General features: G+C 38.9%; 1 protein-coding gene across 2 annotated transcripts; it reads right to left on the bottom strand.

Moving 5' to 3' along the window:
• Nucleotides 1-12,648: 12,648 nt before the first annotated feature.
• Nucleotides 12,649-68,680, bottom strand: Gpcpd1 (glycerophosphocholine phosphodiesterase 1). 2 transcript variants are annotated; one of them, XM_051183324.1, is made up of 21 exons: nucleotides 68,515-68,680; nucleotides 62,295-62,362; nucleotides 60,585-60,681; nucleotides 57,711-57,795; nucleotides 51,688-51,763; nucleotides 49,852-49,893; nucleotides 47,211-47,334; nucleotides 38,897-39,137; nucleotides 36,180-36,342; nucleotides 35,761-35,893; nucleotides 33,797-33,851; nucleotides 30,456-30,548; nucleotides 29,086-29,106; nucleotides 28,247-28,324; nucleotides 27,254-27,293; nucleotides 25,865-25,926; nucleotides 23,790-23,855; nucleotides 21,025-21,161; nucleotides 20,359-20,494; nucleotides 19,666-19,826; nucleotides 12,649-14,073 (listed from the first exon to the last, which is right to left on the bottom strand). In XM_051183324.1, exons 2-21 carry the CDS (start codon nucleotides 62,344-62,346, stop codon nucleotides 13,884-13,886), a joined length of 2,052 nt encoding a protein of 683 aa, XP_051039281.1. In that variant the 5' UTR covers nucleotides 62,347-62,362; nucleotides 68,515-68,680; the 3' UTR covers nucleotides 12,649-13,883. The 2 variants fall into 2 exon arrangements, with proteins under 2 accessions (XP_051039281.1, XP_051039282.1); XM_051183325.1 differs by lacking the exon at nucleotides 29,086-29,106 and having other exon boundaries at nucleotides 68,515-68,679.
• Between the last annotated feature and the right edge of the window lie 3,409 nt (nucleotides 68,681-72,089).

Raw genomic sequence — 72,089 nt, 5'->3', positions numbered from 1 at the left:
CTGAGCTCTGAAAAGGCTGATTCTGTTATAACGCACCTTTTAGAGGTAATGGCCATTATGGGCATACCTGCACAAATAAAAACTGACAATGCTCCAGCATATGTCTCCAGCAAATTGAAACAGTTTTTTGAGTATTACAAGATAAAGCACATAACTGGTATACCACACAATCCTACAGGACAAGCAGTGGTTGAGAGATCCAATCGTACTTTAAAAGAAATGCTCCATAAACAGGCAGGAGGAACCAAAACACCCAAACACAGATTACATAATGCTTTATTAACATTAAACTTTCTTAATGCTGATGAAAAAGGAAAAACAGCTGCAGAAAGACACTGGACAATAGAAAAAACTTCTGAACTAAATCAGCCAGTGTATTTCAAGGATGTACTGACCTCAGAATGGAAAGCAGGATATGTGTTACGTTGGGGTAGGGGTTTTGCATTTGTATCTACAGGAGAAGAAAAACTATGGATACCATCTAAGTTAATCAAGATCCGAGTTGAACAAGAGAAGCATCTTAATGAAGAGAAATGACAAGTCATCCAACAAACTAGGTCCTATGAGGTGTGCAGAGGCCTCTCAAAGGTAGGGGAAGTGTTCTGTTCTTGTTTTTACAGGAAAACAGAGAAAACCTATCATCAAACAGCCAAAAGACACTGAACATGTAGGTGCCTACAGAAGAGAAGACAGCTTTTCAGAAACAATCACTTAAGGAAGCAGAATCTGATATATGGTAAAAAAAAAAAAAAAAAAAAAAAAAAAAAAATTAATTGTAGTAAACTATTTCTATATAGAAATCTATTTCTCTCTATTATCTAGTATTCCTGAAGTCCCAAATTTTGTAAACCAATGCTGGCTTTGGAGTTGGATTTGGCTTTCCTTCTCTAAATTCAAGCATGTTGTTAAGATTAAATTCATGGTTTCTGCCTTAAATCAAGAAGCCAATTGGTGTAAGGCAGAAGAAACAAAATCTGGGGACTCATATCCTATGCAATTTTCTCTCTGAAATCCTAATTTTCTCACATACTTTTAATGCTTATTGTTGTCTTTCCCTAATGCATACCTTAAAACTTGAAAATTTTACTTTAATATTGATGTGTAACTTTTCCACAAGGAATAATAACGATTCCTAACAGCAGTCTTTGAACTTTCCGGAAAGAAGATGGGGCCCCACATCATCATTTCCACTTGACTCAACCTGATGCATCGGAACTACAAACATCACCCTAAAACCGGTTTGAGACTGTTTTGCTCGAGACAACTCATGACTAGCTAGCTGTAATGGTGCACCTTTTTATTACACCCTGGCCAGTTTCAAATAGAACTATAGTCAAGAATTTTCTGCCACACAGTGCCTAACTACATATGTCACAGCCAGTTCTGTTGAGAAATTTGGTTGCTAAAAATTTTCTTCCTACAGGATCCATTGGAGCAATCATCGTCCCATTTCAGCAGGAAGTAATCTTAATATGACTACGCCCCCTTTCCCTACCCTTGGAATTTTGGGATAATAGTCATCGTCTTTGGGTTGGTTTTAGTTATTTGGGATTGGGTGATGCTTACACTCGGGTTTATCTTTTAGACAGGAATAGGGAATGGTGGGTAAAGGTATGGTTTAGAGGGGATATAAGTAGATTAGCCTGTTTCCTTGAGAATTTGAGTTTGAATGAGATAGTATTTTACAGCTTACATTGTTATGCATTCCTATGTGGTAAGCTATGTAAAATTAAGTTTATATTTTGTTATATTGTGTTAAATGTTTCCACTTATAATATTTATGCACATTATTTTTTACCATATTCTATGTATGTATACTTTTCTTGTGTTCAAGACATTTTGTATATTGATACAATTTGGGATATTTATCTTGCTGCCCTTTATAGTTCTACCTCTTGTCTTGACACTTATACTCTACCTCTATTTTAGGGATTTACATGTAGGTATATGTAAATAGTTATATTGTTTAAGTATTTGTTCCTGCTTTACTCAGGAAAGTTTTAATCAGTCTTTTTAGCTAAGTTCCCGAGTATTATAGATTATCTTCACTCACATTTCCTGTACCTATGAGATTAGTCAGATATAGATGCTTAATCTTCAATCCTTCATAGACATGCAGAACATGGCATTTAAATGTTTTAATATTAGTACTCCATTGACATGAGACACTGTTGCTCCTGACAGCACCGTGCATTTTCCCGAAAATATGTTGGACACTGTTGTTGCTCCTGCTGGAGTTCAATCTCGCCTCAGCTAATGGCCTGTTGGGCATAGAATTGCCCCCACCTTGACCACTGATTTGGACATGCAGTCCTATGTGCTTGCAGGAGACAAATATAGAAGACTGCTTGACCTTGCCAAGTCAGGGTAAGACAGCCATTCTATTTCCCTGCTGTTGTTGTGGTCTGTCAAGTTCTCTTGGCCTTAGCCAAATCTGGGTGTACCAACGTCGCTGTGAGACCTAGGGTGACTGTTCAGGTGGCTTGCTGTTTCTGTCCTTGCTGCACCGTTTTGGAAGTTGTCCATCCGCATTTCCTGTCTACTCTAGTATTGTTATTTTCCTTCTCAGGTCTTGATGAGGTTGAAGATTAAACTATCACAACTATTATTCTCTCTTCCTAGTTAGATATATTAGGTACTAGACTTACGTTTTCCAGCTTAGGACAACTCTATTGTAAACTCCATTATGCCCTCACCCTAGGACTAGATATGTAGGTCATTTTGTTCTCGATTTTCCTTTTCTTAGAGCACACTTGTTATTCACTGTTTTGTATATAGTTTTGTATTAAGCCTAAATCTTTTCTTTAGACTAAAAGGGGAATTGTAGTGAGGTAGTCCTTCTGTAGCACTGACCACGCCCATTGGGGGGTGGAGCGATGGGCGGAGGTGACCTGAGGAAGGAGGTCGGAGGGGGCCAGGAAGGCGCTCTCTTTCTGGCGTGACTCGGACAGGAGAGGATCGGGTTGAATTTCCTGGTGTTCATCTGTCTAGGTTGTAAGTTATTTCTCCCTGAATAAACATCTATTCGGCCTATTTGTTTATCCTGACCCTTATTTATCGCAATAGGGGTGGATGCTGTGATGCATCGTGTGCACAATTTATATGTTCTTTCAGGTATAGAAAAGCATTTTTAAACCTCGGTTTTTGATGATAATTCACAAGTCTGGCCTCAGCTCCCTCTTCTGGATGAGCTTCATGTTAAAAATTGATTTAAGAAAAACCTCACTCAGAGATAAGTCAGCAAGAACGAGCCCAGGAGACTTAGAGAGAAGCTCGGAAGAAGGAAATATGCCAAGCAAGGCCTGCTGGGAAGCCACCGGAAAGTCTCCCCTAGAGGAGGACACCATGACCCAAATTGCTGCAGTAAACTACAGTCCAACCATCCTGAGATCTGTGTCCTCATGGAACAGAAGGCAGACAGCAGGATGCCTTGGCAAGAAGCTGGCAGAGCTGGAGACATGGCAGTGTAGGAGAGATCTCTGCTTGGCTCGGAGAGACTATGATGCAGATGAACAGGGAGCAGACATAGCTGCTTCAATTGGAAGTCACTTGGCTGCTCAACCCATGCAGATGTGCAAGTGTGAGAAGAAATAAAAATAACTGACACCCACACAATTCTTCCCGGACCTCCATCTTCAGGAAGCTGGAGCTTGTGCATGCGCTGTGGGGCTCTGTCCAGTGCAAGCTCTCAGCTCCTGGTCTTCCAAAGACGGGGCCTGAGTACAGCTTCCTGGAAATGGTCTTAGAGCTAGCTGACTTGGACACAGGAATATCTGGGCTCCTTTAGCCACATCTCCACCTTCTGTTACCAACTGAAATTGTTTGGATCCTAGTGCCCTGTGCTCCCAATTGCTACTGCCCTGCTGCCCTGATTCAGAGCCCCAGGATTCTGTGACTCGCTTGATTCAGTGACAGAGCCAGGGACTCCGCTCCTACTTGTCTCTGCTCAGCATATCTACCTTTGTGCTGCTGCAGTTAGTATCTCCTCTCCTTTCCTGTCCCTCCCGTCCCCTCCTGTCCCCTTCCCGTCCCCTCCCCGTCCCCTCCCCGTCCCCTTCCCGTCCCCTCCCGTCCCCTCCCGTCCCCTCCCGTCCCCTCCCGTCCCCTCCCGTCCCCTCCTGTCCTCTCCTGTCCCCTCCTGTCCCCTCCTGTCCCCTCCTGTCCCCTCCCGTCCTCTCCCGTCCTCTCCAGTACCCTCCTGTCCCCTCCCGTCCCCTCCTGTCCTCTCCTCTCTTCCTTTCCCCTTCCCTCCCCCTCTCCCCTTTCTTTTCCCTTCTTCTCCTCTTCTTTCAGAAGATTTATTTTTATTTTACATAAATGTTTGAGTGCCCACATGTGCCTATGTGCACCACATGTTTGCCTGGTGCCTATGGAAGCCAGAAGAAGGTGCATATTGACATCTCTCTTTGTCTATTTCGACCATAGAAAACGCTAGCAAGGGGGAAGGAGCAACCAGTTTCTCAAGTGATGCTGTTGGAAGAGTAAAATGGTAGCACTATGGAAAATCTTGACAGTCTCTTTAAAAAACTAAACATGCAGCTGGCAGTTTACGCCTTTAACCACAGCACTTGGGAGACAAAGGCAGGCAAATCTGTAAGTTCGAGGCCAGCCTAGTCTACAGAGCAAGTTCTAGGACAGCCAGGGCTACAGAGGGACACCCTGTCTTAAAACAAATGAACAAACAAATAAAGCACTGAGCATGTGACTCCAGCCTGGGAAGCAGATCAGCGCCTTCTCAGACATCAGAGATGCTTCCTCCTGCAGCAGATGGGAACAAACCCGACACCCACAGCCAGACAGTGTTCAGAAAGCAAGAGACCTTGGAACACCCAGACCTAAAAGTGCTATCTCCATCAAATCCTTCCCCTCAGGTTTGGGGAATCCCTCAGAGGAGGAGGCAGAACAAATATTTACAGAGCCAGAGGGGTGGAGGACACCAAGAAAACACGGCAGAAAATAAATGGATTCAGATGGAAGGGGAAGTGGGGAGGAACTGGGCAGAGTAGAGACGGATGTATTAGGCGAGGGGAAAAAAGGTATTTTTCAATAAAAAAAAATACAATAGAATGTTAATAAGAGAATAAACAGATCAAAAAATGAACATGCAGTAATCATAGGACTTGGGGATCCAGACAAAGCACTTACATATGCACAACACCAGTGCATGGATGTCTATAGCAGCTTTCTTCTCACCCGGCATAACTGAAAAGCACCCAGATGTCCCTCAGAGCAGGTGGAGGGCAAAGTCCCCATTCACGGAGGCCAGGGAAATCCTTAAGAGCAGATGGAACTCTGCGCAATGGACCGATACACGAGATGCCCACAAGGTGGCGCTCATGTCTAAAAATTTGTCGCTTCAACCCCTGATACACCGCGCCACCCCCACCACAACCACAGCCTAAAATGAAATAAAATCTCTTCAGTGCAAATATGTTTTTGCAACTAGTACAATTAGTTAGCTGCCTACTGAGAATATTCCTTACGATGGAATCAGAGACAATAATGGTCAGCAATTCATGAAGAAAAAAATTCAAAGCGAGGCATAGTTGCACCCATCTGTAATCTCAACATTCAGATGAACGAAGCAAGGTCCAGGCCAGACTCGGCTATGTAAGGAAACAGCCTGGGAAACAAAACAAAAACGGACAAAATCTGGTCATGGTGGCACATGGCTGGAGTCTCGCTCTTTGGGAGGCAGAGCAAGGAGGGTCACTACTTCCTGGCTACCTAGAAAAAAGCAGCAGTTTCAACAACGACAGGAGGCTGGAGAGATGGATCCATGGTTAAAAGTATTAGCTGCTCTTCCAGACCTAGGTTGAAGTCCCAGCAAGGACAGGCTAACAACCAGCCTTCTGGCCACCAGGCATGAATGTGGTGCTTATCCACTCATCCACATAGACTAAAACAGAACAAAAGGATGTGCCTGGGCAAGCTGGGAGGTGGGCCCCTTGGCTTCTTAAGAAGAGCACCTGGTTTTCCTTTTTTGTTTTCAATTGTAAAACCAATTACACAGATACCCAAAATGCCAGGGTTGGCAAACAGCTCCTGTAACAGCCCACACCCGCATCCTTGCAGGCTCCTCGGGAGGTCTCTGTTCTTTTCCGTCCTCCCCGCTTCTGATTGGCTTCTCTCTTCAGAACCCTGGAAGGCAGATCCAGATCTACCAGGACCCTACCTCACCCCCAGCCTCTTCTGCATTGCCAGACCCTGGGCCTGTCAGGCAGCTCCTCCCCAGGAGGCAGCAGCTTCAGCCAGACCTCTACTGCAGTGTTTCTCAACCTTCCTGTGTGACCCTTTAGTATGGGTGGTGACCCCCCAAGCCATAAAATTATTTCGTTGCACTTCATAACTATAATTTTGCTACGGTTATTTATGAATCATAATGAAAATATCTGATATGCATGATACCTGATGTACAACCCCTGTGAAAAGGTCGCAACCCATAGGTTGAGAACCGCTGCTCTAGAGCACCCAGCTTGCGTTCTCTGAGTCTCCCTCCCCCCGCCCCTCACCCCGGCAGGTACTCACCCTCCTTCCTCCCTCAGACTCCCCAGGCCTGCTGTGTTTGCTCATTCTGTTGCACCTAAGGCTGTGTTAGAAGGTGGTTGAACGTGGCGGCCTCTTTTCAATGTTACAAAGAAAGGGGCTGAAGCGAGACCTCAAACGGAGGCAGAGACTGCAGCTCTCTCTCCAGACCTGTCCTTCCAGCAGGCCCGGCAGTCATGAGAGCAGAACCTCTCAGCTCACAGGGACAGGAAGCATGGCTTTGTGCTCTCTACCATGGGCACAGCAGCCTGAAGACCTGACCTGTTCACATGGCACTTTTCCAGTTATCCATGAGCAAATGTCAAGCCAGGAGTGGTTTTCCCCACTATTGCCTAGGGGTGCAGCCCTGGAGCTTTCTAAAGGCTTCCACAGGCCCAACCTCCCCTAACAACAGAGAACAGAATAATAAAAGTATCCCTCAAAGTGAAAATGGACTGTTCATATTTCTGTTTCTGTTTTTTGAGACAGGGTCTCTCCATGGAACCCCAGCTGGACTGGAGTATGCTGTGTAGATTAGACTGGCTTGAATTCCCAGAGATCTACCTCCCTCTGCCTCCCCAGTGCTGGAATTAAAGGCGTGTGCCACCTCACCCAACTTTTTCATGTTTTAAAGATAGTTCTGAATACAGTTTTGGGCATAGCATGTTAAAACTAAGTACGTAAATAAAACTTGTTATGTTTCATTTTGTAGCACAGACTTCCTAGTTGAAAATAATAAATAGCATTGCAATTGGCTATTTTTCTTTTTTCTTTTGCAATGGGCTTTTTAAAATTTATTTGATGATTTCATAAATTTACAGAATGAATTTTGGTCATTTTAATCCCCTTGACCTTCATCAACCTCCACCTCCCACTGAAAGCTTTCTTCCTCCCAACAAGCCCCTGCCCGGTGCTCCCCCTCACACCTCCACACCCCTCCCCCCACCCCCGACCCACTGAGTTTAATTTTGTTTGCTTGTTTGAGCCGGGGTACAGAATTACTGAAGCATGGGCAACTTACCAGTGGCTGAACCACTGACGAAACCCCCCTCCCCTGCAACCATTACTTCTTACTACTCCCTGGGATGGGGTGGGGCCTCAGGAGTCCCTCTCTGGTCCATGAAGGCTCTCTCCCGAGCAGATAACGACAGTCCTGTTATGTCATAGGTGTGAACAGCCATGTCTTGCCTGGGTGACATCATTTTGCAGCAGCTGTCCCCATCCTCCAGCTCTTACATTCTTTCCACCTTCTCTTCACAATGTCCCCTGAGCCCTGGAGGGAGAGGTGACACTGATGTCCCATTTAGGGAAAAGCACTCAATAGTCATGTATCCTCAGTGTCATCAGTGTCCATATCTGAGCCAGGCGTTTCCAGGTTCTTGACCTCTTACCCAAAGAACTGCAAAGCCACAGATTTGCAAAGAAGCCAAGTGGTTTATGTGGAGCAGTGTAGATTATAGCATACCGAGAGATATGCCAGCAAGCTTGACCACATGAGTGAGAATATTCAAGGGCCACAATTATTGTTTGAGGTTGTGTTACGAGTGGTTTTTCCCTGCCGGCCTGGTCCCACCACCGTGCCAGCCCCAAATAACACACAGAGACGCTGTATTTGATATAATTCTGTTAGCCTGTTACTAGCATTTCTTATTAGCTAGCTGTCTTAAATATTAACCCATTTCTATTAATCTAAGTATTTCCACGTTGTCTTATCTTAGGGAAGAGAGGGCCGGGACCTCTGTTCTCTCTAGTCTTTACATCTTGACTCCTCCCTACTACTTCCTGGAATCCTCCTTGTCTCCTAGTCCCACCTATCTTGCTTTCCTATTGGCCAAGAGTGCTTTATTCATTGACCAATAAGAGAAACATATTTACAGAATGACATCTCCCATCAAGGTTGCTTTTTAAAGAATTCAAGAGGAGGGGCTGGTGACTAAGGGGTATAGTTTGGGTAGTTCTCTATTTTGGTTGGTAAATTAGGTTATACAACCATTTCTCTGTTTCTTCCCATAACACATCTGGTTTTAATCATATGTGCACCCAGTTATACATAGCCATAAGAGGATAAACAGGAGATTCTCCCCAAAAGTTACCAGGAGACTCAGTTTGGTCTCACTGCGCATACACCTAGAACTACTTCCGGCCAGACGAGTCTTTCTGTTCCATGTGTTGGGAATTTGCTTGAATGGAAACTATGAATGTGATTGCTACCAGGAGTGGGGAGACTTACACCACTCTTCAAAGATGAGAGCCCGTGTAGCTCTGTGCAGGGAGAAGGCCAAGAGATTTCAAGGGGAACCCGGTGTGGTGTCTGTTTTTTTTTTTTTTTTTTTTTTTTTTCTGTTGCTGTGATAAACGCTATGACCAAAAGCAACTTGACAAAAAGGGTTAGTTTGTCTAACTACACCCAGGGCTATCACTGAGAGAAGTCAGGACAGAAACTCCAGGAAGAAACTATGGAGGAATGCTGCTTGCTAGATCGTCCGCTGTCTTAGTCAGTGTTGTATGGCTGTGATGAGGCACCATGGCCATGGCAATAACTGGGGCTGGCTTACCGTCTCAGAGGCTTTTACCATGGTGGGAAGTATGGCTGCAGGCAGGCACACATGGTGCCGGACAAGGAGCTAAGAGTTCTACGTTTGGATCTGCAGGGCAGCAGGAAGGGAGAGGCACTGAGACCGGCTTGGACTTTTGAAACCTCAAAGCTTCCACCCCCTCCAACAAGGCCACACTTGCTCCAACAAGGCCATACCTCCTAATCTTCTTCAAGTAGTGCCCTCCCTGATCACTAAGTATTCAAATATGGGGCCATTTTTATTCAAAGCACCACAGCCCGCATGGCCTTTCTCACCTTAGGGTCTTATACAAGCCAGGACTTACATTCCCAAGGGTGGGACTGCTCTAAGTGGGCTGGATCCTCCCACACCAATCATTAACCAAGAAAATGCCCTCACAGGCATACCCATGGGCCAGTCGCCTGGAAGCAACTTCTAGTTCATGTTTTCTTTGTCTTTTCAGGTGTCTCTAGTTTGTGAGCAGCTGACAAAGACTCACACATGGGCTGGGCCCCAGTGGCACACACCTCTAACCCCAGCAGAGGCAGGAGAAGCTCTATGATTCTGAGGCCCATCTGGTCTCCATAGTGAGTACTAGGCCAGTCAAGACAGGGTCTCAGGTACCAATCTATCTCTCCTGTTGGCTTGTATCGCCAGCCCTTTAGCCAGTTATGAATCACCACATTAAAGAAGAAGGAAGGCTGACAGCAGTATAAGCCTATAGGAATAAATATATTTAGAAAGCAGCTTGACAGTGTGTCTATTTAGCAAAATAACAATAGTAGGCTCCTTCCGGGCCCATTATCTCCCAACCTATGAGCTCTTGGCCAGGTTTACAATACCAGGCATGAATTCCCTCCTATGGTACCAACCCCAAATCCAGTAAGAAAACAGTTGTTACTCCCTAACAGTCATGTTACTATTGTGCCAGTATGCCCACTGGCCTAGAAGGCTATTTCTGTAGCTTACAGGGTTCACATATGGATAAAACAGTTGAATTCTTTCCTATCAGCCTGCACAGCGCCTTTCCCACACTGTGAAAACTAGCCCATGGGGAGCAATCTTCCAGCATGGTTCCAGGTTCATTTCTCCCTGTCCTGAAACTAAAGTGTGGTATCTTCAGCAACTGGGTATTACCATCTAGCTCTGCTGGGCAACCAAGAGCAAAGGCAATGTAACCTGTATTGTTTTTGTGGCCTCTGGGGCCTCTCTGACCAACAGCTTGTATGGAGGTATCCCACTCCAGGAACTGTTTAATGACTGTTGTTTAATAACTGATAGCTTCTGAGAGGAGCATTATACAGCCATGAAGGCATCTCCAATCCAGCCCTTCTTCAGTGTTACAAAGTAGTAGATTTCCATGTGGTTCATGCATCCTTCGTTTTGGCTAACCCTTGCCTCTCCCCTATCTTCCCATCCCTGTTTCCATGTAAACCTTCCCACTGGCCCCCACCTCTAATATTCACTCCATCCCTAACTTGGTATCAAATATGTTCTACCCTCCTCGCCTTTAATGCCTTTTTCTTCCTTTTTCTCTAATGGCCCTTTTCTAGCTTCCTGGCCTCTACAAGCACTCCACATTAAACACATTAATCTAACAATCCAAAGTTAGGGTATGCTTGTGAAAGAGAACACTGTCTTTCTGAGCCTTGACCTCAATCTAATAGTTTCTAGTTCCATCCATTTTCCTGTGAGTTTCATACTTTCATTGCTCTTGGTAGTTGAATAAAATTTCAGTGTGTAAATGTATGACAATTTAACTTTCCATTCATCAGCTGGTAGGTGTCTAGGTTGCTACCATTCCATAGCTCTTATCAATAAAGTGTCAATGAACATGGATGTGAAATTGTCTCTGTAGTAGGATACAGAGTCTTCAAGGTATGTAGCCAGGAGTGATATAGCTGGGTCATATGGCAGTCCTATTTTTAACACTGTGTGAGAAACCTCCACAGTGATTCTGTAGTTATTGCCAATTTACACCAATTTGCACTTCCACCAATGGAATGAATGCTCCCTTTCCCCCACAGCCTCAGCCACTTCTTTCTAATGCCAGTCTGACTGGAGTGAGGCAAAATGTTATATTGAACTCGCATTTTCCCGATAGATAATATTATGGTTGGTTTTCATGTTAACTTGCCACAAATTAGAATCACCTGAGTTGGAAGCTGCACCTGAATGTCCCGACTCTCTTTTATGTGTATGTGTGAATGTCGGTATGCATGTGTGTATACCGTATGCATATCTGGTGCCTGAGTATAAGAAGGCACCAGAGTACCTAGAACTGCTGTCACAGGTCGTTTGGGAGCCAACAAGAGTGCTGGGAATGGAACCTAGTTTCTCTGCAAGAGCAACAACAGCTCCCACGCCTGAGCCATCTCTTTCACGGATATCAGTCAGCCTTTCTAAGCTTTCATCATTGACTAGAGACCACAAGCTCTTGAGGACCCTGTGGACACCAGATTGGGACACTGAGTCCTTGTGGCTTGATTAAGTATTAGCTATTGTCCCCCAGTGAGAGACAGCTGTTATGGGACTACTCTGACTCTTGAGGCTCCCAGCTTAAAGCACCACATACCAGATATTCAGCATCTCAGGTGTAATTTAGCTGTTATTATTTCAAAGCTGACTTTGAGAAAGAGCTTCTTAGTTTGCTTTCTATTTCTGTGATAAAACACTATGACCAAAAGCAACTTGGGAAGGAAAAAGTGTATTTGACTTGGCATATGGGTCACAGCCCAATGAAAGAAGCCCAGACAGGAATCAGGAGCAGAAGCCACGGAGGAATGCTGCTTACTGGCTTGCTCTGCAAGGCATTCTCAGTCTCCTTTTTTTTTTTATCCCACCCAGGACCATCTAGCCAAGGGTGACACCACCTACAGTGATCATGGAGCTTGAAATGTTAAGCCGTGGGAAGGACCACAGAACCATCCTGTGACCATGGAGTTGGAAGTGGAAAGCCATGGGAAAGACCACAGGACGTTCATTCTGTGACCATGGAGCTTGAAATGGTAAGCCGTGGGAAGGACCACAGGACCAAACTAGAAAAGGATAAAGGAGTGCTCAGCACAGGGTGTCAGGTTTACAGAAGAAACTCAGTTCTGTTTCTGAAGGTACTGATTATGTGAAAATGTTGAATTCCCACCGAAGTGGGAAAGGGTATAGAAATATCCTTGCAGAAAGTATTTTCTAAACTACGTTCCATTAAACATCACATTACAAATACAATTCCATAGGATTGCACCCATCTTCCCACAGTGAAGAGCTGACCAAAACCCATTGTGGCATTGTTAAAAACAAATCAGGAAGCGGGAGGTGGTAATGCATGAATTTAATAACACTCAGCAGGCAGAGACAGATGGATCTGAGAGTTCAAAGCCAGCCTGGTTTACACAGTGAGTTCCAGGACAGCCAGGGCTACATAGGTTGTCTCAAAAAAAAAAAAAAAAAAAAAAAAAAAGGTACAACTTGTCATTTCAAGTCTTAGGTTCTTGGCTCCTGTCAAAATGTCAGTATATGAACAAACTGCCTCAGTTAGGAACACACTGAGAAAGAGTAGTGAGCCAGCCTAAACAGTCAGAATGAAATTTCTATTTGTCAGAGTACCATTATAAAACCATCTTACAAAAGTAACACCTTCTTGAAATTCCATTTTAAGATGAAGAAAAAAATAAATCTGTCATTTTATTTAACATTCATTCTGAGTTACAGTTTTATCAATACAATCTGCTTCTAGTGAAGAAATCTTAGTATAATCCTAAAAACATGCATTTATACACAGATCTTCTACATTCCTAAATAAATTACATACATGATACATATTAAACAATAAAGAATACCACTTTGAGAATTCAGGACATTTATTTTTCTGCATGGGGATTTAACTACTGTGTAACACACACACAGCAATAAAGTTTATGTTTACAAGGTAGGGAGACACTAAGAATATTCAAGTGTCTATAAACAGACTTTGTTTTTTTAGGTGACAAAATATTTTCAGTCCTTGACATCTTCTCTCTCACCTAGCACCAGATGCAAGGACTTAACAGTAAACATGTACAATCTCATGCTTAAAACCTAAAGCACGCATTGAGTCAGATTTATATATTGTGATCTATACTACTATATATGCAATATATACTTCTCACTAACATTTTATACATCATAAGTTACCCTGCAGCATTCCGGAAATTTAACATTTATGCAAAACAGTTTGGAAAGGTTTTGGAACAAGTTTCATTGTTCATCTGCAGGCTGCTCTGGTCAGTGGGGAAGTGGCAGCAGTCAGAGGTTTACATTGAATGAAGATGGTGCATGTTCATATCAACTCATGTGAAGAGACCTATGTACACAGATGACACAAAGATCTGTACAGCTAGAGCCACCAGTGCAAATGCATGCATTTGAGGTACTTATTTTTTCCATGGTCAGGTATAATTATGTAGTCATTTTTCTCAAGTACTAAAGATTTAAGACCCAATCGAATGAAAAGCCTGAACTTTAAATATCAGATATTTATATAATTGATTTCTAAATATTAGGCTTTTAATGAAGATTCAATATTATAGGCTTAGATATCCCACTTAACAGTACATTTTCTCATTGTACAGACTGACTGGTAATTATACCTGGCCAAGTGTTAATAGCATACTTGATATTCTTGCAGGAACTGTAATGAAATAGTAACATACTTCATTATTGCTTCATTGGATTGAGAAACCTAAAAGGCAGAGAAGCAGTGCTCAAGGGTGTCACTGAGCCTCAGAGCAGTGGTGCATGCCCCAGATGTCCTCTGTGCACTACAAACTAAGAGTTTTCTACATTACCAATGCCGTTGGCATCTACATGGATATCAGGCTTCCCGCACAAAGAAGAAGGGACAAAGTGGCTAACCGTGGAACACAGACAGTTCTTAAGCTCGGGTAATTCTTGCTTCAGGCGCTCCAACTGCTCTACCTGGAATATATTTGGCTGTTCGGGCATCCAATCATATATCCTATGGTGAAACAAGCACAAAAAAAAATTAATGTAATTCCATGTTTATTAAAGGCTGTCTGACTTAACACTTTCAAGAAAATCCTGGCATATCCTTATTACAGAGATTTTATTCTGCTTTATGATAAAGACTGAAGTGTTAATAGAACTGTTCTTTTATAGCCCTTGTTATAAAGCAATTCTTTCGATCAGAAAATGGGACCTGTAGCTTTCAAGTGATTCTGAAAGAGCAGCAATTAAGTATCTCACTCTGGCCACAGCTACCCCTCCCTGACACTGACTTTTGAAGTGAATAGATGTCTCTTAGAATAAAAGATGGGGTTCACAGGAGGGCTTGGTATTTTGCTACCAGCAGCAAAAGACCATGTAAACCAATCAAACAGAGGCAACACGTCTGCCCTCAGGTCTCCTCTCAGCTGACCACACTGGCAGCCGGTCAAAGCCCCCGGGTAGGATGTAGACATTCTCTTATGAGAAATCCAATCAGCCAAAATAAAGCCCTAAACACTAACCTCAGAGGTCTGAACAAGCAGGGCACCAAAACTGACCTATAATGATGCCCAGGTCAACAGTCACCCACCAAAAGCTTCTAATTGATTTCCTAGATTTCAATCTCATCTGGGAGGCTAAAGATACTTTTAAACATGGAATATGGAAAAAGACTTTAAAAAGAAAAAAACAACATAACTATCATGATTAGAATAGTACTTTCATCAGATGAGAAGGGGCTACTACATGTTCCATAAATAGCACTTTCAGCACAAAACACAATATGGAAAACTCAGTAAGAACAGATAGAAAGGATCAGAGTCTCCCAGAGTAGGATGAAAACAGAGAGAAAGGATTACAAGTGTGGTCTAAGAGTTAACAACACAGAGGACTTACATAAAGAAAATAAACCCAGAACCGTGTAAAGTACAGAAATCTCAGAAATGCTGTACAACATTCCCTACCTTTTCCCCAGTACCCATCTATCTCTGAGCTACATCCCCACTCCAAAGTTCCACATCTCTGCATTCTCCAAAACAGGGTCTTGCATGTGGCTTTGGAATTGGCCTTCTGATTCTCCTGTTTTGTTTTTGCCTGCAAGTGTTTTGGGTTACTGCCACGTCCCACCACACCAAGTCTGCACTGTGCTGGAAGTGAACTGGGTTTTGCGCACACTGGCCAAACACTGAACCAGCTAAGCTGCATGCCCAGCCCGTCTTAGATGACAGACACTAAGAGGCTGGAAGGGTACCAAGTGCTCAGAACATGGGTGAAACCAGACTTAAAAGGTCCATCTCTGGGATATCAGGGCACTGGAAACAAAGAGTAGATTCTCTGAAGCCTCACAGGGAAAACAAATTATACTTCAGGTAGCAGCAACCAAGGTGACTTTGATCAGTTCTCAATGATAACATTGGAAATGGAGCAATGATGGTGAAATATAAGAAAACCCTAATAAGAAATGCCTTCTGCTACAGAACATGAGGCTGGCCAAACTTTCAAAGACAACCTACACATATTTACAATTCCATGTCCTCCTCTCAGGATGCTGGAAAGGATATGGTCCATATCAATGATGATAAAACCAAGAGAAGAGATACAGCTATGGAAACAGAAGTTTGAAGTGGCTGCTGTCAGGACAGAGCCTGTGCTCACAGAAGGCACCTGGTCTGTACTGGAACAGTCCTAGTGAAAACAGGAAATCCACTGCTACTTCAGTGGTCTTGTAATCTAAGAGTATCCCCTACTGAGTCTCAACCAGAACCTTGCTTACATACGTTATGCCCCAACCACAGGCTCATGTAGCTCCCTTCTCAGCTGGCAGCACTTTGGCATGAGAACCCATACTAGGCTTTCCTATGACTCTTCTGAAAACGTCTGACCCAGAGGTGGATGCCTCAGTTTGCTGAGCTAGCAGCTGAGTGGGTCACAAAGCCTATAAAGTCAAGGTTTGAATCTAATAGTATATAACACAGAGTGGGGAGACTCTAAAGAATCTTTCTAGTCTTACAGACATCCATCTGTATGTGTATTGTGAATAAGCAAAGTTTGGAGTCACTGCCCTAGAGAAACATTACACCTATATCCCAGGAGACCTAGTAAGTAGCATTCATATCAACCCTAACGGCCTAAATGTTAAGTAGTAGAATAAACAATAGAACATTATATAGCCAGAAAAGAAGTGATTTATAGCTAGATGTAAACATAACAAAGCATAAAGATTAATTTAAGACAAAATGGCCTATTACTTAACGATTAAAATAAGGTGAAGTTTTTGAGGGAAAATTAAGTGGCTGATGAGGAGTGAGGGGGGAGAGCCGGTGATTACAAGGAAGCACACGAGGACTTAAACTCACTGCAGTACCTGCTGTGTCTCCCCCTCTTCTTTCAAGTTGTTGTTGGTATTGCTCAGGGATGAATTTAGGCTGTCCACAAAGCCACATAAGCGCTCTGCCACTGGTTTGTGTACTCCCAGCCCCTGGAATGGGTCAAGCTGGGCACTGGGGGGCATGCCTACAGTCTCAGAGCTTACATGGAGGCAAGAGGAGTAGGACCCCAAGGCCTGCTTCGCTATACTAGATCCTGTACTGTCTGCTGTACCAAAGCCAGATGATCATTTGACAAAGCTGTAAAGGCCATCCTAAATTAACTCCCAATGAAATGTTAGAAAATGCAACCGTTCTACATCACAGAGCGCGGCTACCGCCCAATCTGTGCTTTTCATGCTTTTGTAGAGAAACAGTTTTCATCGTTGAAAATGCAAACTAAAGGCTCAGCTGTAGGTCAAGTACTCAAGTGCTTACTTACCCCCAGCACCATATACACTGGGGGTGGTGGCCTATAACTATAATCCCACATCAGGTGGCAGCAGGGTTGGAGTGTTAAGGTCATCTTCAGCTGCCCAGGAAGTTCAGAGACCAGCTGGTGTTACACCAAAACAAAACAAAACTATATACTTCTATCACCCCTCTCTCATAAATTACCCACAAGGGCTCCAAATCACTAACCACTCAAAATCTTCTAAATTTGTCCATTTAGAAACACACAGGTAAGTAACCAGGTCCACTTTTAATGCCAGCACTCAGGAGACAGAGACAGACAGATCTCTGTGAGTTCAAGGCCAACCAGATCTACAAAGAGAGTTCCAGGACAGCCAGTGCTGTGTTACACAGTGAAACCTGTCTCGAAGGTCCCTGCCACCAACACCCACCCACAAAAAAACATACAAATAACATTAAAAAAAAAAAAAAAAAAAAAAAAAAAAGACAGGGACTTGGCCAGGGATAAGTGAAAGAAAAAACTGGTTTCTTTTCCATTGTAAGCCTTAGATAACTATTATAATTTTTATATTACATGCACATATTTTCACACTAATATAATCTCCCTTGCTCTTGAATTCTAATTAGAGTCCAAACCAGGCTAGCTCTCCAAATGTCCCAATAGTTCTGCCCTGCCTCATTCAGGCCAGACCTAGGCCTGAAATGTAAGCCCTATCTATCAAAGAAAGTCTGCCCATTGCAAGCTGCCAACTCTGCTTGCTCTTCCTCTCCAAAGATGCTGAGTCAGGAAGAATCTTCCTCATCACTTGTTAAGACATTGTCCTGCTATTACATGACAACATTCAGCTGCAACTATCCCTCAAGAGGAAGGAGCTGTATTCATGGAATTATCTCACACCATCTTTTTCTTGCCCCCAAATATTTGCAGTCAATTCTTCTTCTGCATACTCATGGTACACATAAATAATTTCAACATTTGCTAAAGCCAGTATTTTTTTTTTAATCAAATTGTTAATATAAAATTAAAATTTTTTGTTAGTTGGAAATATCTATTTTAAAAAACTGGTCAGTCATTCTATTTTAAGCAAAATTAACCAACTAGTTTAGAAGGCAAGCAGACAGGTAGGTAGCATGTAGGCTACAATTTAAGATAGCAGACCAACTTGGCATTCAACCATAATCCCAGTCTTTGGGAGGCTGAGATAGGAAGATTTAAAGACTAAGCCACCCTGAGCTACACAGTGAAACCTCTCTCTGTCCCCAAAATCTAAATAAATAAACAAGTGAATAAACTAGACCAGTTCAGGCAAAATGAGAATAAAATCTTTATTAAAAAATGATATAACTTAGTAGGACAAAGAATAGCATATATTAAATCCAAGTAAAATATATTTCTGTTTTGTTAAACAGGTCTGGTGAAACTTTATCACTTCCTCCAGCAAGTCAATGTTCTTTATACCCAAAACCTCTTTATGCTAAAGCAACCTGGAGTATTGGCAACTATTAAACTTGTATCTTAAATACTAATTCCTAGGGAACTGTTTTTTTTTTTTTTTTTTTTTTACATCTAGGTAATAAATATTTGATCCTACAGTCTTTATCTTATTGCCTTAGCCTCTGAAGACAGTAAACAACAAGCAAAATGCCTTGCTCTTTTGTAGCCCACACTCTGTGTATGCAGTAGGGAACAGGGAAGTACTGGTTCAAAGAGGCCAGGAAGGAAAGTAGGTACACAATGCAATACAGTACATACACGTTGTGTGTGTGTCAGTCACTGAATAATGATAATGAGCAAAGTAAAGCAGTACTCTATGAACAGAAGCTACTAACAAGTGTAGTCAAAGAGCTCCCGTGCAAGTGACATTTCAGCATACAGGAGTTTCTCTCTGGGGGGAAAAAAAGAAAGAGAGAGAGGGAGGGAAGAAGGGAGGGAGGGAGGAAGGGAGGGAGGGAGGGAGGAAAGAGAAATAGCACATGGAGGGAAGTTATGAAAGAAAAGATTCCAGAGGAAAACAGAATTGAGAGGTTAACAAACACTGTCATGAATGACAAGGATTTAGCCTGAGAAAGTAGAATAAACAGAGTGGGGGCATTTATGCTGACAAGATGTAAGAAGAGACAAAAGTTTAAAAAGCTCAAAGAACTGTCCTGAGCTGGATACATATATCACTGGGAATGTATAAACATAGAAAAATCACAGTGGTTTGAATGAGAATGTTTGGTTCCCAGTAGGTAGACTACTTGGGTAGGATTAGGAGGTGTGGACTTGTTAGAGGAGGTATGTCACTTTGAGTTTGGACTTTGAGGTTACAAAAGCCCACGTCAGGCCCAGTCTGTTTCTGTCTGTCTGTCTGCTTCCTGCTTGTGGATCAGAAATAAGCTATCAGCTATTGCTCTGCTCTAGCACCCTGCCTGCCTGCCTGTCTGCTGCCATACTGCCCACCATGGTGATCATGATCATGGGCTCACCCTCAGGAACCACACACAAGACTCCTACTAAATGCTTTTTTTTTTATAGGTCACTTGTGTCATGGTATCTTTTCACAGCATAGAAAGTAACTAAAACAATACTGTTCTCAGCTTTCACAGACAGGAAACAGGTGTGGGACAGGCAGCTATCTTCAACCCAAGGCAACTTAGACATTTGGATTAAGGCTTCTCAAGTGGCTTTGACACACTTCAACATCTGGGAAAAGCTCACAAAGTATCAAGGTAAACTTTGGGCTAAACTACAGAACTTTAACCTAAATAAATTTAATAGTTTAGAAGACAAAAGCTACACTTTTTGTAACATTCCATGGAGATTCTTTACAAAAAACAAATACCTATCATATATTAGACCATTTACTCCAAATTCCTTCAGCTTCCTTCTGTTTTCAGGATCATTGGTATCATCACCCCAGCAGAAAATGACCAGTCCCTTAGCTTTCGCCTCTTGGACATAGGATGGGTTTCTAAGCAGGTCTTCAGTATGGGCATTTATCCCCTGAAGAAGAAAAGTTTATTATTTATTAAAAAAAAAAAAAAGAAAAGAAAAGAAATGTAGTCATTACAAATACTAAATGATCAGACTCTAGGTAAGTGTTCTTATAATTTCCCTTATTTAATGGATTATATACAAGTGCGTGTATGTGTATGTGTATATATATATGCAACATATTATTAATATCTATATTAATTTATAAGCACATTGGATGTGTAGTCATTATCATTTTTCTACTTGACATTAAACCTTTAACCAGTCATTAGAATAGGAAACACTATTCAATATAGTATGAAACAAAGCAAAATCAAAATTTAGATATGAGCAACATTTAAAGTACCTTAGCAGGCTGTGGTTATATGTTTATTCATTGTGTGAGAGCAAGGGGGGGGGCATGCATTTGAGAGGAAATGGGGAGAGCATGTGAGGGTTTGGAGGAAAGAGAAGGAAATGATAGAAATACAGCGCACACATATGAAATTAAAAGAAAAAAGTTAATTCAAAAAAAAAATAAGAAAATTGAAACATAACTTACCAAAATGTTTTCAAACTGTGCAAAGCTCATAGCAATGGGTGTTGTCCTAGATCTGAGGTCCATGAGTTCAGGGTAAATATCGGATTTTCCTTGGGTCAAAAATAATATAGGATATTTGTTTTGCTTTTGCCGAACCCTACAGGATAAAGGAAAAAAAAAATGGTAGGAAGATAATAACATTACTTTGAAACTTTAGAAACTACTAAAAAGAAAACAAAACACAGAGAAACAGAGCTAGGCATCATGGCTCTTGCCCACACTCCCAGCTCCAGGAGTTGAGGCTGGAGGATCACTGTAAACTCAAGGCCAGCCTGGGCTACACAGTGAATTCATGGTCTGCAGATTGAGAAACTCTCAAAAGCAGAATACATAAGACAGACCAATCCCATTATTCAGATACAACCAAGTCAATCTCAGAAATTGCAAATGGGAAACCCGGGCGGGGGGGCTTACATCTGGTACAGAGGGCAAAGTGGCAGATGTGGGTTACAGGAGCCAGCATAGTACAGACAAGGAGTGGTGAAGGGCACTTGAGAAAGAAGCTCCCTTTTTCAGGAAGGAAAGAAAACAGACAGCTGGCTAGAGGACAAACCAGGGTGCCATCCCAAATAATAACCCTTTGATTAAAGGGTACAGAAACAAACAAAAAACCTGAACATTACTCACATTGTACAAATATCTGCATCAAACGAAGAAAATACTATTCTCCTCTTCCCAGAATTTTCTAAAACAGTTTTTAAAATTATATCCAAAAACAGATTCATGTCAAAATATGTTGATAAGTTGCCATCCCATACTCCATCCTATATGGAAGGAAGGAAATGAGAGGCTATGATACATGGGGGAGCTGCAGTGTCAGACAAGTGCCAAGAACAATCCCCAACATCTAAAAGTGTAATTGTGTGTTTTCCAAATGCATATAGAACATTATAGGATACAGAGAATAAACAGATTACTAAATTAAAGCATAATCATATCCATCTTCTTACATAGCTGTCCCCCTCTTGGGTGGCAGGAGATCAACTTATTTAATACGCATCTCATGTGTAGCAAATGAATCATTGTCTTCAGCTGTATATGGATCTCTATACTTATCTTACACATGCTATTTTATATTCTTTGTCCTCTGATTTGTTTACTCCCTCACTACCAACCAATAACAAGTTTTGTTCTCTATATTTGAAATAAATAAATATAGTAAAATCATGCACTATTTCCTTGTGGCTGTCTTACTTTTACTTAGCAAATAATTTACCCAAGAACTACTTAATGCTGTGCACGATCTCAGTTTTTTCCTAGAGTATTTATGTACATCTATTTCTTTGACTGTTTGTCCAGTATTGGACACTTAGGCTGTCCCTTTATTTTTCCTACTGTGAACAAGTAGGCAATAATTACCTTTACAGGGTAGTGGTTTCATTCTTTTTTTGGTAGATAACCAGTGTGGTGGTTTGAAAGAAAATGTCCCCCAAAGGGAGTGGCATTATTATGAGGTGTGGCTTTGTTGGAGTAGGTATGGCCTTGTTGGAGGAAGTGTGTCACTATGGGGGTGGGCTTTGAGATCTCCTATTCTCAAGCTATGCTCAGTGTGGCACACAGCTGCTTCTGCTACTTGTGGATCAAAACATATTACCTCTCAACTCTTTTGCATCACCATGTCTGCCTGCATGATGATAATGAACTAAACTCTGAACTATAAGCCAGCCACAATTAAATGTCTTCCTTTATAAGAGTTGCTGTGGTTGTAGTGTCTCTCCACAGCAAGAGAAGCCCTAACTAAGACACCCAGGAAGAAGGTAGGAATAGCTAGTCTATATGGTAGATTTCTACTTTTAATTTCTTTAGAAACTTGCTTTCTATAATAGCTGTACCCTCTAAATTCCTGCCCAATCGTGCTCAGAGATCCACTTAACCACATGGTGGCCTGTATTTTGTTTCTTTTAACACTTTTGACGTCCATGTTAAAAACATGTGGCGCGATACCTACTGTTGGAACTAACACTTATTTCACAGATAGGGAAACCAAAGGCCAGAAGCACCAATTGCCAAAGACCACATGGTTATCTAGTGACAGCACAACAAAAATAATTCAGGTACCGAGACAACAAGGATCAATTAAAAAACAATAGGCTTTGGCTTTAAACATAACAAAATAAAACATACATTTCTGCAAACCTGCAACTTATTATGTATGACTTAACTACTTTGACATAATCTTCACAAACAATAAGATATATTAGTCATTATAAAGTATTAATTTTATTACAAAATAGTAGACATCTTAAATATTGGTCAAAATAATTCTCTAAGCCTCAGCAAACAAATAAAAACTACGTATTAGGAAAATCTTGGTAAAGAATCTGCCATTGGAACCTGGACCACTTTAGCCTGATTTGAAGGCAGTAATGGATTCTTATAAATGAAACAAATCTAGGCTGTTGGCCCAAATGGCCCATTATGATTCAGTATTTCAGGACTCCACATTCCAGGCAACCTTTTACCATATACACCTTCCTCTAACCCCAAGTGCATTCAATAATTAGTTCTTCTTTTGAAAGATTTATTTATTTATTTATTTATTTATTTATTTATTTATTGGTTACAGGTTTATATGTGTACTTCAGAGCAGGTACCTGGAGGCAGAAACATTGGGTCCTCCTGGACTTGGAATTAAGGATAGTTATGAGAACCTGATGCTTACCTGAACTTGTATCTTCTGTAAAAGCAGTAAGTGCATTCTAGTCCCAATAATTGATTAATCTTTGTTTTCCTCAACTAGCATTAAACTCTAGGAAAACAGGATTGTATTTTGTCTTTTCTAGACATATGCCCTCATTAATCAGAAAATGCCTAGCCTTTACTAAGTTCTCAGGAAATATTTTTGGATAATGAATAATTAAACCTGGGGATGATTTAAAACATATTTATAAAGTTTCCTTCTCCTGTATTAGTATTAACTAAAGTATGAAAATTATTACTTAATATGTTTAGATGTAGAAAATAAAGAAAAAATTAGTGAGAGTTCTAATATACCAGAAACTGTTTATATTAATGTATACACAGGCCACACATATACCAAAACTTTTACAATATACATTCAGTAATTAAAAGGTATTCATATATTAGTGTAAGTGTAAAGTATGTTTCATTAAAAGTGGTTCAATAGGTAAAGGTGCTTGCTACACAAGCCTGACAACCTGAGTTTGATCCCAAGTCCATGGTGGAAGGAGAGAATAAATAGTCCTAAAAGTTGTCCTCTGACTTGCATGTATGTATCATGGCACCCATACCCATGTTCACAAAAATACACAAAAGTTTCTTTGTCTTCAATTCTAAAAGGACCAGCAAATAATGTGCCTTAAAGAAACTACAAGGCTTCAGTTTTACTCAATGCCATTAAAACAAAGGAGAGTAACAAAAGAGTCACTTACCCTGTGTTGGCAAATCCATTTTATTTCTATATTAAATCCTACATCTTCTGGCAATGATTCTAAAACCTGTAGTGATGAATTGTGTTGGTTTTTGTAAGATAGATGGCAAAATAAAGAGAAAAAAAGGAAAACAGAATTATTACAAAAACCAGTAAGAATGTATTACCAATATGTTTTGATGTCATTATAATCCATTAACTTTACCAATACTGAACTGAAAACATGGTAGATTTTTATGTTAAATAAAAGTCAAAGGATTTTTAAAAAGCAGCAGGTTCAAGTAATATCTTTGACAACTCAATTATCATCATAAAAATAGATCCTTAACCTAAAATCTTTTTCATCATTGCTTTTAAAAAATATCTAAAGTGAGCTACTGGAAGCAAGAATTAAGGAAGACCCTATCCCTAACTCTAAGCCTTACCCTAACCTAAGTCATGCTTTCTAGATTATATTTAGATATGGGAATATTAAGATAAGATTAAATAAAGGCCATCATTTTAGCTTTGTTTTTTTTTTTTTTTGAGACAGGGTTTCTCTGATGGGAGATGTCATTCTGTATATGTTTCTCATACTGGGTAATAATAAAGCACTGTTGGCCAATAGGAAAGGAAGATAGGAGAGACAAGGAGGAAATAGGAAGTAGTAAGGAGGAGCCAAGATGGAGAGTCGGGAGAGAGCAGTATGTGGCAGCTGGCTCTGGGTAAGAAGACCACGTGGATTAACACAAATGGGTTAATACTTAAGACAGAGCTAGCTGATAAGAAAGTAGTAACTGGCCAACAGTATAATATCAAATACAGAGTCTCAGTGTGTTATTTGGGGCTGGCGCGGCGGCAGGACCAAACCAGTGGCGGAAGGTGGAAAAACCTATACACCTTACATTTCTCTGTATTATTCTGGAGCCTGTCCTGGAACTAGCTCTGTAGACCAGGCTGGCCTCAAACTCATATAGAGATCCACCTGCCTCTGCCTCCCGTGTGCTGGGATTAAAGGTGTGCGCCACCAACACCCGGCTTGTTTTTAGTTTTTTTTTTAAAAAGGTGCTGTTATTCAACAAATACTATAAAAAAAAAAAATACACTATGCTATTCTGAGGTCCATAAATCAAAAGGATTAAAACACACACACACACACAATGTTGCTCATTCTTTCTAAAGAAAATTATCTGGACACAACACAATCTCATTATTTTGGGAGTTGTAACTGGAAAATCAAATTAAAAATATGATATAGAGTGCTTGCTTGCATGAGGTCCTAAGTAAATTCCTACCAATACCACCAAAAGCAAAACCAGAAATAAAATATAAACAGAAGCTTAGGTACTAGACCTAATATAAACAACTGACTTGAAAGAGGGGATCATTATCAAAGTTCACTAGCATCCTCCAGCATCTACATGGACTTTCCTATTATTACTATTATTTTAAAAACAGGGTCTCAGTATGTAGTCCTGTCTGTCCTGGAACCAACTGTAGATCAGGCTGATCTCACAAAGATTGGCCTGTCTCTACTTCCCAGAGTACTGGGATGAAAAGTGTGTACCATCATGCCCAGCCAATTTTTAAAATCTTTATACTAGTATTTGCTTAGACCTTTTCATAGTGAACTTCTGAAATCTCTTCTTTTAAACAATGAAGCCTTTTATGTTCTCTCCAAACCATCTTAAATACTACAAGGCCTCTTGCTCCATCACATCTTCCTTCCACCTCCTTTCTTCCCCTTTGTGCCCTCTCCTTCCCTCTCTACAGAAACATGCAAACTTGCTATTGCCACCAAATTAGCCTAATGACAAGGAAGTCTTACTCAACTAAACAGTTAAGCTCATAAAAACCAGCACCTGCAATCCCAGCACCTGGGGCAGGCAGGAAAACCAGGAGTTCAAGAAGCCTAGGCCAGCCTGAGCTCTGTGACTTCATGCCTCAAAACCTCCCAAAGCACCCATGTTAATAAACTTACATTGATGATGACTTTGACACAGCCCTTTCAGTGCCATTTAAGAGAGTAAAACAAATCATTCATGCAATCAGGTATCAGTGAGACAGCCCTGTCCAGGTGTATCTCAAGGAACTTACCATCTTAAGGGAAGGAAATGGCTGGTTTTCAGAAAAGAAATTTTCTTCCTCAACCAGACTTTCTGAAATTTCAAATTACAAAAGCTTGGTAAGTAAAATGCAATAGAGCAGATCTTCTCCTAAACCCTAAGAGAGTTCCTGCACTGAAGTAGTAACCAGATCTTTTAGCTTAGTATTTCTGAAGGCCTTTGTACCTATTATCTTTAACCATTAAGAACCCCATTCTCCAAATAAGCATCCCTTATGGACCCAAGAAGTGATTTTTTTTTTTTAAATAAAAACTGTTAAGATGATTTTCTCAATAGTATTCAGAAGCAGTAATTTTAGCTCTTAAGTGGAATTTGTGTCAAAAACCAGCTCAGAAATTAAAGATTAAGAAAATCTAAGAGTTGGAGCATAGCTCAGTTGATAAAGAGCTTGCCTAGCATGGATGAAGCCCTGGGCTCCAGCCTCAAGACCGAGTAACAGTAGGCATGGCATATGCCTGTAATCCCAGCACTTGGAGGGTAGAGGCAGTAGGGTAATTTCAAAGTTATCTTTGGGTATATGGTGAATTCAAGGCTAGCTTAAGCTGGGTTAAACCACCTTAAAAAAAATAAAATAGAAAAATCTATGACTACTTTTGTTTGCATAATCTTATACTCCAAAATAGATTACAGTTTAAGAAGCATGGAAAAATAAAATATCAATTCATGTACATTGTAAATTTATTCAAAACTAATATTAGATAAAAATTTGCAACTGAATAATTAAAGGTAAATTCAATTTTTGTTCATCGTCATAAAATATCTACAAGCCTATGAAGTCATAATTTGAGATAATCTTGGTGTCTAAAGCACCTCATAAGCCTTCACAAAGGCAGTCACATGGTTTACGCAAAGCAAATTCAGCACCTGCCCTTTGCAAAACACTGTGAAAATCAGTTCTGGGACTATGAAACCAGTCCTGCCTTTGAAAGATAACATATTGTCGCTGTGTAGTACCACTTTACATTCCTCTCTCAACACAGCATTGTGGGAGGCAGGACATTGTGTGAGGACAGAGGTACAAAGAGGTTAAGTTAAGAGACCTGTCCACAGTCATAGCTAGAGAGGATAGAGCTGATTCAACTCCTGGCACTGGAATCTGTACCTGAGAGGCATTCTACTTTGTAATAGTTAAGAACATGTAGAAAGAACTGAAATAAGACAAAGGGAAATAGTGAAATGCTTACTATGCATGCAATACTCCAGTTGAAAGATCAATTTAAGAGCTAGACATTTATGAAATTATATGCAGATGGACCAATACTATAGTCATTAAGATGATCAAGGATACATTAAAATGAGTGGGAATATCCTATCAATGCCAATCATAAAACAAAAACAGTGTTTCCAAACTGGCACATACGTTTCCGATCTTTGGCTTTTAGTGCAGTCACATGAGAAAGCTAGAAAACAAACAAACAAAATGCAATTAGCAAAAAACACAAAAAAAACAAACAAAAAACCCCCCATAGTTTATAAAGTAACTTGAAAAGCTAGCAAGCTAGAGCAGACAAAATGTGGAATTACCAGCTTAATAATAAGCACTAAGTGTATACACACAACAAAACCATTACCACATGCTCAAGAATTTAAAAAAAAAAAAAAAAAAAACTCTTAAGTTGCCAGCTGGTTGTGGCACACGCCTTTGATCCCAGCACTCAGGAGGCAGAGGCAAGTGGATCTCTGTGAGTTCAAGGCCAGTCTCGTCTACAGAGCAAATCCCAAAACAGCTAGGGCTACACAACAGAGAAAAACTGTCTTAAAAAACAAAACAAAAACAAACAAACAAAAACCTCCTAAGTTAGGGAACTATTTATACTTAACATTTACTTAAGTATCTAATAGGGATGAGATAAGAAATCATGAAAAATGACATTGTAAAACAAAATATACCAAGATCTGAGTATGTCACACAGGGGAGCAGAGAGGAGATGGGATGGGGGTTGGTGGGGGGGGGGGGAACAGGGGAGGATGGGAGGGTACAGGAACTGGAACTGACATGTAAAACAAGCTTGTTTAATAAATAAAAAAAATATTTAAAAAAAGAAACCTAACACATAAAAGGCTATTGCAAAACAAAGAGGGGTCTATAAAGAGCTTCTGCAGACAGAAGCAACCTGATTGTGAACATGTACTCTATAGCTAAGACTTATATAAGCTAATTCTTGTAAAATAAAAATGTAAAAATTATAGATGCGCATAAACCCAGCCCTTAATTAGACCAGACACTAAAATATACTCCATATATACTGAATGCATAGTCATTCTTATGTGCAGAGAGAGCATTACTAAATCAGACAAATGCAATTCATACTAAAGCTGAAAGAAAATTCACATTTTGTGCCACTGTTAATACCTTCAATAGTTGGAGCTGGTCAAATGTTAATTCTTTCACTGGAATTTCAAACAATTCAACTGGATCAGCTTCAAATTTCTATTTGAAAAGAGAAAGGGAGAAATGAATCTGTTTTACTATTTCTGAATGTTCTTACTATATACACCTACAACCTCAATTTACTAAAGATGTGACAGCTCTTAGGTAGCCATCATGACCCCACTGTAACCCCATGCAGAAAAGTCTTTCTGACCTAACACTACAGGAGCTCTTGCTCTGTAGACTTAGCTTCCCACCTTGTAGACTTAGAATAGCCTACATCCTTGCACATGCTAGGCAAAGGCTCTTGTCTTCTCTCTGAGTTATGCCCCAGCCCCTGGCTTTTGTTTTCACTGCAGGCATCCAGTGTCTGGAAGAAAAAGGCACCTAGAAGATGTGAAAGCACTGGTGACAGAGCATGATGTCACCAGGCATCATTTTTACTACCTCCTTCATGCAGTAGTCACTTGACACTTCATGCTACATGCCTAGGAAATCAACATGCAAGTACTATAAGCAAATTAATGCTGCAAGGAAGTTTCTATTTTCTTCTAAGCTTTTAAAATATCTACCTTGACTAAAAATAGCAGCTGCACAAAGAAATTCCATGAAAATGTATCTGATTATCTATAAGCAATATTTAAGAACTATGAACGAGCATGTATCCTCCACAGGCAAATCTAGATTTTAAAGCCATATCAAATGTTATGCTGTAGGAAGCACCACTCTCATAAGGAAATGAGTTAAGGTACCACCAATAAATTAACTCAACATTAAAAGCCATTGCACAAATATATTCATTCATGAACACTGGTACAAACCTGTGTATGCACAAATTTTTTCTGGAAGGACACATAAGAAACTATTAAGAGTAAGGGAATGAGATCAAAGGAGGGGGAGGGAGATTTGTCATTCATTTAATCTCCTGAACTACTTGCATTTTTTAATGGACATGAAGAAATTGTTTTATATGAAAATGCTAACTTAAAAAATAAAACTCAAGGTAAAAACATTTACGATTCATTAGTTTCATTCCCCTATTAACCCATTTGGATTCAACTTCACAGCAGGATAGTCTGTTGAAAACAAGAGATCAGTAATACTCTTCAATAAGCTATTTTAGAAATAATACTCTCTTGTACCAAAAAAAAAAAAAAAAAAAAAAAAAAAAAAAAAAAAAGCCTTCACCATTGCTTATTATTCTGCTTCTGTCATCATTTGAATCAATGAATCCTTTTCTTTTCCCACTCTTTTGATACTATTTCACAAACACAGAGGAGTCCTTATCTAGGTCTGTGTTTATCATCTATCTGCTGAGCAGGTAGAGCCAGCTATCATCCTGTCAGATTCTGTTGTTCAACAGCTGTGTCAGCTAGTGCTCTACATAGCAGCAAACTGGCCTTAACTTTAAACCAGCTTACATGAAAATGATACTCAACAGTTTTGTTTTTCTTTTTAAATGCAAGAAGAACTTTCCTAATTTAAGTCCCTTAGAAAAATGTGTATGCTCCAGGCCAGAGTATCTAATACTGATAATTATGTTTTCACAACAATAATGACAGATCTTTAAGATTCCATATGCATTTTCAAACCTCACTGTAGACTCTTCCCTGTGTCATACCTCCCTCTCCAGGCTTTCTGCTTCTACTGCACCTGTGTCTCACTGCTCTGCGGCTGTCAAATTCCTGTATCAGTCACCAAGACATGGATTGGTGTTGATGTTTAGCTCTGAACAGTCCTTTTCTCAGTCACTGGCTTTCCTTTCTTTCTCCCTAACTCTCCCATCTAACCTGCCTTGACTGACTCCACAGCACTCCACTGTGGTACCTTGTAGTGTTGCCTAAACTGTGCCAGCTGGTAAATTTGAGATATGTAGAAAGACATAGGGTTGTGGGAAAAAGCTCTTCTCATCTCTCTCAATACTATAAAGGAGACAGCAATGCAGAAAATACTTGGTATGTCCCTTCATCAGCAATATCAAAAAGCAAATTTACTATCACTGATGCCTGACGAAAGGAAAGCATTGTTCCCATCAAATTTGTCTTAATATAAGGGCTTAAGAAAAGAACTGGCAATAATTCACTAAGAAAATGAATTTACTAACTCTAACAAATAACTAAACCTGTAAAAAAATTTCTTGCTTTTAAACATTTTATGACATTAAGTATAAAATACAGGAATTTCAACATACCTTTTTCATAGTCAAACAGCAGGTGAGATCATGATATACCACAGGCACAAAGTCCTTTGAAAGGTGGACATCAAATTCTACAAATGCTGCACCCTGACGAAAGGAAGGAAGTGTTTGAAACAAATTTCTGGTAACAACTCATTTCTCAACACAGATCAAAATTTTTGTTTAGAGTAAAATTATAATTTTGTACACAAAATCATGAAACCTCTTCAAGAATATCTCACGTGAAACTTCTCCAAAACAGTTAATTAGTTCACATTTTTTTTTTTTTTTTGAAAAGGCACAACTTTTTCCTGCCCTGCTCCTAATGTGTGTGTTGGGGTGTCCTGATCCACTGCAAACACCTGCAGCACTTCAGAAGCAGTAGACAGCCTTCAGGATATTGCTTCTGCCATTGCTATGAGCAGAAAGGGAACTAAACATGATCACTCTGTATATAGCTAAATAGCTGAGCCTCAAGGAGAGTGAGGAAAAGTACACTACAGAACCTTTTCACTTTGCTCCTCTGTTCCCCTGAGCAGTACAGTTCATAGCTTTGCTTAGAAATTTTGCTGGAGAGGTAGTTCAGCAATTAAGCAGAAAATCCAAATTCAGTCCCTAGTCTACTATCAGGCCACTTAGTACCATCTCTAACTACAGTTCCAGGGCAGCTGACGCGCTTCTCTGGCCTGTGCAGGCACAAACATGCACATGGTGCACATTCACACACTCAGACCCACAAACATACATGCAAGTTAAAATCCTTTTAAAAAAGAAAAAGGTGACAATTGGATTATTCTTGAAGCTGCCATTGTTGTTCAATATTCAGGGACTGAATAACAAGAATGATATACATGTAAAGTTCTAGACAGATCTAAATTGATGAAAAAGAGGACAGGAACTGTAGTTAAGAAAATTCGTTTTAGCTAAGCACAGTGACACATGCCTTTAATTTCAGAACTCAGGAGGCAAAGGCAGGCAGAGCTGTGTGAGGTTTGAGGCCAGCCTGAGCTACAAAGCAAGTTCCAGGACAGCCAGGGCTGTTAAAACAGAGAAACCTTGTCTCAAAAAACACCAAAACCACAACAAAAGTGTATAGATACTATGTCTATGTGTATGCCTGTGCTCCACTTGCATGCCTGGTCCCAGGGGCCAGAAGAGGGCACTGCATATTTTGGAACTGGAGTTACAAACAGTTGTGGGTTGTCATGTAGAAGTTGGGAACTGAACCCAAGTTCTCTGAAAGAGAAGCTGGTGCTGTTAACCATTGAGCCATCTCTCCAGCCCCCTTCCTGTTGATTTCCAAAGCAGGAAACATAGCTAGTTTTATGGCTTTAAATAAGAAAATATCATACAGCTTCTGCAAGAAGAGCACAAACTATACCATTTCTTCATAGTTCTACCACTTGAAGTCATATCTTGCTAGTTAAAAAATGTTTTATTTTATACCATTATCCATTTGAAAGAAAATTTTACTAAGAGGTAAATGCTGCTTAATTAGCAACAATGAACTAAAACTAGTTCCAAACTATGAACTATGGTTCAGTATATCTTAGATTAGTATATCTTTCAACTACAAGGAAAAGCTATACACTAATTTTTTTTTTTTTGAGACAGGACCTCACTGTGTTATCCCTGTCTGGCCATGAACTTACAGAGATCCACTTGACCTTGACTCCCAAGTGCTGGAACTAAAGGTGTATGCTTCCATGCCTGACTCTCCAAATACTTTTAAATTCTAAAATAATTACTATAATCAATTTAAGATGACATAAATTACAAAATGCTATATACTACTAGGAAAAAAGAGGGGAAATGTTGTCAATTAAACCACAACTCAAGCAATTCAGAGAGGCTAAAACCTTAGGATAGTTATTAGCTCATCAAGTAATACACAGGGAATTACACTTACAAATAGGGCCAAAAGACATGGGTTTAGAATTCCAGCATAAGCAAGATAAGGTCAATATAGTCCAATGGTCTAGGACTTGCCTAAGTTCCTAGATTCAATCTGGAAAAAAACAATTAATTCACCTTTTTTTTTTGTTTGTTTGTTTGTTTTTCTTTCCTTTTTGGTTTTGTGAAGACAGGCTTATATAGCCTAGGCAAGCCTCAAATATATGGTATTCCTCTTGTCTCCACCACCAATTTTTTTTTTTTTGTTATTGTTGTTGTTTGATTTGCTTTTGGTTTTTTGGAGACAATGTCTTTCTATTTAGCTCTGGCTATCCTAGAACCCTCCAATTAAAAAAGAACCTCCTGCTTCTGCTTCCCAAGTGCTCGGATTAAAGACAAGTACCATTATGCCGGGCTTAAACTACTTTTTAAGGAACATGGAAGCCACTGAGAAAAACAATGGAAAGGAAAAGAAAGAGAAATGCCCTCTCATCCCGCACCCCAGTTAAGTCTACAGTCTGAGTCTCTATGGTCAGGTGGAAGACAGAAAATAAACTAACACTTTATAACTGGATAAAAGAAGAAACAGCATAATCAAGTTTACTTTTATTTCGAGAGTACAGAACAATTTATTTCAATATAGTATTTCACACATGTATTGATACTTTTTTTTTTTTTTTAAGTGTTATATACAGAGCCAGTCATTGGCACCAAGCCTTATGACCTAAGTTTAATCTCCGGGACTCACAAGTGAGAGGAAGGTGATGGGACAGAGATCCCACAAGTTGTCCTCTGTCCTCCACATGTATTCCATGACATGCAGACATGTGCCAGTGTCCCACCCCCAATAAATAATAAAATGCTATGAAGTGTTGCATAAAATCACTACCTTTTATAAGCATTATTTCTAAAGCAAAACCAGTCATTAGGAACGTTTTATCTCAGGAAAGGGTGGGAAGGGGGCATGGTGGCTTATAGTTATAAATGGCAACAATAGGGAAACAAGTGGGAATCACTAAAGTTCAAGGCCAGCCTGGGTGAGCTAAATCATACAATTTAGGCCAGCATCTGCTATTTTTGAGGCAGAAAGTGGTTAAAAGCTCTTATTGACTTGTTCTTTCAGAAGACTTGAGTTCAGTTCCCAGCACCCATAAGACGGCCCCAAAGGTTTGTAACTCCAGCTGTACAGGATCTGACACCTCCTTCTGGCCTCTGAGGATACCAGGAACACATTAAGTACACTTACACATAATTAGGCAAAACATTCATACACAAAATATTTTTTAAAGGCTGGTTATTAATCTGTTATTTAGATGTGTATCTTCACAGACCTGAGCAAACACCAAAAAATATTTTATATTTCAGAACAATAAGGAATAGCTTTCCTTTCATCAGTTAGTACAAACTGGAAGAGCTCCCTGTCACCACCTCAACAATCTAAAGTTTAAAGAAATGGTACTTACATGACTGGCAGCATTTCTTAAAGAAGCGATAGTATTTTCCTGTACTTTAGCCAGCCTAAAATAGAGAAGAAATGTAGTCATCAAATAGTAAAGAAAAGAAACACTGTAATAAGCCAAACTATATCACATATTCAACAGTGAAATCAGGACTTAACTTTTATGCTGAGGCTAATTTTGTTATACTCAAAATATGATAGTGAACAAATTTGGTTGGTACGTATATTCCCTTCATAAATATAAGCTCTATTACTTATAGTGATAGATGAATTTCACATCACAACACATACCTTCCCTGTACTTGGATTTTTTTTCTTGGAGATAAGTGAGGTGCTTAATAAAGGAAAGCAATCCTTTTCAAAGGCATGAAGAAACTGAGACAGAAGAAATTACTACTCCTTTATAATAAAGCCTCCAAATGTCTTCATACTGGCAAAACATGGGTAAGTGGGAATGACTGACACACCGAAGGTAGATTAAGAAAAAGAAGGAAAGATACTAGAGGGATAGCTCAATGAGAAAAGAGTATGTGCAGCTCAAGCATAAGGACTTGCATTCAGATTGCAGCAACCATGATGTTAGCAACCATGTTTAGGAGAGGAGGAAAAAAAAAAAAAAAAAAAAAAAAAGCAAGCCAGATATGACTGTAAATGCCTAAAATCCTAGTGTTGTTGTAGGCAGGTACAACAGAGTATTGCTGGGTTTTGCTAGCTTCCAGAGAGCTCCACATCCAGTGACCTGGTGTCAAAGGTGCAGAGTGACATCCTTATCCTACTGTAGCTCCCATACCTTATATACACTAGCACAGGGGCAAACATCACACACACACACACACACTCACACAGCACAGAGAGAGCGCTTATTAACATGGAACTTGAAAGGGCTTCTTACTTAAATGTAAGCTGACTTGGAGACCTATAAGATCATAATGATAACCACAAGACCCAAAGCAACCTCAGAATCACCCTTTAAAAAAAAATGTGGGTACTGCAGAGGTGGTTATGTGGTTAAGAGCATTTGCTACTATCCTAGAGGACCCAAGTTTCGCTCCTACTTACTACACACTGGATGGCTCACAACCTGTAACTCCAGCCCCTGGTGATCTGACATCCTCTAAATTCCATGAGGCTTGCACACACATGAAGGTGTGTATGCGTACGCATGCACATGCACACACACAAACAAAACATATACACACAAAAACAAAGCATGCACACAAAAACACCCAACTATATTATTTAAAGGTAGGATTAAATTTTATAGTAAAAAGCCTCTGACAATGAAGCACAACACTGACAGATTTACAAAACTAGAAGGGAAACACAACTTTATTAGGCTGGCATTTGTGTCTGATGAAGTCTAGACTGAATTTACTTATATACTTCCTTAGAACCACAGCTATGTAGATAAGAAAAAAGCACTAAGGGTAACCTTGACCAAGCCCTTCCACGGATGACGAAATTGAGGCCCAGAGAGAGCAGCCTGCAAGAACAACAATCAAAAGGCTGACAAGAAAGCCAAAAAAGCTTTCTCCATCAAAAGTTCCCTCCTGGCTCTCAATTTATTTATTTTTTTAAATTTTTGTTTTTGTTTTTTCCAAGGCAGGGTTTCTCTGTAGTTTTGGAGTCTGTTCTGGAACTCGATCTATAGACCAAGCTGGCCCAAAGTCACCAAGATCCACCTACTTCTGCCTCCCAAATGCTAAGATTAAAGGTGTGTGCCACCATACCTGGCTGGCTTTGAATTTTTAATGTCCTTTTCATTATGCATCCAGCACATCAAAAAGATTGAACATTATCTCAGGAAAGACTTGGTTTCTATTGACACAGAAATCCCTTTCTCTTATCACCACTTTCATTTAATTCTAAGGGTAATGAAAAGGCATTTTTAATATTTAGCAGGTAAATCCATTAACCTTACCAAGCATGGGCTACTGAATGGTAATCCCATCCAAATATGCAACTTACTGGGCAGTTGTTGTTGAGTTCCCTGCACCACGATGTCCAACATCCAGTGGTATTCTTGGCTTCCAATACTTGGAAAATGAAGACTGCATAGAACAACTGTATCCTGGTAATGGCTTGATGATGATAAAATCAACTTCATAGGAGAAAAGGGGGGGCATGATTAAAAAGGACCTCTATGAGCTAAGCAACATTTGAATAGAATCAACTTTGTCAATCTCCATCAAACAAGAAAAGATCCAGGCAAAACTGATTCAAAAAAATTCACTAAGTATGCTCCTTAAAAAGTGTTGCTGTTTTATTAATAATGAAAGTAAATTGTTTATTTGATCATCATTTGCAAATACTCAATTTGAACTAATGAAAATTTTTAGCACAATCTTAGGTTAGTTTAAGGGCCTATCTGCTTCTTCCAAACTTACCTCTGACTTTGCCTATAGTTTTTCTGGAATTTCTGCTCATGATGGGAAGAGTAAGGACTCCAGCACTCCTCCCACTTTCAGCAATGGTAGATGACAGGAGGCATGCTGTGCCCACGTGTCCAGGAAGAGCATCACCCTGAACTACATGCTCACTGAGATCTTCCTGGGGAGGGGGGAAACAAAAATGGAGTTCAAAATGTCCTGAATTTGTATTTATATTTTTATATTTTAAAAAAATTTTGTGTGTGTGTGTGTGGGGGGAGAAATGAGATTTAGCATGCAAATGCCAATGTATACATGTAGAGGTCAGAGGACAACTTGCAGAGTTGGGTTTTGTCTTCTATCATGTGAGTGCCAGGGATTGAACTCCAGTCATCAGGCTTAGCAGCAAGCACCCTTACCCACTGAGCCATGCTCTCACTGGCTCCAGTGAAAAAATTCTAAATCGATTTAGTTCTTTTGTTTTTCAAGACAGGGTTTCTCTGTAGCTTTGGAGCCTGTCCTGGAACTCAACTCTATAGACCAGGCTAGCCTAGAACTCACAGAGATCCATCTGCCTCGTCTTCTAGGTGCTGAGATTAAAGGTATGCACCATCACTGCCCAGCAACATTGTCAATTTTCATTCCCTCAAAACTTTAAAGTGAACTTGGAGTCTATGGAAGATAACTAATGAGAAAGAAATCTAAGACTAGATATTCCATTGGTATGGTACTTGCTTAGGTATTTATGAAGCCCTAGGTTTGATCCCCAACATTGGACAACACCAGACATCATGATACTCATTTATAATCTCAGCACCTGGGAAGAGGAAGCAGGAGGATCGTATCAGTTGAAGGTCATGTTCAACCTCATGGCAATTCAAGATAGCCTAAGCTACATGATACCCCACCTCAAAGGTAAATGTACACATGATATAGTCAAGAATGGTGACTGAGACATATCTGAAACCATCACATAGAAGGTCATGGTGGGGAGTATATTTGTAGTGAGATTTTAAGGTAGGCACTTAATTAAGTAATCAAAAAAAAAAACTCAACCAAAACTTCACACTGTATTTTTATAAATTTCCATCATCCTAAGTTTAGATCTATAATTTTCATATTAGATCTTATGTAATAAGAGGCAGTCAAAAAGACACAAAATATCTAATATTACCATCAAATTGAATATTTCAAAGATTACAAAACTTTTAATTATATGTAACAAGTTTTTCACTCAATATGTTTAAGTCTACCTTGAATTCTGTTGCTATCAACAAGCCATAGGTAGATATTACCACTGTCAAAGCATATTCTCATAAAATAGAAGTAAGCAAAGGTGCCAAAGGAACTAGAGGTTAAGGAACCAGTACATATAATTTACAGGACAGGCACACTGTATGATGACATTAGGGAACAAGCAAGGATTACTTGTGGGAAACAAATGAGCTAACAAAAGTGTCATTAGGTTAGGACCTTAGCATAGATTCTTCAAAACCTGTCATAAATTTTACTAGATTTTTAGATCAGCAAGATGGTGGAGCAGGGCTAAAGAGATGGCTCAGAGGTTAAGAGCACTTCCTGCTCTTCAAAAGGGTCCTGAGTTCAATTTCCAGCAAGAACATGGTGGCTCACAACCATCTGTAATGAGATTTGATGCACTTTTCTGGCCTGCAGGCATTAAAAAAAAAAAAAAAAAAAAGATGGCTGAGCAGGTAAAAGGCCATCTATGCAAAATTGATATCTTAATTGCTTTTCTATTGTTGTAATAATATACCATGACCTATAATAAAGCAACTTGGGGAGGGAAGAGTTTATTCTATTTTACAACTTAATAGTTCACCATCTAGGGAAGTCAAGGCAGGAATCAAGGCAAGAACTTAGAGGCAGAAACTGAGGCAGATACCATACAAAAGCACTGCTTACAAGTTTGCTCCTCACACCTTTCTTGGTTAGATTTCTTACACCTGCCCCAGGGGTGGTACAAAGGGCTGGACTCCCCACACCTACCATTAATCAAGAAAGTACCCTTAGATATGCCTACAGACCAATCTTATGAAGGCATTTTTGTTATTAGAATGCCTTCTTCCCAAATAATGTATCAAATTAACAAAAAACAAACAAACCAAAAAACCCAGTACATTTGGAAACCTTGGTTCAAACCCCAGACCTACATACATAAGGGACCAAATAGATAAGTGTCCTCTGACCTTTACACAAGTATGTGGGATGCACATCCCACCAATACATACAAACATCATGCATACACAAATACACAATAAAAACTTTTTATTAACTTGTTGCTAAACATACTAAGTTATAAAAAGATACATTTGAAGGTTATAAAAGATACATTTGAAGCTGAGGATGTAGCTCAGTTGAGAATGTTTGTCTAGCATCCCATTTGCAGCACTACAAAAACAGCATAGATGTCCATGTCTATAATTATGGTCACTCTTGACAACATACTGAGGTAGAGGCCAACATCAATGAGCTATAAAGGGCCTCATTAGGAGAAAAGGCAAACTTCCACCCTCTATATTCAACCCATGGAAAGTTCTTTGAAAGTTTTATATCTGTATTATTTAATATGCACAGACATCTTGCCCTGATTTAAAATATAATTCTACTGAAGCTGCTTATTCTACTCTACTAGGTTTTTCTAAGGAGCAAAGCCTAATTATATACAAAAATAAGTTTGTATCTGAATACTCTGTCTATTTAAAACAACTACTCACCTCAAAAAAGTCAAAGATTAGCTCCAGGTTATCTGGCTCCATTGTCTGTATGCTATACTCAGTCCAGCGATCAGGCTGTAAGCCATACCCACATTCTGGCTGTGAGTGCCTGCATTTGAACTCATTGTCACTTATTAAGGATATCTCCAGACTGTTGGACATTTTGTGAAGAATAGTGGGAGATACTTTATCATCATCATCTTCTTCTTCTTCCTCCAGACCCTCTAGTGTAAGCTTTACCCTGCAATGAGAAAAGAATGAAATCCAGTAAGAAGAAAAAAAAAAAAAATCACATAATGTATATAAATACAAATAACAAAAATAACATTAGACCATACTGCAGATTTATTTACTGTAATACCAATCATAGCTAGCTCTCAATTTCTTAACTTTCAGGAGATTTCAAAAGCACAAACTAAATCAAAATCTACTTGTGCATTTTTAAATGTACATTTAGAACTAGAAGTTTAAACTGAACACTGTTGTGGAATATTCCTTAACATTGTGTGAAGATATGTCATTGTGATTTGTTTAATAAAAAGCTAAACAGCCAATAGCTAGGCAGGATTTTCAGTGCAGAGAGAATGCTGGAAAGAAAGCAGAGATGGCATGAGGTGCAGAGCAAGCAGGATGGGCAGTTATGTAGATGAATAGAAATAGGTTAATTTAAGTTCTAAGAGCTAGCTAAAAACAGCCTAAGCTATCAGCTAATCTTCATAATTAATAAGAAATCTCCATGTGGTTATTTGGCAGGCAGGAAAGAAATGCCCACCTATAAAAGGCACCCAATATGGAGCCAAATATATCCACATAAGACCTGAAAAATCTTTGAAAAAGGTTCTAAACACACACACACACACACATACACACACAAATGCAGTCAAATGCAGCTTCCTAGTATCATGTCTCTCATACTAGCCGCAGTACAGAGACATGTCTCCTGGCAGCTCCCTGCATGCTTGAGCCACCAGTGGGCAATGAGCTAAGCCACATGGCATGTTTAAGGTTTTGCTAATGCAGACAGAAAAGGTTACAGATATACAATAAAGCAGGTTCAGACAGAAGAACAAAAACAAAAAACAAACACCAAAAAACCTCTAAATAGGAAACAGGTTACCAGTGTGTTTAACAATGTGTGTAGGCTTAAGGAAAAAAAAAAATGGGTATAAACAGAAAATAATAAATAATTTAAAAATAAAAATGTCTTTAAAAAGAATAAAATAGTGCACACACACACAAGCCATGAAAGGATGGAAAATACACAGGGTGTCTGGATCCTATATGATCTCTTGTTAACTTCACTTTTTTTGTTTGTTTTGCTTTTGTTTTTTCAAGACAAGGTTTGTCTGTGTAGCTTTGTAGACCAGGCTGGCCTCGAACTCCCAGAAAACCACCTGCCTCTGCCTCTGGAGTGCTTGGGATTAAAGGTGTGTGCCACTACTGCTGGCTTAATTTTGAATTTTTAAAATGTTAATGTACAAAAAAAAATAGCTACTGAGAGACAATGGATTATGTAACTGCTAAATAAAATCAACATATATATTTTTTAAATGTCTAAACTTCAAAAATGTGTTGCATTGGAGGAGAGGTTATGCTTTTGTTTCCACAAGAATTTATCTGGGTTCCCTCCAGATAAATAGAGATCAGATTTGAACAGGGGATAGCTCCTGAGTAGCCTGGCTACAGACATTGGGGAGGAAGCCAAAAAAGATTACAGGAAAGATGACATGTATGCCGATCCCTCTACATGGGAACAGCTGTGTGAAGAGATGAGATAAATTTTGTTGGCTACAGAGTCCTCAAGACTTATTATTACATACCACCCTTTCATAAGGCATGGATAGAGATTTATATTACAGTTTGATTATATAGTCCAAACAGATTTATAAAGTTGACAGATTCCTTTTACCTGCTCAAACATAAAACAAAACATCATCTTAAACTGATTTGTGCACACTGCACATTCCATACCATTCCTTCCATACTTGTGTTAATACATATATGTGTTACCTTTGAAAGTTTGTGTATTTTCAGAGCAATGGGACCAGACACCAATGAAAATGGGTAACCCAAGTGATCCAGTCTCTCAGAATGCCTCTGTCACAGTTTCCCCAGAGTTCTGCAAGCAGAACAGCTTCAAGGCTGCTGCCTGAGATGGTCCAGCCTCAAAGACTACTTCAGCCATGACTTCATATAAGCCTTGCAACAGATAATACAGCTAATTCACTGAGGACTTGACTGTTATTCCAATTTTCTCAGGGTCTCCTAAAGATGCCAGCACCCCCAGGACTATAGAAAGCAGTCTAAGAACACATGTCACACAAATCTCCAAGAGGTGAGGTGGGTGGCTCTTGGTCATTTGATGGGTTATAGATGTTTGTCATCATTTAGAGGGGTTGGTTACAAGTTATTGTTGGTCATGATCAGGAAAAAAGCTAAACAAAGGGGTTACAGTCAAGGATCTCTTTCTGAAGGGAATAAAAAGGCTATAGTATAGAAATAAGATAAAAGCGTAGACGGTCGTGTCTACTTTAAAATCACTAGTGTTGTTTTTTGTTTTGTTTTTTCCACTCTACTCTTTTGAAAGGCCAACCACCCAGTTCCCAAATAAACCACACATAGGCTTATTATTACTGATAAGTGCCTGGCCTTGGCTTGTTTCTAGCCAGCTTTTCTTAAATTATCCTTTCTAACTTTTGCCTCTTGGCTTTTACCTTTCTCTATTTCTACATATATATATTTTAAACCCTGTGGCTGCCTGTGTAGCTGGGTGACTGGCCCCTGGTCATTTCTCGTCTTTGTTTGTTCTTAGATCCTCTTTTGCTTCCCAAACCCTCTTTTTCTCCTTCTATTTATTCTCTCTGGCTGCCAGCTCTACCTATCCTTTCTCCTACCTTGCTACTGAATATTCAGCTCTTCATTAGGCCAATCAGGGATTTTAGACAAGTAAAACAACATAGCTTCATAGAGTTAAACAAATGCACTATAAAAGAATGCAACACATCTTTGCATCATTAAACAAATGTTCCACAACATAAAAATGGAACACATCTTAAGATAATATTCTACAACACACTAGTCTCAAGTATTTTACATTGGTATAAATTTTTGTTATACTGTATATATGTTTCTATTCTTCTTTAAGGTATTGGACCTATGTAGCTCATTTTAAAAGGTTATATAAAGCTATTTAGGATAATAAATACAGGCTAATAGTTATCTATGACTATCAAACTTATAGTCATGTTAGGTATATTTTCAAGGTCATATAGAGATATATTTTCGATAGATGGGTGATGTTCAAGCACTTCAAAGACCTACAGAACATGGCATTTTAAATGTTTTAATGACATAAGGCTTTTCTTTCTTTCTTTTTATTTTTTTATTTAATTTTATATAACAAAGTCCAATTAAATGAAAACAAACATTTATACACAATATTTGGGAATTTGGGCGTCGTTCTTTCCAAACTACTTCCTGCTGGTAAGGGGCGCTGGACATAAGGCTTTTCTTGACAAAGAGACATGTCTGCTCCTAGCAGCACCAATTTACTCCAAAAAAAGGATGATTGGCTATATGGAGTTTACTTTCTTTATGGAAAAGGATAGCCGTTTGGACTGCCCTTGCCTTGACTGTGACAGTATGCTGTCCAAACTGGACCAGCAAGACACAAAGAGTGACTGCTGAACTTGGCCCAAGCAGAGGAGGAGAGTACTTCAAAATTGTCTGCTTCACAGAAAAGCCTTTCAGTCATTTTAGGCCTGTAGCCTGAAGATGTATGCCCCAATGTTGCAGAGGAACCTTGGATGACTGTCCAGACATCCAGTTATTTCTCTTGTTTCTTTTAGTTTTGGAAGTTGCTTGCTCTGTACTTCCTGTTTACTAAGGTAATATTATATCCATCCTCTGGAGTCTTTGATGAAGATGAATACTAGATAGTCACAACTGCAGTTTTCCTTATGAAAGAAGGTACAGAGTTTTGAACTCATCAAGACAGAATTTTCTCCAAATATGCCCAAGTACAAATGGACTGGCCATTGTAAATGTAATTCTTACCTGATAATTGTCCTTACTGTGTATAGTTTTATTATGTTAGAATTAAAACCTTTCCTTTTCACTTAGACAAAAAAGGGGAAAATGTGGGATATTCCTTTACACTGTGTGAAGCTATATCACTGTGATTGGTTTAATAAAAAGCTAAATGGACAATAGCTAGGCAGGATTTTCAGAGTAGAGAGAGTGCTGGGAAGAAGGCAGAAACACCATATGAGGCAGAGCAAGCAAGATGGGCAGTACAGAGATGAGGTAGAGCCTCAGGGAAGCAGAGATGAATAGAAATGGGTTAATTTAAGTTATAAGAGCTAGCATGTAATAGTACATTATACACTCCCAGGATTCTCCAGAGGTTTAGGCAGGAAGATTGAGAGTTTGAAACCAGCCAAGAATACATAGGAAACTCCAAGCTAGCCTAGGCTACTTAGAAAGACCCTGCCTTAAAAACAATCCACAAAACCGTGTGTGTGTGTGTGTGTGTGTGTGTGTGTTGCTGTGGACAACTTGTAGAAGTTGGTTCTCTCCTCCTACTGTTGGATCCTGACTCAGCTCATCAAACTTTATCTGCTGAGCCTAGCCAGAATTTACTTTCTCTGTAGATTTATATGTTGAATCATGAAATGCTATCTTTTGGGAACTTCAAGCTAGCCTAGGCTATATATTGAGACCCTGCCTTAAAAACAATGCACAAAACCATGTATATATATGTGCACATATGTACATAATGATGTATACAGGGCAACTAGAATAATTTATTGAAGTAAATGATAATATATTATAATTGATGTAATAAAAAGTTTATAAGAGCTAGCTAAAGACAAGCATAAGCTATCAACCAAGCTTTCATAATTAATAAGAAGTCTCCATGTGGTTATTTTTGCAGGACAGAAACATCTGCCTATAGAATACTTGCCATGTTCCTCTCTACCACAGTAATAGTCCAGGTACCTAATAAAAAGTAACTGTTAAAGAAAAGTATTACAACAAACATCACTTTGTATATGCATAAATAGTTTGTTTTTTATTTTGCTCATTTGTTTTGAAACAGGGTCTTACATAGCCTGGTATTAGCTATGAAGCCCAGGCTAGCCACAAACTCAAAGTAATTATGCAATTTCAGGCTACCTAGTGTTAGGACTATAAGCATGAAACATGACTTGCAACTCTATGCATGGACATTATCTACATGTATATATTTTTATGAACCCACTTTTCTAATAAAACAAACCAGGACTCTGTAATAAGCCTCATAACAAGCAATGAACACAAAGACCAGTTACCCAAACCATAGTAGACTAATCCTAGTCTACTACTAAAGAGACGCAATGATTCACAGAAACTTTCAATGCCAAAAGGCACACTGTGGTCTGAACTATTTCTTCCATCAATTAATGGAGATTAATCAAATTAAACACGTAATTGTAGAAGGTAACAGACTACAAAAAATGTTTATTCTAGACTTGCTTTTGCATTCTAGATTTAAATGGAATCTGTTTTACAAATAATAGAACTTTATTAGTGTGGGCTGCTCTCTCTGTATAAGCCCTTGTACCAACCATGGTTGTCAGCCATATAATTGAGGTCTCCCTGATAGTTCAAACATGCAAACTACTCCATTAATAATCTTGTTCTGGTATTGCACTATAAACACTTCAGTAACTCAAAAAAAAAAAAAAAAAAAAAAAAGGTATCTCCTTTCAGAAGTAAACCCTAAGGAATGGTTCTGGACAACTATTAATCAGCCAGAGATACACCAGGAGAGACCAGAAATGTACAGAAATGAAAAGACAAGAGAAACATTTAAACAAGGGAGCAAGTCTAAAGGAAAGGGATCTATAATGGAACAAAAGATAAAGGATATCTTCAAACAGCTAGATAATGCTGTAATTCACTACAAAGATATTCCATGTATGAATGAGTCAAACAAAAAAAAGGACTGCATCTTTTAAAGCTTGGTACTACTGAGATGCATGTTCATTGCTATACTTAAAATTGCAAAAGCTATGCTAAGTTTTAAAATTACTAAGGCCATTACAGACAAATTTGTTTTCTAATCCATGATGGCAAAGTCTATCTTTAATATATCTGGGTGAAAAAGATGACCAGAACAGATACCTATTTCTAGGTATGCACATTCATTTCAACAGGAATCAAACCATTTAACTTGTAGAGTCCAATTGCATAGGGTTGTGAGAAAATATTTCAATTCAAGGCTAATATGCTAAGTAGCAATCTAAACCCTCAAAATGATTTATATATAAACAAGAATGGCATAAGACACAGTACTGATTTTCATTCAAATCAGACCCCCAACATTAATTACTTCTTAAGTGCAGCAGAGGAAAGGAGCCCTAGTAAGCCATCTAAAGTTTTGCTCTAGTGAGACAATTCATTCAACTGTGCAGAGTGGTGCATGTCTATAACCTAGGCACTAGAGGAGGCTGAAGTTCACGGCCTCTTTGGGCATACTATGACCAATCCCCACCTCCAAAAGAGTTTAACATATTTTCCCTTCTTTTAAAACAATCTGTAAACAACATAACAGACTACTTTTAAAAATGGAAGTTAAATGACTAGGCACACAAATTAAATTCTCTCTAATCACAACAGCTAATATATAGGGTTTAAAGTGCTACCTGTCATGGACTGCATGTCAACCATTGCTGCATTTTAACATTGCAGACCACACTTCTCCACACCTTTTTACTTTCATTTTTAATGATTCTATTAATGCCTTTCCCTTTGGGAAATTTTGTGTGGCTTTGGTAAATGATAAAAATGTGTACAACAAAAATAATTCTCTGGAAAAAAAAAATATCTGACACCTTGGAACTAAGAATCCCATTGTACCCTCCAAATGACACAAAGAACAAGAAAGTTAGAGATTAGACACACCTGATCCCAAGGTGTGTCTACAAGTCATATCCACAGCCTGAGACCATCAAGGGTAATTATTAAGTATAGAGAAATCAGAATAGTGTAGTATAATGGCAAAAGAGTAAGGCATCAGGATCTTCCCTTATGGGAGTGTAGCAGGGGAAAAGACCAATATATTAACACTAACACACAAAGGGGCACAATTATTGAATAGCTCAGTGCTTATACCTTCAAGAAATGTAAATTACTCTTAAATTGTAGTGGATTATCTGGTCCCAGAAGTCCTTTTCTCAAAGTCAAGCATTTGGATAAGGGTCCCCATTCCCTCAGGGGCTTGAAGAAAGTTCTACAGCTACAAAGAAAAGTTAACCCTCACCCCAAGAGGAACTTGTGGTTCTTCCATTAAGAAGATCAATGCTTGATTCCTCAACCTCTGATCTCCTGCCCCCTTTCTCACGTTTAATCCTATGTGCAACTCTACAGTATAAAAAGGTGTATTCTTTTTTCAATAATGCTGCTGGCACCCATCCCAAGTCATCCTCAGATCATGTCAGCAGCCCCCTCCAATGCTACACATCCTCTTTGGAACCTGAACACCCCACACACACCCCTGAAGCAGGTCTCTAGCAGTCACCCACTTGATCTTATCTGTGATTGGGATATGTATTATTACATATTTAGGTAATTAAAACAACTAAAGATTTATAGGGTATAATATTATGAATTATACTAAAAAGATAGTATCAAGGTCTCCAGTTACTGCAAATGGACATTTCTACTCAGGCTTGATATACCAGAAAAGCTTGCTTGTTAGATATCAAAACCTAGAGTTCTTGATTCCAAAATCTCATGATTAGACATCAAGATAGGCTTTATCTTAAGGAAGCCAGCTTATTCAGATTTATGTTCAATTTAACTATCTTTACAAGACTTTTCCATCTATCCCTAAAGCAGGGAGGGGAGGAAGAGGAAGGAAAGCAGCAGAATCTGGAGCTGGCAGGATATATGTTACCTTTCATTGTCAAAAAGTTTAAAATTCGTAAGAAAATTTGGGCTCTAAAGGCCATTTCTAACAATCGTTTTCTGTTTGTGCCATTTGCCTCTCACCACAAATCACTTGCTTTATTGATTTTAAAGCAATGCCCACAGTATAAAAGGTTAAATGACAGAAACTACAAAATACATGAGCCTAGAGACCACTTGTTTTTACAAAAACACTCTTTCTGGTTGCAAATTTAGAGTTAAAACGAATATAAATATATGTAACAGTAGCAATTTGAGGGAGGAAAACAGTTCACTGTCCTAGAACTCTATAATTTTAAAGGTCAGAAATCTACAGTAATAGCAAAAATAAAGTGTAAGTAATAAAATCACATAGCCATACCTAAATCGAGATTTTTTGAATTTTTTCTTGGTAATTGAGACAGGCGGTTTCTCAGAATAATGCAGACGTAATCTTATTTCAGTCTGACATGTGAGCCATCCAGAATCCAGTGTTTCAACACCATCTGGTGGGATAAATAGGAAGGAGAAATGAAGTACACACTTTTAACCAATCCAGTAAAGTTTAATACATATTAACAATTCTAGTTCACATTCATATTTCAATACACTGAAACTATGTAATTCCAGTCCTTTCCCAGCATTACATGTAATTAATGTATAAACTGTAATTAAAAGCAATATTAAATGCACCACTGAAAAAAAGGAACTTTCATTTGAAGTTAGAGAAACAAAGCTAAAAGACTATCAGCTACTTTGCAACTCGAGTAGATTAAGTAAATCTGTAAGAATTGCCATTAAAGGCCAGGCATGGCAGTGCACACCTTTAATCCCAAGACTCAGGAGGCAGAGACAGGCAAGTCTCTGTTAGTTCCAGAACAGCTAAAGCTACAGTGCAAGAGACCTATCTCAGATGGATGGACAGATGGAAAAACGGACGGACAGACAGATAGATAGGTACGTATGTACATAGATAAACACATACACACATAGATAGATACATGGATAGATAAGGATTATTGTTGAGCATGTACCCAGAAAGGCACAGGTAGGAGGATAGGAGGACAGCCTGGTCAAACAAGCACACAAATAAATACAAAACTTGAAAGACTTCATATCCAACTAAAACTGAATGTGGGACTAGTATTGAAGATTTGAGAAATGAGAAGAACCAAACTGAGTCAGCTGATTCTCACACTAATACGTGCCACCATAACAGATGGTGTAATAACATTCTTTTAATACTGATAACTTGAAGTTACTTACTAATAAAGGTAGTAAAATTTTCATAAATACCAGTGGTGCTGTTTTCAACCTAGCCTTTTAAATCAACTGAACTTTTTAAAAAAGGCTTCTCTCCTGAGTTATAAGTTAAGAATGTTTTAAAATCTTCAAATTTCAAATATTATTTGTAAAAATGGATAAAGTCAAATAAATACTTTTCTATCCTGAAAACTAAAAACTGAATTTAATATGACACTGGGAAATAAAGAAGATAGAGACAAAAACAGAAATGCTATAATGTATAACAATAAAAAGTAACTAACATGACAAATACCATGTCATACATTACAGCTGATGAAAAAGTTATTCTTTGGAGGCTGGAGAGGGCACATCTGCTCTCCCAGAGGACCTGAGTGTGGGTCCCGGCACCCACAGCAGACAGGTCACAACCACCTGTAACTCCAACTTGAGGGGATATGCCACCCTCTCCTGGCCTCTGTGGACACCAGCACTCAGGTGCACAGATAACACACAATTAAAAATAAAATAAACCAACAGGTGTTGGTGGCACATGACACTCGGGAGACAGAGGCAGGTGGATCTATGTAAGTTCGAGGCTAGCCTGATCTACAGAGCAAGTTCCAGGGCAGGCTCCAAAGCAACAGAGAAAACCTATCTTGAAAAACAATAAATAAATAAATAAATAAATAACTTACTTAACTGGGAGTGGTGGCACAGAATTTGAATTTAGAAAATAGAGCCGATAGAGCTCTATAAGTTCCAGGTCAATCAAGGTTACATAGTGAAACCCTGTCTCAACTAAAACTAAAACCTAAAAACAACAAAAAGTCATTCTCTATTAAATTCTTTTTTAAAAAAAAAAAAGCTTATTATATTTTGTAAATAACAGGACAAAACTTTAAAAATAAGCATTAAAGCTATTGAGACATTTTAGACTATATTATTTTTTTAACATAATACTTCTTAACGAAGTAATGGGGAAAGGTTCAATTCCTTCTCAAACACTGTCATAGCATATATACTGCCTGTGTTTAATACATATAGTAAATCCTCTAAAGGGCATTCTTCAGCAACTCATCTCTGGTCAGATCATTTCTGACCCTCAGGAACAGCACCCAAGATAAGACTAGACAGTATGACAGTATGATGGACCAGGGTACTTCTAACCACTAGAAGGAGTTTGAATTCTGAGGATAAAAAACTTACAGAAACAGAAAGGTATAAAAACAATAACATTTTACACATATTTTGATGATAAGGAATTTTCAATTTTACTATAAATTAGTTTTTAAAGAGTTAGCCAGAATTACTAGAACATTCTGGATGTCTGATTTACTGTAAACACATTATTTAAACATATAAAATATACAAATTCAGCCTGGAAGCAACATTTAGCTCTTTAAATGTTTGGAACCATTATTTTTTTCAACATAATAAATGTTAAAAAGAAACAGTATGCTAATACTTTAATAGTAATAATGTATATTATTTTAAAAAATATCTGTACCAATTTATGGGTATAGTGTCATTAATTCAATCAGAGAAATTGGCATATCCATCTCCTCTACCAGTAAACTTCATTATATAAGCTCATAAATGTGAAATGACCAAACACAAAAAGCAAAACCTTGAAGCTATTTATTATTAACAAAATATATTTGTCTCTGTTTTCAACCTTGCATTGTGTGGTCTCAGTATGTTACATTATTTCCAATAAGCGGTTACTGCAACAGGTTAATCATATCAATAAAATGTTTTTAAAATTCAGTCTCACTTACTGTGGATTCCAAATTGTCCGTCATCAATAATGATTTCACTTTCTGGAATTCAAGGAAAATAAAAAGCCTAGTTAAAAACTTATGATGTCTACAGAACAAATGAACAACTGAGAATTTACTTTAAGTACTCTTAAAATGGTAATTCTATAACATAAAGCAGCCTAAAGTGAATAAGCATGTTTACTGTGGCCCTGAATAAAGTATTCTCTTTCAGGAAGCTAGCAAGCAGTGTTGGTCCCACAGACTTGAGTGACTGTTCACAAAGACAGACAAGACCCTAGGAAGGTGCCCTGGAGGACTGGGATGAAGCTCAACACCCACCATGCATGAGCCTACTGACCAAGCTGCTGGACAAGAGCATCTTGCTTATGTCTCAAACCAACAGTCTTGGCACAATTAAAATGCTTATTCATATGTGGTTCACATCCAGAACTTAACTAAGTGTGAATCTCCTCAAACCCCAACATTCTTGCGGCCAGCCAAAAGCTTTATAAACAGCATACACTTACCTGTACATACAGAGCTGTGGAGAGCTACCAAGAATATGTGCTAGCACAGCCCTTCACTAACAGTTCAAGATCATGAAAAAAGCTGCAAAGCTATATCTAGTAAAACATGAAACACATTTCCTTCTTAGTACTCTTCTCAGCCTTCTCTAAGCAAGCCTGAAGCATCTGTTATAATAAATGGGGTGTTTCCTAACAACTGTCTAGCAGACTACACATCACCTTTAAGTTTACATCACCTTGCACCAAGGCAGAACCTTAATTTCTACGAGAACAGAAATAAAGTCATTCCACTTCTCACAATGCAAAAATATATTTAATTTCAAGGTGCATCCAAATGCAAATTGTGGTTTAAAATAATTATCATTAAGTTCCAACTTCAGTATGGGACTACTGTAATTCTAAAGATGCTGCTATCAAAAACATATTAAAACATAAAAAGAAAACCCAATAAGGAAGATGGAATGAGACAACTATTTAACAAGATGTGTCCTTTAAAGAGAGCAAAGCAGAAACTCCCACCACTTCCTAATCTAAGCTACAAAACCCACAACCAGTTATTATTCCTCAATTTTGATTTTCTGTTGGAACTAAACATGTACTTCTCAGACTGATTCAATTGACAAATACAAGTGAGTAGTTTCTGTAAAGTGTCAAGATCTATTTTCAGCATAGACAAGTGAACTAAAAATAAAAAACACTTGTATGAAGAAGAATGCCATTTTTTTTTCAGCACAGAAAATTGAATTTAAAAAAAAAAAAAACCTTCTGAATATAAATAATAGCACAGCCAAAAGGGAGTTTAAATTAATTATATGAATATGTCAACTATAACAAAGAAATGTAAATTCATTTGTTTGTTTAAGTATTTACTAGTATTTAAATATATATATATATATATATATATATATATATATATATATATATATAATTTTAATAGCATTAAAAACTGAACTTTTGAGAGTTTTTGTTTTGGATCATTTCTTTATTAAAATGCTCTCTTAATCTGAGCAAGAAAGCTAATAAAGCCATGAGTTCTCAGTAAAGAAGAATGTTATTAACTTTATAACAGCTCCAATTGAAATGTCTTATAATAGCCTAAAATCCCCCAAATAAAATAAGTAGACAAGCATTTCCAGTAGTTTATAGAGAAAGGCTATGAAAACTGTTTAGTTTTGGAAGATCCATGAAATGCTAAGTGAAATCTGTGGTACTGACAATGCAATGATTTTAAACTTCAGAATAAAAATGCATTCAGTCCTTAAGCCACTGTGCAGCACATTAGTAACTTTATGCATACGCCTCAAACAGATGCAGTTAATGCCCATACCTAAAGGGGTTATTGATCGTGGTTGTAGATGAGTCTCCCACTTGTGAACTATGACTTGACATGGACCACCGATAGTCTGCAATTTAAAAGTTAAACGTCTGCAATAATTTCTTATATCTTATTTCTACCCATGATTCCATTAGATGTTTGTGGCCTAAGTCTTACACTAAATATGAGACCAAGAAACAAGAAATTAATCTTGCTAGTTATCAATATTATGTACCAAATTAGGCATGTACCCAGGTCACAAAGCATGATGAAATATTACAAAATAAAAATGAGTTAAAGCAATAAATAAAAAGAACTGAGATGAACTGGCACACAAAACTCTTAAACCCATTTACAAATTTATCTACAGTATGTTGATTTCTTTTAAAGAAAAATGAACTTTGCACTAATATTAATTCTACTGTAAGTTAAAGTTAACATCATTTATATTTTCTTTGTATGCCAAATGTTTCAAATTATTCCCCTGCTATACTTAAAGATGTCATGTTTAGGATACAGCCTGAACAAGCCCATGAGAGCAGGGCAAGAACAAGTATCTCATGATCACTCAGCACACATTACTGCAGGAAGCTAGAGGTATAGCAAAATCCTCTACTTAAGAATACTAAACTTACTACATTTCTCATAGTAACACATGTTTGCTAAGAGCACAAGAAATCCTAGAAGAGAACAGCCATGTGTGAAGAATAATTGTGAGCAAAGGGAAACTAACATCAAATTTGAGATTTATGTTTCAAATTTAAAAATTATAGTATAATAATTCCTTATGCTGCTGTCAAGTTTCCTTACTAGTAAAAACAATCATGTGCTGCTGTTAATACACAGTTTTAGAACAGGAATGAACCAACAGCAAAGACCCTCTGAGTAAACATAAAGCAGATTAAAGAGACTTACATACTTAAAATTAGGTGTCAAAAAAGTATTGATACATTTTAAAAGCAGACTTTGAAACTTCAACTCTATAGAATTTATCCTCTGATAATTTTAACAAAATACAGAAAAGCAAAAGGGAAATATAAAAATTACCCACTATTACACTATTTCAGAATAATTACTACCAACATAAATCTTTGAACCTGGGGTATACAAGCTTCTTTGTGTAAATTATATGGCTCTTCCATAAAAGTATTCCACAAATCTTATTGGATTTAATTGTTGACTTATTTGGTAAGTATGCCAAATAATCAGTAGCCAACAAAACAGGCATATTATTAAACTAATTCCAAAACTTAAAAACAAACACATTAAATTCTTTTCTAAAATTTATAAACAGTTTAAAAACTACAACAGCACTGGAGGTTTACTCAAATCACTAACTCTGAGATATTAAATGACATGTTCTTTCACAATACCTCTTTACCATTACATTGGTCATCTTAAAATATGGTGACTATTATATTTCTAATATACTTTATAGTACATTTAATCTTGCATCATCTGCTATATGCATAAAGCTATCTTTAAACTTTTTACATTTATTGAATGTGGGTGTATGTATATGCACATGCGTACGCGCATGCATGCAGCCATATCTGTCTTATTTTAATCCTCAAAAGAAGCAAATGTACATTAAAAAAACAGGCATGTTTCTTAGTGATTAAAGCACAGAATAAACTAATCTAAGCCTTTTCAAATTCACTCCACCTCTCTCTTACATCCTTCTCCTACCTCCTGGTAGCCAAACTACCTTTCTTTCAAAGATAGTGTGGACTAAAAAGAGTGCCACAAATGTAACTACCAACAGGGATAAAAATAGAGGTAGAAAGGGGTGTTTATTTTGCTTTGGTTTAGTTCCAGTGTCAAGATAAAACTCTATGGAATGACTAAAGTATCTATCCCTAAGAATAGTCTTGTGAATTATATATTGCATAGGAAACCTATTTTAGTAATAATTTTAATACCTTGACTTCCATCAATTTTAATGATGAATCCATTATTCACATATACAATTGCCTAGACTTGAATAATGAGGAATAGTCCAAAGGGCCAGTTTAATAGACGACTTTCTGTCTACAAGAATTCCCACTATTGATACATGTTGGCTGGTACACAAAAGTGTTAGAGAGTAAAAACAAAACAAAATAAAAACACACTTTTAGTCCCAGTACTCAGGAGCCAGAGGCAGATGGATCTGAGTTGAGGCCAGCCTGATCTAAACAGCCAAGTTCCAGGCCAGTTAAGGCTACAAAATAAGATCCCTGTCTCAAAAAACAAACAAAACCCCTAGTTTTAAAATAAGTACATTTACTTTTAAGCTGTTGACATGACTTTTACATTAGAGAATGTAATCTTAAACTTAAATTCCACTGATGGGTTTTAAAATATAAGACTGAAATATTGGGAAATTTAAAATCTCAGTCATGATTCAAAAAACACACAATTCTTTATGCTAATACACTAGTGCTAAATATAATCATCTTTCTTTAAATTTTTGAGAAAGAAAAATTCCATTCTGCCAATGATATGATAAACTTTAAGCTTTTGAAATAAAGTAGGTTATCTTTGGAGAAAGAATAACAAGCAGTTTATTAACATAAATACCTGTAGTTACTTCACAATTTAATATATGAAATCATGACTATGGAAATATCTCTAAACATGTATTACAAACAAATGTTTGCATTAATTTCTGAAAAGATTTACTTATTGCTTTCTCTCTTAAAAATTATTTTTAATTATGTACAGATGTGTTTGCATGTGAGTTTGTAGTGCAGGTGTCCTTGGAGGCTAGAGGTATCAGATCCCTTGAAGGTGTGAGCTACCCATTGAAGTGCTGGGAACTAAACTAAGGTCTTTTGGAAAAGCAGCAACTGTCCTGAGCCACTGAGACATCTCTCTAGCCCTACTTGTTTCTTTCTTAAATAGCTGAACACCACTCAACTACAACAAACAAAAGGAGAAATAAAAGAACAACATGTAGATGAGTTTGGCTTTTGTTTTTAATAGGTCAGCATGTAAAATTGTGAGTCAGGTAAGGACACTGCTTGCAAACAAACTTTAAAATTGAATTTTTACTGATGCCTTTCTTTCCACAATTAATAACGTGCATATATGAAGACAGGATTTTTTTCTACAATACCAACATTTTATTATCTAACATAAGTATAAGAAAATGGTCATCCTTACATGATTCAAATAAAGGAAGGTAGCCCTCAAGTTAACAGTAATGAATTTGGAATACGCAATACTATTATATCAAGAAGGTGTTCTAAAAAGGGACAACCTAGACTACTATAAAATGAACAATTATCTTATAGCTGACTGACTTGCTTAAGCATAGAGATGAAGGTCAAAATATGAGTTAATAATTAAATTATGAGTGTCAGCATTATAAAAACTGTGATACTTTTAATGAAAATGTAATTGTCCGTTTTCACAAAAATGAATTAATTTTTCAAAAAGCATAATAAAAATTGGGTAACATTACACTCTTAAATTAATCAACTCCTTAAATTTAAAATTTAATTCCTTAAAAATTTTTTTTTAATTCCTTAAAAAAGTAGTTTGGGGCTGAATAAATAGCTCAACTGTTGAGACACTGCTGTTCTCCCTGAGGACCCAGGGTTCAGTTTCCAGTAGTCACACAGTGGCTCACAGACATTCATAACTCCTATCCCAACTGTGATGCCCTCTTCTGGCCTCTGGGGGTACCAGGCACTTACATGCTACACAGACATACATACTCACAGGCAAAATACTCATAAATGAAACAATTCTTCTTAAAATACATATTTAGTGAAGATGTGAAATCAATGGACTCTGTGTAGACCCACATTGTGTTTCCATTCTAGGAATGTCCATCACCTTTGTTTGCTATATTTACAGTTGCTACCTGTAAAATTACTAGAATTTATCACTTTAACATCTTGTTCTGAGAAACAACAGAAAAGGGAGAAGGAGCTCACAATGCCTCCCTTCCTTGTGCTTCACAGATCATCAATGCTGCTAGGGACAGGCATTGCCTTTAGTGGCTTAAAGACTGGCAAGCTGCTCATTCTCCTATAAATAACCCTTCACTCATGCTCCTGTAAGCAATTCCAATTAAACTCACTGATAGACAAGTGCCCACACACACACAAAGAAAAAAGAAAAATAGAAAAACAGAGAAAAAAGGGACTTTACAACTCTAGGAAACTAAAAAAGAACATGTCAAGGAGAAGCAAAGTATGGGAAAAAAACATGAATTGTGACATTGTATTGGCTTACAATAAAATTTAGTAATGAATGGGACCCACGAAGCCTGTATTCCAAGCTGGCATCCATCTAAAGTTGAAGAGCAGTCACAAGCTCATTTGCCTAGCTAGACCTCCTAAAACTCCTGCCTAGTGACCCACTTATCCCCCACTTCAGCTTTCCTGTCAGCCATAATATTCATAAGATACGGTTCCACTCATTCATACATTTTCATTATTCAAGAATTTTTGCATGTCTATCATTTAGCAATACACTGTTAAGACAAAGTTTCATAATAATAATAATAAATATTTCATTTTAAAAAGGGCCACCAACTTTTAGAAGTGTCACTTTAACCTGGTATAAGGGGAAAAAGAATGCAGCCATATACATGGGATTTTATTTAGCTATTTACTCTAATCCATGAAAAACATACTTACCAGGGCAGCCCCTGCATCACACGGTACATGTGTACACGATACAGAGCAAGCACCTACTTAAAGAAACACACTCACCAACATATACTGTAAACTTTTGCAAGTATTACAAGGGAAAACTCAGTTGGTTACTGCTAGGCAGATTTCCTGCCAATTTTCCAAGAGGCATCAGTGGACTGATTTGCTCCCTTTGGTTACATTTTCCATGAAAATAACCATACCACAGGTTGGCTACTGTGGCCTGTGTTGACAATAGTTTTACATAACTATGCCCAAAGGACTCACTGTAGTCCACTGTCCAGATCCTTCTTTCCAAATAAAATTTAATTCCCCATTACACAAAGTTTCTAGTATACCAGGGTTCTCAGACTACAAACCATGCTCTAGTGCCATGGTTTGTTTATTCATACACATTATTTAATTTTTACTGGAGGACTTGACCATGAGGTACCTCTAGACCAAATAAACAGATGTTCTTTGTTGTTAGACTATTGTCAAAATAAGCCAAAACAATGACCACCCACAAAGTAATTTCAGTTCAATTACTGAGTGTTTACAAAATATTTCTGGAATAAAACACGTAATAAGTGCAAAAGACAGCTGGAGTGGATTTGTCACTTTTTTATGATAACTGAGAGTAAAGTAACAGTGGTTGCTAGTAGTTTTCATCTATAATAATAGTATTCTATAATTTCCAAGGGAAATGCTTTTCTTTTCCCCAAAGGCCTAGTCCATGTTTTGTTTCCTGCATCCCTGCTAAACCCTTGTTCACATGCACAAGTGTGGCAAAGGTAAAATTCAAAGGGAAAGAATCCTTTCATAAAGAAACTGTCTGTAAACTAAGGAAACAAGTTAACATTTTCCTTTTTTGAAAATGAAAACAATCCTAAAATAGTAAGCTGTGAACACACAGATGGAGAATTAATAGATGCTCAAAGCTTTCGGAGAAGACCCTGACTAATCAGCAGCATCTATGAGAAACTCCAAGAGAAATCACTTTGCTTTTGGTAGGCATTAAACAGTGCAGCCACTAAGAGACAGATGACTGCCGTGAAATATTTTTTAAAAACTGTAACTTGCTTAAAGCTGGCTAAACACTTCTTTAGACGTATTTATACCATATAACAGAAAAACTGCAATAGGTACTAGTTACAAAGTTACAGAAGATGCACGCATTAGATAACAATGGATAAAACACTGCAAAACATACTTACTATTTATTAGTCTTTCAAAAATCCCATGACAATGTCTGTCTGTGAAGGAGGTACTTACTTGTACTAAAATATTATTGAGAGTTCTATTCCTATATGACCAAAGCATATTCATTTTACTTGTAATGTTTTCAAACTTAAATTGGTTGCTTTTGAAAGTCCTAAAGAAATTGGAAAAGAAAGAAAAACATACCTTTGGTTCCAAAAAGCACCCTCTGAAGTAGCGGTACTGAACTGATACTCCTCTACTGAGAGTGATCGCTGCTTTCCATAACATACTGACGGGTTGGGGACAAAAAAGAAAGAAAGAAAGAAAAAGCATACTATCAATATCAAAATGAAATGTATAAAGAACTCATAATTCATAAAACTTCTCAAATAAGGACCCTATTGTTGTGGGATATTTGTACACTGTGTGAAGATGTGTTGCTGTGATTGGTGTAACAAAAAGTTGACGGGTTACTAGCTAAGCAGGAGAGAAAAGACAGGACTTCCAGGCAGAGAGAGGAAGTCAAAGGGATGAATCTAGGCCTGTGGGATTGATTCACCAAGGAGACTCAGAAAGGAAACAGAATGTGCAGGATGGAAGAAAAGTAATGCCACATGGCACAATGTAGACTAATATAAATGGGTTAATTTAAATTATAAGAACTAGTTGAGAACAATCCTAAGGTAAGGCCGAGCTTTCAACTAACAGTAAGCCTGTGTGTCGTTATTTATAAATCAGTGGCCCAAAGAAAAATCCAACTACACCCTACCCTTGATTTTACTCCAGGTTTGCCCAGCAGGCAGTGGCAATACAGTAATAACCCCATCCTAAAGGAGTTTGCTTTTCTGTGTGGATAGACAAATACATGAGCAAACCACAAACACAAAACTAACAAGGCCAGGTGGGAAGGTGCAAGTCTGTAAGCCTAGAATTTGGAAGGTTTAGGCAGAAAAATATGAGATCTAGGTCTCGGTGGATTGCATAGCAATTTCAAAGCAAGCCTGGGCTACATGATAAGACCCTGAGTTGGGGAAAAAGAAAAAAGAGCTACTCCAAATTTGGGAGGAAGTTTTGGGAACAGAATCCTCACTGAAAAAAATATCTCAGCTGAGACCTAAAGAATGAAAAGGAGCCAAGCATTAGTGGTGCACACCTTTAGTCCCAGCACTCGGGAGGCAGAGGCAGGCGGTCTCTGTGAGTTCAAGGCCAGCCAGGTCTACAGAGCTAGTTCCAGGACAGGATCCAAAGCAATACATGGGAAGGAGGAGGAGGGGAGGGGGGGAGGAAAAAGAAGAAAGAGAAGGAGGAGAAGGACTAGCTACATATAGAACAAAAATTCTAGAAAATCAAATCAAAACAATACATACTGTCAGTCTTCTCTTCCAACTTACCCAGAAATGATGCATGTTAGTAAAAAGGTTTTGGAGTACAGCCTTCATGTCACAAGTGAGCCATGAACACTGGCAAGTTATAGTTTCAAGTCTAACTGTCCTTTGTTCTTTAATAACTTAAAAATCATCTCAGCTGGTATTTCTCATAGGGACACTAAATGTACACATATAATTTAGGACAACCAGTAACACAAATGTCCACAACTAAAAAAAAGTGTCACCTTTTGTTGATTCTACCTAATCACTTTGCCATGAAGATTAGAAAATTAAAGCAGAGGCAGGAGAATCTCTGTGAGTTCAAGGCTAATCTGGTCTACAGAGTAAGTTCCAGCCAGGGCTACACAGAGAAACCCTGTCTCAAAAACAAACAAAAAGAGTAAAGATACTAGCCACCAAGCCAGATAACCTCAATTCAGTCTCTAAGACCCACATTGTAAGGGATAGAGACCTGGCTCAGAGGTTAAGAGCACTGGCTGTTCTTCCAGAGGTCCTGAGTTCAATTCCCAGTAACCACATGATGGCTCACAACATAGAAGAGAGCCTAGTCTACACATGCCATGGCACAAGTTAACTCATACATATATACACACAAATAAATAATAATAGATCTATAAACAAAACACTAATACAAATAAATTTTTAAAAATACAATTTAAAAAGAAAACGAGTGAAAAAAGAATAAGATCTCAGTAGTAGAACACTCCTCTACCATGTACAAAGACCCTAAATTCAATCCCCAGCACTTTCCTGAAAACAAAAATACTTCATATACCAGATGTGGATGTGGATGCCTGAAATCCCAGCACTCAGAAGGCTAAAGCAGAAGGGTCTCCAGTTCAAGAGCAGCCTCAAAATAATAGCAGCTCAATGGCAGTATGCATGTTTAGCATGTATGAGGGCCTGTATTTGATTCCTACACACACACACACACACACACACACACACACACACACACACACACGGGGGCGGGGGGAGAGGGAGAGAGAAGCAACAATGAACTGAAAAAGACTGAGAAACCTAGAGACAATACCTAAATTTTGTTTTAAAGGAAAAAAGCCTGCTATTTAGAAACATAGTGGTTGGTAAAGCTAGTACAGTGGCACCAGCCTGTCCAAATAACTGAGGAGGCTGAGTAGGTCTCACAGTCATTCATAGCTTAAGAGCAGCCCTGGGTAGCCAGCAAGGTACCATCTTAAAATAAAAAGCAAAGGGAAATGGCTATGTAATTCAGTGTATGCAAACCTTGGGTTAATTCCCAGTTCATCCAAAAGTAGGAGAGGAGGCCTCTCAGGAGAGATGGGTTCTCTGGGACAGCTCAGTGAATAAAGGTGCTTGCTGCCAAGCCTGCTCATCCGATGCTAGGAGAGAGCAGACTCCTGCAACTTGTCCTGACTTACACACACACACAGGAAGGCAAACAACACATACATACATACATACATACATACATACATACATACATACATACAACAAAAACATAATAAAAGGGGGTTGAGGATGGTAAAAGTTAAGGAATCTCTTTTTCCAGAAACGTAAAGAGATTTTACTCTTTAAAACTGTGTACATCACAATTTTCATAAAAACTAAACTAAAAGAAAAGTTATGTACTGACTACCTCAGTAGTCCCCAGTTTTATAACTTGTATGTCACCATGACTGTGTGACCTGGCATTTATTTCTTCACTCACCATTCTCCTGTCTCGCTTTCTGGAAGAAGAGCCACAGCGTTCTGAGGATTCCAGTTTCCCAGGGCATCACAGCTCCCGCATATTGCAAACACCTCTCCTAGAGAAATCAGAGCTGTCAGGCTTTTCCAAACAGGAAACTTTCCAATTTTAGGAAGCAAGAGATCTCTGTGAGTTCGAGGCCAGCCTGGTCTACAGAGTGAGTGCCAGGACTGTTTCACAGAGAAACAGAGAGAGGACGGGAGGAAAGGAGGGAGGAGAGCTACACAGTGAGTCAATCACTCTTTGTAGACATTTATGTTCCTCCTCTGTCCCAAGCTCTGTCCTAAGTTCAGGGACTCAGCATCAGGATAGGATCATGTTTTCATAAAGTTTACCATCTATCTACAAGGCAAATTATTCAAGGAATTCTAAAAGTCTCTAGAAGATATGACAAAAATAGTACCAGAACCTGAGGAAATTTCTCAAATGCCCTCACCTTGATAAAGGTGAGAGTTAAGGGTCACACATCCAGGCAGAGGAAATCAGAATTGGGGGGTGGAGGTAGGACCCTCTCAAAAGAGGAATGGGGGGGGGGTGGAACAGCAGACTGAGGAACTGAAAGGCAGCCAATGTAAGCTCCAAAGCAACAGAAAAACCCTGTCTCGAAAAAAAAACAAAAACAAACAAACAAACAAACCGAAAGACAGCGTTTCTCTGAGTAGCTTTGGAGCCTTTCCTGAAACTCACTCTGTAGACCAGGCTGGCCTCAAACTCAAGAGATCTGCCTGCCTCTGCCTCCTGAGTGCTGGAATTAAAGACATGTGCCACCAGCGACTTGTTTAAATTCAGTTTTCTTAACAATAAATAGGATACCATAAAGGGTGGATACAATCTTGAGTTTATGCTCTAAGTATATGTCTGACAGGCAAGACCTAAATCAAGTTAATATCATCTAAAATTTTCATTTGACAATTGGGCCCAAGAGGGAATATGGTTGAAGCAAGACAAGTACACAGGTATAGACCAGCAGCATATCCTTGGGCTAGAAAATACGATATCAGGTTTCAGGTAGTATGGTCGGTAATACTGGCATCAGAATTTTAAATGAGTGACACTGATCAGGTGGGGTGGCATACACTTTTAATCTCTGAATTCCAGGCCAGGCCAGTCTTGTCAACAGAATTCCAGAACTGCCATAAATACAAATACCCTGTCTTTAAAGAGGTAGACAAGGTAACATTAAGAAAATCAAGGTCTTTGTGGCAATTGTGGAAAGGAGAGATAAGAACAGGACTGCACCAAATTAGCATGCTGCTGGACTATTTTATGTAGATGCCAAGTGGAGCACAGGTATCCCCTGAGGAGAAGGTACACTGATGGACAACGCTGAGAATCCTACAAAGTGCATTCCTGGGGCAGATATGATCTCTGTTTCAATAAAGCAGAGAAGGGGTTGGAGAGATGGCTCAGGTTAAGAGCACTGGCTGCCCTTCAGAGGCCCCAGTTCAATTCCAGGCACCCACATGCTAGCTCACAACAGTCCCAGGAGATCCAAGGAATCTAACACCCTCTTCTAGCCTCTACACTGCACCTGGTGCACAGACATACATGCAAAAGAACACCCATACACATAAAACAAGGGAAACATTTTTTAATGATTACTTTTTTAAAAATCTAGAAAAGAAAAATGCCCACTTAATTTTTAAAAAACATTCTAGAGTAAAGCTTTACCTGGTAATAAAAGAGTTCCTCTTATTTCAAAGGTGACCTGAGAAGGTGTCATCTTTATTTTAGAATTTCTGCTGGGGAAGAAAAGAAAAATAGTCACTAATTGTATACAAAGATAATAGTATTTTACTATCAGCACACAATGTTAGGAGTGTTGTTTAGTTGATCCAGTGCACAATGCCCTTGGTTCAATCCCCAGCACCACATAAACTTAGCATAGTGTCACTGAGAGATTAGAAGTTCAAAGTTATTCCATACTGTACAGTGACTTGGCAGCTGACCTGCAATACATGAGTCCATGTCTTAACTAACAAAGAAAAGGGTCAATGAGATGACTCAGAGGGTAAAAGCACTTGCCACCAAGCCTGATGACCTCAGTTTGGTCTGCGGGACCTAAGTAAAAGTGGAAGAAAACCAATTCCTGAAAGTTGTTCTCTGACCTGTGCTCTCTATGTACATACACTTAAATAAATGTTATTTTTAAAAAATATTTAATTGGCTAGGCAGTGGTGGTACATGTCTTTAAACTCAGCATTCAGAAGGCAGAGGTAGCCTTGGTCTACAGAGTTCAAGACCAGCCTGGTCTATGAGGAGTTCATGGGCAGTCAGGGCTACGCAGAGAAACCCTATCTCAAAAACAAAACAAAACAAGACAAAAATATTTAATTAATTCACACCTATAATACCAGCTCTTGGGAGGCAGGGGTAGGCTTATCTCTGAGTTCCAGGACAGCCAGAGATCTTGACTCAAACAACTTTCCTTGCATTCTATAAGTTTAGTTTTAAAACCTTTAAAATTTTACTTTGAAAATGTTTATACAATTTGATCATATCCATAACCCACTCCAATTCTCCCTAGTTCCCTCTACCTTTTATCTCAACTTTAATTTACATCTTCTAATATGGGATGTCCTTCTGTATGTTGTGAATATGTGTTGCTTTCATTAGTTGATGAATAAAGCTGTTTTGGACAGGCAGAATATAGCTAGGTGGAAAATCCAAACAGTTACAAAGAGAAAGAAGGCAGAATCAGAGAAACACCATATAGCTACCAGGGAAGCAAGGTGTGAGGTAAAAAGCCACGAGCCTCATAGTAAAATATAGAATAGAAGTGGGTTAATTTAATTGTGAGAGCTAGTCAGTATTTGGGAAATGGCGGGTGGGACAATAAACCTCAACTACAGTCTTCCTTCATTAAAAAAATAAATAACTTTGAAAAAAAAGGTTAAAAAGAAAGGATAAGCAAAACATTCAAGTAATCGTTTCAGAGTCCTGATATACAAACTGATTGCATTAAGTAAGAAGTATCCAAAAAGACTTATAGTTTGTTCACACTTACTTTGCAAAACAGACAAGCAAAAACAAACCAACCAACCAAAAAAAAAAAAAAAAAAAAAAAAAAAAAAATCCAAGAATGGGTGGATCAAAAATATCTAAACTTTACTTTTAGGGAGTCAAGATTCTCTTGCCACATACTTTCTGTTTTGATAAGCAGCTGTGCTAATTCAACCTATCTTTCCTAACCAGGCCTGGGTTAGGGTGGAAGGAAAAAAAAAAAAAAACTCTAGAGACAGAAAATGCTCAACTAGAGACTTCCACTTTAGTAACAAAAAACAACTGAAGTCCTTCAGCTCAATGTAGGGAAATTAGCTGTTTGGTAAAAAGCTTATGAAACTGTTTCTAATACACAATGTTACCTGACACCCACACAAACCCTTCCTCAAAATTAAGCCTTTTCAGAGTTTTTTTTCTTCATAGGACCAGTATACTCAGATTCTTTAAATTTAGTCTCAAATATAATCTATTACAAAACAACAACAACAAAAATCACTTGATCTGATGTTCATGTGGCCACAGCATTCTTTCTAAAAACATCACTCAAAAGTCACATCTTGATACTCTAGCTTTTCATTTTCTTCAGTGCTATGTCTTACCCAAGGAGAACAATCTTCCTCACTTCAGATTTTATTCACAGAAACCTACACGTCTAAGGCTGAGTTCTTTTCCTTTTTATTCATATTTTCTCTCTAACTTTTCCTTCCTGCCTCCAGACTTAGCCAAGTATGTTTATCATAGTCTACCTTAAATAACTAAGGGAAGGCAGGAATTGCTTTTTAAAAATATATACATATGCATAGACATATACATCTCAAGATAGTTACTAAATTTAAACAAAGAACACATTCTTCATACAGTGATACATTTTACATAACAATTCAAATATCCAAAAAATAAGACTTTTGTGCAGGAATGATCCAGGTCTCTAAAATAATTCCAGTCACATCTTTATTCATTGTCATGTCACTTAATTTACCACCTAAATTTCAGTTTATTTATAAATAAGGATGCTTCTAGAATCTAGTGTACAGAGGCCAATAGTTTTGCTAACACACACACAGTGACTGAGCAGCCCTTCACAAATAATGTCCAGTTCAAAACAGCAATAGGTCTCAGGTTCAAAAACTTGACCTATAATACCTAGATAGGGCTGGTAAGTAATCAAAAGTCCACAATTAATATTAATGATACACTATGGATGCACTGTCATATTTACACCAATTAGAAAATGTAATGCTGAAAGTTATTTTATGAATGTACACTATCCTATATATATTTTTACATACATAGGTAAAAAAAGATTAATAATGTAGTATCATGTTATACTTGGACAAAGAGTCCCATATTTGGCCACTCTGTTTTTGATAAAAACTCCAAGACTACACAGGAGAAAAACTTGCCCATGAGCAAAATAATTTATAAAAATCCTATTTGATTTTCTGTTTCTATGAGTAAACAAGATCTACTCATGTGAATACATCTTGTGCTAGAAAGAACTGTTAAAGAACATCTCCACATAAAGACAGTTCTGACCTCCAAAGCAATACAGAGAAACTCTGTTGGGGGGGGGGGATGGAGATGCGGTGTCCTCTTCTGGAATGTAAGGTGTACATACAGGCAGAACACTGTATACATAATAAGTCTTTAAAAACAAAACAAAACAAACACTGTCTTAAAAAAAAAAAAAAAAAGACAGTTCTGGCAGTTGTAGATTAGTTTGCTACCTGAACACTTGGATAAGTTCTTTCATCAATGGCTTACAAAAACCTGAGTATCACTCTGAGCATACAAGCATTTTCTAATAAGTAAAATGTTCCTTCACTGTAAACACTGCAGCTTTCAATTTAACAGATCCAAATTTATATCAAGAAATCCCTAAACACAACAACAAATCTTTAAAGATACTGATTTGGGGGGTTTGAGATTTTTTGTTTGTCTATTTGTTTTTTGTTTTTCAAGACAGTGCTTCTCTTTGCAGCTCTGTCCTGGAATTCACTCTGTACACCAGGCTAGCCTCCAACTCAGAGCTGCCTGCCTGCTTTTGCCTCTTCAGTGTTGGGATTAAAAGCATACACCACCATCACCCAGGCATACTGATTAATTTTAAGGAACAGCCTAAACCCATAAATGAGCAATATGGCTGAATAATCAACCTCAGTTCATTTGTGTGTGTGAGAAAGAGAGAAAGGGAGGGAAGGAGGGTCAAGGTATACACATGAGGGTCAAAGGACAACTTGCATGAGTTGGTTTTCTCCTGCCATGAATGCCCTAGAGATCAAATTTAGGCCCTCAGAACTCCAGCTTTTCAGCAAGCATCCTTTTCTGCTTAGAGTCTAACTAGCTTGTCAATTTTAAACTATAACCTAAACTGTAACCCAGTGTTTACAATTCTAAACTAAGGGCAATCTCATCTAGAAGACCAAAGAGTAGGTATTAAGCTAACTATTCATTAACTGGCAATAAGCAATTCATTCAATGTAAGGTAAGTCACATGTAATTATTCTCATGTATTCAAATCAACAATGGGTACAAACTTAGCTCTAGATATCTACTACATTAGGACAACCAGGAACAGTCTGTATATTTAATAAAAGGGGAACCAACAAAGCTTTCAGTTGTGAGGGAAATAGCGATAGCAACCCTGACAGTGAACAACTGCAGTCAGTGCAAAACACACACACACACACACACACACACACACACACACACAAACACGCGCACGTGCCCAAGCAAACACAGAACCACCCCAGAAGACAAGCACCCTCATCTACTTGAATTGTCAAAAGTTTGCAATCTAGTTCAATAGCCACCTGGGGAGCTGCTTCAATGCAGCTTACTTGTCAATGGACAGAGGCCAAAATTCTGGTGCAGGACTGAAGCATGTAGCTTTGGCACCCAACTGCCTCCAAAACACAGTAATAGTTTTCAAAAGTCCCTTTCTACTGAGAATCTCAAAATTTACACATCTACCAAAAATATCTTTCAGATACACATGAAGTGGTAAAGAATGCTACTAGCCACTGTACATACTTACCTGATCAGACAGATAACTAGCTTACCTATCACCTTACTACACACTACACTTCTGGAGAGGTTTTTGTTGTTTGGGCTTTGGTAATTTTTTTCCAATACAACCTCCAACTTGTACTGTCTAGAGGTAAATACTATACACAGCACTTTCAGCTGAATTTGAGAAATTAACTTAATTTGCTTTCTTATTTTTGAGGCAGGTTCTCACTGGAAGCCCTGGCTGGCCTTGAATTCGGAGATCTGCTTGCCTCCACCTCTTAAATGCCTGGATTAAAGGGCCAGGCCCATTTTAACATTGCTATAAGACTCAAGGGGTTTTTCAAATGCTACTGTAACTTATTTATATTAAAACTTTTCAGTTCACCCTACCTGGCAAAATAAAGTTTGCTCTTTTTTGTTAAAAAGATCAACAGTGGAGCCAACCAATGTACCAACTTGGGAGACAAACTGGAGATATAAGCTAACCAAGGGTACAGGAACATTTCAGTTTACTGCTGAACTGATGGTGGGTATTTTTAGCTAAAGCGTGTATTTCTGGCCAAAAAGAACATCTCTGTTTTGCTTTTAAACTTTTCAAAAAAAAAAAAAAAAAAAAAAAAAAAAAAAGCTGTTTCTAATTCTCCGTGCTCTTCACTAGATTCCAACAGCTTTGATCCTCAGAATGTCCTATAATCAAGAAACAGGTTAAGTGCCCATATTGATTTCTGCTCATGCTGGTGAGAGCTCATTTGGCCCCATTTCTCAGACCTCCGTATACTTTAAGCCAATATTTTAAAACAAGAATGGGTTTTAAACAAGAATGAGATTTCATTAAGCCAAATCAACATTTTCATCAGCTTTAGACTTTAGACATGCAATAGGCTTTCTCCAAGTGATTTCATTATATGCTGATATTACTTTCATATGTATTTATCGTACGCTTTTGTTATACACAAAGTTGAATCGCCCACCAACTTTTTGTCCACACCAAATATCACTCAGTTTTCTTTTGTGTCCATTAATTCTCTGGGTCCAAATTCCCTGCATCTTTCTTTGCAGATTTTCAACTGCATTTAAAACACTGATCTCCCCCCAGTACTTAAACCAATGCATGCAGTTTACCTGTTTTATTTTGTGGTTTATTTCTAGGACACCGGGCAAAGGGGGGAGGAAAGACTAGTAGCCTGTACCTATTTCTTCGTTATGTAAGTGTTAGAAATGTAACAAACAGCAGCTTGAAGGGTAGAGTAAGTGAGCAGGAGCAGGACGGCAGGGGACAGGAGTACGGAGAGTAGGTACATCAGACCCAACCAACCACTGGGTTCGCTCAGTCGGGGAATCCCTAGAATCCCGGCAAACTCCCGGCCTTCCCTCCACTTCTGACCGGACCGGGCTTAAGAAGCACTACGGGGCCGGCGCCGTCCCCAAGCCGGCGACACCGAGAAGAGGACCGAGACCCTAAAACGTCACCGAGGGCACCGGCGACCGAGTTCCACAGCAGCCCGGGGCTCTACCCACCCCACTGCACTGTCACCGGAGTTTCTTTTGCGGGCTCTAATTCTAGGTGATTTGGGGAAATCAGCAGCTGTCAAAACGGCGCGAGTCACCAGGGCCGGCGCGAGGTGGCTGAGGTGGCGCGGAGGAAGCGAGGCACGGGGGGGCTTCGTTCGGCTCCAGCTGCCGTTTCTTTGTTCCCCAATTTTCCGCCCGGTATTTCCGAGGCGGTCCTGGGTCACGCCGCTCGGAGGGACGCGGCGCCGGCGGCAGCGCGGGACAGCCGGGGCTCCAGCCGCAGCGCGGCTCCGGGACGCCAGGCCGCCCGCCCGCCCCGCCGCGTGAGCGCCCGCCCGCACCGCCGCCCGCGGGCCCCCCTCACCTGCCGCTCCGCGCCGCGCCGCGCCGAGAGCCTGGGCCGTGGCCGACTAAGCCGAGCGTTCGCGCCTCGCCAGCGCTCCCTTAGGTGGCCGGTGGCAGCGCGGAGCCCAGCTACAGTCTCCTCTCAAACCGGTTTCAGCTGCCCTAGACTAAACTGCCGGCCCACCCCGCGGGGCGGGGTCGAAGGGCGGTGGGGGCGGGGCATGACGTCACGCCCGGTCCCGTCCTGGCCAATCGGCGGCCGCGCGCCGGGGGCGGGCTGCGCGTTCCTGGGTGGGTTCACGGCCCCCCTGGTCCGACACGTGTGAGGACAGCGGGTCATGAGGGTGCATCTGTAATCGGAGCATCCGTGAGGTTGGTCAGGGCGGGAAGGTAACGAGTTCGGGGCCAACCTGAGGCTACAAAGGGATTTCCCCTGTCTCAAAAAGAAAGATGAGGGAGAGCCCGGCTGTGGCGGTGCAGGCTCATGCCTTTAATCCCAGCACTCGGGAGGCAGAGGCAAGTGGAGCTCTGTGAGTTCGAGGCCAGCCAGGTCTACAAAGTGAGTTCCAGCCAGAGCTACACAGAGAAACCATCTTGCAAAACAAAACAAACAAAAAAATCATTAAAGCTGAAATAAGGGCCCCCGAGATAGCTCAGTGGATAAAGGCACTGACCACCATGCTTGACGATCTGAGTTCAACCCCTGAAATCCACAGGATGGGAGAGACCCAACACCCTGTGACTTCTATAAGCCTGCTGCCACAAACAGTACATAAGTTAAATAATAATAAATAAGTCAGAGAGACCCTCCCTCTCCAGAGTTGTTCATTGTTTCCCAAAACTACCCTTCTTTCTAAGTCTCTCACCCTCATTTTCCTCCAGCCCCAAATCAACCACCAGGTAGCTTCTAATTTAAGATTATGTAACTGGGTTTCACTTCAAATGCGATAACAACAAATAAAACCACCTTATCCTTTGAAGGAGCTACTGAAGGTCCAGAGCTGTATAGCCGCTAATCGCTTGGTATTTACTTCATTTCTCTGTTGTTAGTCATACTTGAGTGATGAAGTTTTTCAAAAGTCTACTTCCTTTAAATGTTTATGTAGTAGATCTCTATTCATCTGTAATCACCATTTAGTCAAGCTACTATTGTGGAATATTTATGGCCAAAGATGGCAGACCTAACCCATGTTCCTCCCTAATTCCTCTTGAAATAATAACAAAACATCTGGGTCTGCAGTGTCTCTATAATTCCAGAATTCTGGAAGTCAGGATTGCTACCAGCAGGAGGCTAGCCTTGGCTGCATAGTGGATACCAAACCACCAAACCAGCTAGAATTCAGAACAAAACCTTGTCTCAAAATTGTAAAAAAAAAAAGGTTGGCCCAACATATACTGGAGTTCAGCATGGGCAGATTCACGCAACCACAGATGAGAACTAGGAAAACATTTATGAATGTGTTCTTTTTTCTAACTAATACAGTATAGCAAATACTTATGAAGCATTTTCAATGTATTAGGTAAGACACTAAGAGATAATTTAAGAATAAAGGTGTATGCTGCGCCTGAGAGACGGCTTGGTAGTTAAGAAGGCTTGTCCTCTAGTTCCCAGCACCCGCATAGCAGCTCACACCCTTCCATAACTCCAATTCAGGGGCTCCAGGGCCCTCTTCTGTCTTCCAAGGGTACCAGATACACATGCGGTGCTCACATACACATACATGGATACAACATGCGCGCGCGCACACACACACACACACACACAATAAATAAGGGGATATGCATTAGTTAGGTGAAGATGCTATATTAATCATATAAGGAACCTTAGCATTTTGGTATCCTAGTTCGTCTTGCAATGAACTCCCTACAGACACTGGGATAACTGCTTATACATTTGAAGGATGGCCTAGGGCCAAAAACAGCGGGATTTCTGCAAGATAACCAGCCAGCAACTAGAGATGATTTACAAAGAAACCTGAATCCACACAGGTCAAGAAAAGATTCCTGGCAATGTTGTTTTATGGTCATGCCTATAAAATCTTTGACAGCACCCTTCATGCTAATCTGGGTCCTAGTGTTGCCACCATAGGTCCTAAAACAAGGCCTGGCCCCGTGTTCCCTCCTCTTGCTCCTGCTCCTTGTGAGGGCCATTATAATTCCTCAAACACATTCTTAATGAGATTAATTTGAGGATTAACTTTATTATTACCAAAAGGGCACTGAGTACTTTAAATTTCACAAAAATACTTAACATTTGCTATTTTATTTATTGAAATAATGAAATGTATTTTCAGTTATTTGGAATCAGTACATAATCTCATTTTGCTTGTTCATTTTTAAATGTGTTTATGGGAAAAGTTCTCAATTTAGTAACTAGGCCTGGAGTTGTGTTCTGCCCATCACCATCTGTGACATTATAAATATAAATCTTTAGTAAAAGAGTTATTGCTACTAATGAATTTTGACAGAGAATTACAGGGAGCCTGTTTACTTCCTTAATTAAGCTCCTAGAGGTGGAGTTAGACTGTTTGTTGCTAAACTGCTCCACTTTGAGGTTACTGAAATTTGTTTTACTTGATTCAATTTCTCATATGCATTTTAATGTAAAAACAACTTAATATTGACATTAGTTTTAAACAAAACACCAAGTATTGTTCCTACCATTGTTAGTGGCCTTTGTGGCCACTATTTTACTGAGTTTAATATCAAAAGTCTGTATTTTTGTCCCAAATACTGTTTTTTTTTTTTTAATGTATATTTTTTTTCCTCCCTTGTCGGTTATAGCTACTATTGGCTGTTTTGTGTGCATTTTTTCCTAGAAGTATTATGGCCTAGATAAAAGATTGGTACTTATCTTTTGTTCCACATTCCACTATAGTTCTACTATCAGCGTATTTATCATTCTCCACGTTATCAGTTATGTGGTTTGTGTACCTCGCAGTGGCCCTGCTACTCCAAGCGAGTCCTAAATCATAGCCTGCACTGTGGAGTGCATCTTGTAGGTCAAGGCCTCTTGAACTTGCAATGCTCATGACCCCTTTTTACTGGAGACTTTTACAAGGCTTGGGGTATAAAACAGGTAAACAGGTGCAGGGAGGTGAGGAGCCAGCCACATGCTCCCACTACCACGCAGCCACCTACCCATGGCTTTCCACTATAAGGGGCTATATACCCTCGAACTTACAGACAAAATAAACTCTTCCTTCTTAAAAACATAAAAGCTGGGCAATCGTGATGCACACCTCTATCTAATACCAGCACTCTGGAGGCAGAGGCAGGTGAAACTCTGAGTTTGAGGCCAGCCTGGTCTGCACAGCGATTTCCAGGACAGAGCGAGACCTTGTCTTGAAAATCCGAAAAATAAAATAAAAAGTAAAATAGGTATACAAATCAGAAATGTACTGGCAATAAGTCATAAAGTAATTTATTTAAAGTAACTCTTTGGTATACCTAGAGTTTCACTATTAAAGACAAATAAAAATTTGTTTATTTTTATATGAAGATTTAAGCTTGAGCTAAGCATAGTGCCATATGTCTTTAATCCCAGCAATCCACAGACAGGTGAATCTCAGGTGAGTTTGGGGCTAGCCTGGC

The sequence above is a fragment of the Phodopus roborovskii genome, unplaced genomic scaffold (genome assembly GCF_943737965.1).
Source record: "Phodopus roborovskii unplaced genomic scaffold, PHOROB, whole genome shotgun sequence".
NCBI classification, from domain to species: Eukaryota; Metazoa; Chordata; class Mammalia; order Rodentia; family Cricetidae; genus Phodopus; species Phodopus roborovskii.
The sequence above is the reverse complement of the archived record's forward strand: the minus strand, read 5'-3'. Positions and strand labels throughout refer to the sequence as shown.

What these genes read in the sequence shown, in the direction of transcription:
- Gpcpd1 (XM_051183324.1), bottom strand. Translation starts at nt 62,346, where the DNA reads ATGACACCTTCTCAGGTCACCTTTGAAATAAGAGGAACTCTTTTATTA. An exon ending in GGTGCTTTTTGGAACCAAAG is followed by an intron (nt 51,764 to 57,710) that starts GTATGTTTTTCT and finishes TTTAAATTGCAG; the next exon opens with ACTATCGGTGGTCCATGTCA. An exon ending in TAAGAAATGCTGCCAGTCAT is followed by an intron (nt 30,549 to 33,796) that starts GTAAGTACCATT and finishes TCCTTTCGTCAG; the next exon opens with GGTGCAGCATTTGTAGAATT.